The sequence below is a fragment of the Vigna unguiculata genome, chromosome 5 (assembly GCF_037176805.1).
Source record: "Vigna unguiculata cultivar grain cowpea cultivar isolate G323 ecotype 2 chromosome 5, ASM3717680v1, whole genome shotgun sequence".
Lineage (NCBI taxonomy): Eukaryota > Viridiplantae > Streptophyta > Magnoliopsida > Fabales > Fabaceae > Vigna > Vigna unguiculata.
Genome location: NC_140796.1, coordinates 37,817,443 through 37,889,531, shown reverse-complemented (window position 1 = coordinate 37,889,531; position 72,089 = coordinate 37,817,443). Strand labels below are relative to the sequence as shown.

The following is a 72,089-nucleotide window of genomic DNA, read 5'->3' as shown; positions in this document are numbered from 1 at the left end:
TAGAGCAACTAGATGTAAAGACAACTTTTTTGCATGGAGAGCTGGAAGAAGAAATTTACATGGAACAACTAGAGGGATTTATTGTTCCTGGAAAGGAGCATTTTGTTTGTCGTTTGAAGAAATCTTTATATGGTCTCAAGCAAGCACCCAAGCAATGGTACAAGAGGAAATTAAAAACTCAACTAAGCAATGAGTTTGAAATGAAAGAATTAGGTGCAGCAAAGAAAATTCTTGGTATGGAGATTCGCAGGGACCGTCAGGCTGGTAAATTATTTTTATCTCAACAAAGGTATATTGAGAAAGTTCTTGATAGGTTTAATATGAATGATTATAAACCTGGTTCTACTCCACTTGCTGCACATTTCAAGTTATCCTCAGATCTTTGCCCATATACAAAGGAAGATATGGAGTACATGTCACATGTTCCTTATGCTAATGTTATTGCCAGTCTTATGTATGCCATGATATGCATCAGGCCAGACCTTGCATATGTTGTTAGCATGGTAAGCCGGTATATGCATAATCCCGGCAAGAAACACTGAAGTGCTGTAAAATGGATTTTTCAGTATCTAAAAGGTACTTCTTATATTGGTTTGGTATTTGACAAAAAAATGGCTACAACTGATAATGTTGTAGGATATGTTGACTCAGATTATGCTGGTGATCTTGATTGAAGAAGTTCTCTCTCAAGTTACATCTTTACCCTCTATAATAGTGCTATCAGTTGGAAAGCAACACTTCAATCTATTGTTGCATTATCTACAACTGAAGCAGGGTATATTTTAGCCACAAAGGGAGTGAAGGAGGCTATTTGGCTCCGAGGTTTGTTAAATGAACTTGGTCTAACACAGAAAGTTCTTACTGTGTTTTGTGATAGCCAAAGTGCTATTCATTTAACCAAGAATAATCGTTATCACGACAAGACCAAACACATCAATATAAAACATCACTTTATTAGAGGTGTTGTTGTGTTGGAGAAATTATGGTTGAAAAGATTCACACTTCTGAGAATCCAACAGACATGCTTACCAAGCCGCTTCCAATTACCAAGTTTGAACATTGTTTGGACTTGGTTGGTCTATACAACATTTGAATGCCCTTTGGGGCTTTATCGGGCGATGAACACTTGTAGAATTCGAACCAAAGTAGAGAATGTTAGAATATGTGGTTCTCATTCAATTCCTAATACCACACGTTACTTAAGCACTAATTATTAATCATTACTCTGCTTAAGTTTTAGAGACTCTTCAGATGGTCTATTTACTACTTAAGTTTTAGAGACTCTTCAGATGGCTTATTTACTGCTTCAGTTTAGAAGACTCTTCATATGACCTATTTACTACTTCAGTTTTGAAGACTCTTCATATGGCCTATTTACTAGTGCAGTTTCTGAAGACTCTTCATATGGCTTATTGACTGGTTCAGTTTTTGAAGCCTATAAATAACATCTCCATGACTTGAAGAAAGATATAGAAAAACATTTATAGAGACACACTTTGTAATATACACCTGAGTGTATTTTGGTGAGGATTCTTGTTCCCATTCAAGAGCTTTGTACTCTTCTTTTCATAGTGGAACTTTGTTCATTATCGTCCCGTGGTTTTTCCTCTTACATTCAAAAGAGGTTTTCCACGTAAATCCTTGTGTGTTATTTCTCTTGCTCTTTTATTTTGCTTCTCTTTAATTTCCAATTGTCACGATCATGTGCTTCCGCATGCTACACTACGATACCATAACAAGTGGTATCAGAGCCGATGGTTAAAACCGGCTCAGACGAGTGCAGTATGGTTCTAGTATCGAAAGTCTTCCTGAAAAGGGTCCCAGGTAAAGCGTGTCCCGTTAAGAAAAATGGCGGTACAGAAAAGGGCAGAAAATGAGTACTCGTAGTTGGGAATGCTTCCGCTGGAGGGGGAGTGTACCAATGTGGTTGAAGGGACTCACCATAGAGGGGGAGATTGTTAGGAATCCAAGTGTGAGTCTAAGTCCCACATTGGCTAGAAATGAGAAAGTAGAGCACTTAATAAGGATAAAGACCCATAAATCCATTGCCTTGAGGTTTTGGGTTAAGAATGGTGTCAATGTCTTATATGGTTGGGCTCAGGTCTCATTTGGTGTTGTATCTCCCCAGTGAAACCCCCTCTGTAAAACCTAACATCATACATATTATTATGGAGTTTATTTTTAATTTTTTTTAAATCTCATATTGAATTAGGATCCACGCATTTAATAAGATATCATTTAAAGAGACTATATCATTAAAAAAATTATTTTTATTATTGTGGTTATTCACTTCTTTGAAAGTAAAACAAAAATAAAAGCCATACAGTGCAAAACTAATTATATCAATTTTCTACTTATATAGGGACTACTTTATATGAAAACTCTTCTCGCAAAAAAAAAAATTAACATACCTTATGTTTCTATAAATATGTTGTATATGATTTGTTTGATATAAAATAGACAAGCGTTATGTTTATATTAAAGCTTTAGAATTATTAATGTAATAAATTTTCAACTCAGCTACAAGAGCATGACATAGTTTTAAAGTCTTAGAAAGAAGATTGAACAAGTAAGCCAAAAACATTAATTTCTGATAGTTGACATCCAACTTTAAATGTCTTTTTTTTTTAAAAAAAAAAAATCATTGATTTATTGGCCTTCAAAATATTTATGACGAAATGGGTGTCTCAAAATTATGTGATTGGTTTTTGTTTCCAATCCTCCAACGTTTGACTAAAATGAAAATTATACCTACGTTGTTTGTTAGGTTAGAAGACTCGATAATCCAATATAGACTTGGTTTGATTTTTTGTAATTGACTAAAATATAATCTAATTCAACTTTTTTTTAATTGAATTTGAACTTTAATTCAACTTAATTAAATTTATTAAATAATAATATAATTATTATTCAACTTACCGTTAGGTAAATATATTTTATATATTAAATCATTTATTTTTTTCAATTATAAGTTAGGATGTGATAATTATTTCATTTGACTTTACTCATTTAAGTTTTTTAGGTGTTACTCTAAGTGTGGCTAAGCAGTGACGGATCTTGACAAAAAAATGTCGGAGGAGACAAAGTAATATAATTTTGAGATTATTAGATTTGATCATTAATCTAATGCTTTAAGAAATTACTTTTAACTAAATTGATAATTAGTATAATGCTTCAAAATATGGAAAAAAGTAAAGTTTATCTTCTTTTCATCAATAGTTTTTTTTATCACTTTTAAAAAATGAATTTATTCTTTTATTCTTTATCAATATACTTTTTTTGTAAATAACATTAAAAAATAATTTATCATACTATTTTTTTTTAATAATTGAGACACATAATTATTAAAAGAAAAATATATTATAATAAGTCACAATTAAAAATCGGTTATGAAAAAACACATATACATTATTTATTCTTTTTCTATATTCATAAAAAAATAAATATACAAAAGGCTCATGAGATAAAAAATAATATTTTTCATTATTGAGACAAGAGATCAGAAAAGAATAAATAAATGAGAAATGAGAACAAACATAATGAGTTTGTTTCTAACTTTTTTATTCTTCAAAACTAAAAAGAAAACATATGAGAGTGAGTAATGATTACAATATGAGAGTGAGAAATTATTACAATTTGTGAAGAATTAAAAAGATAATGAGAAAGAAAATAAAAATTATCTTAATAAATATTTTGTTTAATTACTCTTTTGATTTATGTTTTGGTTTAAAAATATTAAATTGGTACTTCAAGTTTTTTAGTTTCAATTTGATCCCAATTATTAAAAGATGGACTAAAAGAAAAATTAAACCTAAATATTTTTATTCTTAATTATATTTAATTTTATATTTTATTATCTATTACCACTAAATTTTATGCTTTATAAAATAAATAAAAAATATATAATTTAATTTTTATCAATTCTTAAAATATATTACATACAATTTAATTAATTTTAAATATGTATATATTATAAATTAAAAAAATTCAAAATTTTGAGAGCCCATGTTACCCCTCCCGCCCCATTAAAATCCGCTACTGTATTGAAGTCTTACTAATTCTTTTATCAATCCAGATTAATATGACACATTACTTCTTTATCAAACTAAATTAATATGTGGCAAAACCTTAAGCCCCATGTGTACACAATGTAATTTATCTAATAACTTTTAGCGTTGAATTGCTGAATAAATATATTAATAATCCATTGATGATGGCCTGCTGCAACATTTATCCCATCGAGAAGGTTGTTTATTAAGTGTCATGCATGTTACAGGAACGTGCATGGACAACATCAATTCATTAAATGTAAATTAAAAAATTAATCGTGTCTGTGCAGAATGAATATATATATATATATATATATATATATATATATATATATATATATATATATATATATAATATCTATAAATTTTAAGCTTTTAAATGTAGTATTATTATTAGTAAAAGCATATGTATTGTTGCATGCCTGTTCAATTTTTTTTATAAAAGTTTGAGTTAAGATAAATAATATTTACTTTCAGAATATATAATTAATTTTTAAAATGGTTATTAAATAAAATAATTATTAAAAACAAAAAAAATATTAGAATAACGATTAAAGATAAATTATTTATAAAATAATTAATTTTTAAAATAATAAGTAAAATTGGAAAAATAAAATATGTACACAATAGAGATTTTTAAAATAACTGTTAAAAACAAAAGAGATTTTTGAAATAACGATTAAAGGAAAATTATTTATGAAATAATTAATTTTTAAAATATAAAACTGGAAAAATAAAATGTGAACACAAAATACATAATCCTTTTTATATATTGTTATAGATAACTAAATGTTGATTAGTAATGTGCATTTCATTCTTAGTTTCTTATCATGTATGAGCACATAAAAAAGAAATAATGAGTAGTAGTAGTTTTTAAAAGATAACACTCAATTATTATATTATTTAAAAAACCACAATATAAATATAAATATATAGAATATTTTAGGGTTAAATATTTTTTTGGACTAATTTCGTCATTCATCTTTTGAAATACATGGATTTAGTCATTTTAATCAAATTTTGTTAAGTTTATTTGACATTCCAAGCGCTTTTCATAATAGTATTTGACTGAACATTAAAACAAAAAATGTGTCAAACAATCTAAACAACTCAAATACAATCCTGAAATGCATACAAAACATCAAATAAACCTAACAAAATTTGATTAAAAGGATCACGTATTTTGAAAGATGAATAACTAAATTAGTCTAATATTTTGAAATGGACTAATTCCAAAATTCACTGAAAGTTAAGGGACCAAAAACATATTTAACCCAATATTTTATTATCTATCTAAAAATTTTTCAAATTTTTTTCTCTACCTTCTTTTTCAATCTCTGACTTCATTCATTTATTTGTTTGAAAATTAGAGTACACCACCTTATAACCCTTGGCATCGAGGTCTACAATCCTACCCGATTAGAATCTTGAACATAATAAGTTCATTTTTTGCTCTTAGTTTGAGTCTTGTTAATAAATATGTTGCATGTGACAGTGTAGGGGTTTGCATGTGATGTTAAAGGCCTCAAGATGATTCACTATTAGGTTAGGATTAAAGGGTGTGTTATGATCATTGATCAAAGTTCTCGATGTGCAGGTAGAGCAACCTATGTGAGGTACAAAGGTGTCTTTTGAGTTTATGAGTGTCTACGTAGATAAGGAAAACTAATAAATTATAATAGAGCTAATTTAACTTGATTGGTTGTGACGAAGTATGGTTTGATTGATATGATAGATATGTGATTCTCATTTGGTTGTAAAGAGATTAGTTGTAATGCCTGATATGGTATTTAGGCCTTTTAAAGTGTTTAATTTTAAAATTGATGTGTTAGAGAATATATAGATATTTTGAATTGTAAATGTTGGGACTTGAGTTATAATGTCATCAAATTGGTTGTTTCACTAAGATCCTATGTTTGTCCTTCTGTAAGTGGGGAACACATCATTTGGTGTCAAAGTTTACTCTTGCCTACACATCAGTTATGCATTATTAAACTCTAATATTTTGATGGGATTGGTAATATGTGATTTGTTTTAGCTGTTGATTTGGTTGAATTTAAAAGTTTGTTTATGGAATTGGTGTGATTTTAGTAGGATTATCCAATTTGCTATATTTGAGGGTTGTTTTGAACTAACACAAGGTATTTTAAACTAAGTAATAGTTAGAATTTTCTAGATAGGTAAATTGGATAACCTAACTTAGTTAAATAAGGTGTTGTTTTTCTAATATGATGTTGGGCAGTACCATAGAACCGTTGGGCACCAAGTGGAGAACTCCAGTAAATGAGTTCCAGGTGTCCAAGGTGTTAGGTAGAGCTGTTAAAATGGGTTAGAACCCGCGAGCCAACCCAGCTCACCACGGGTTCGGGTCGGGTTGGGATGAAATTTTTCTACAAATTTTAATACGAGTTGATTTTTGACCTAGCTCACCTAGAACCCGGCTCACCCGTGTTGAACCCGTGGTGAGCCGGGTTAGCTCACCAACCCGTAAATAAAGGGTCACACAAGTGTTTTTTTGTTAAGTTGGGCTTTGCATTTGGGTCATGTTAGGTTTTTTTTTTTAGCCAACACATAGATAATTTGTATTTTTATGATTTTGGTTTGTGTTTGGATTGTATTAAAGTTTATTTAGATTTTAATTAGAATTATAATTTAGTTTTGACTGAAAAGAAAAATTAAAAAATTTTATTTTTTTTAATTAAGTAAACCCGTGAGCCAATCCGTTTAACCCACCAACCTATGGTGAGTCAGGTCATGTTCAAATTTTTTTGGCTCGCTAATAAGTGAGCTGGGTTGGGTTGGCTCATTAAGTGATCAACCTGTGGTGGGTCGAGCTGTTGGAATTAATGACAACTTTAGTGTTAGGTGGTACCTTAAGACTGTTGGATTCTAGGCGATACATTGGTCGTGTTGGGCACTTACTTGATTGTGAGCACTTGGGGCTCTAGCGTTGGGCACCAAGTATAGGGCGTTGGGTGCCACCTTGATTTTTGTTTATAGACTATCTCGGTAAAATTACAATTCCTGTTTCCTTAGCCGTTGGATCAAAGTGAAATTTTGACATATAGTTCTTGAAATATGGTTTTTCACCTTGAACGTTGGGATTGTCAATTAAAGGTTTGTGGTTAGAGAAATACATCTCGTTGTTTTGACATATTGATTGAAATATTATAATTGAACATTATGCTAATGCAATATAACATAAATTATGAATTACTAACATTCCAATTGAAATAATTTATATGTAATTGACGATATATGGTGAGTTTGGATTGAGATAAAATACATATGTATGACATGGTGATGATTTTCCTAAGTTCGTTGAGGTTGTCATTGGAAAATACAATTAATTCTTGTATTGTATGAGTATGGTTAATTCTAAGGAGAATTGCCACATTGTCAAGTGTAGGGTACGCATTAGCTAGGAGTAAAGAGAGTGAAGTCATCATAACTCTACGAAACTCACAAACTCATATGGAGAATGTAGTTTAGGTGGTAAGAGTTGAAGGAGGTTCCTATGACGAGATTTGGTGAAATAGCACAATTTTTGCTAGGCTATAGTGAACTAACCCTGTCATGAGGGATTTTAGACCAAGCGAAACCATAACTGGTCATGAGGAATGTTAGGCCATGTGGAGCCAGGGCAGTTGTTATAATCTACTATAAGGTTACATGACAAGTGCAGGCTTCATGAGTATTCAACTCAATAAGTATTCATAATTAAGTCTAGAGTAGATTATGTCTAGAGTCTATAAAAGTGCGCTTGAATGGGAATGTGTGTTCAAGAATAATTTAAGTTGTTATTAGATTAAGTAGTCTACCAATTTATAGATTTGGTTGTTTGAAAATATTATGAGCTTACCCTGTTGCGTGTTGTCTTATGGTTTGTCCACCTACTATGATCATATGTTATACATGAGTAGAAGATAGTGTAAATAAGAGAGTTGTGAAGTTATAAGACTATTGATAGTCTTCTTAGAGAGAGTACTTGTTGCCTAGGTATATAATTTTTGTATTGTGTAGATCCTTCTAGCTATTGGAGTATTAATTAACTTTCAAAAGTTTAGTTTTTTATTTTCTCATCAAGAATTTGTAAATACATTTTATATACCTATATGGTTCTTTATGCTTTTTATCAATTATTTAATGCCTTAAATTGGTAAGGTGATCCTACTAAAGAGGGGGTGTTACATTTTTGAATTAGAGTAGTTCATCCTTAGGATGACCTAAAGGTTGTAGGTTTATTGTATCTCTTTATTCTATATAAGTGTTTAAGTTTAAATTAGCCCATGGAAGTAAAATTTTTATGAGAGAAATTAATATTGACATAGTAATGAGGGTGCACACTCATGGCGTCAGATGATTTTCTATCTTATTCTAAAAGTTGGGAAGACAAAGTGTTAGGGACCAAAACAGGTTATGTTCTTAATTTTTTTATAGGGAGTATAGTTGTTGGGTTTTCTGTTCTACATTGTTTATAGGCTTGTGATAGGTGTTTGTTTAAAGGTCATAATAGTTCTAAGCCTTTCTTGTTATGTGATACCATAATGACTTCTAAACCTCCTACCTCACCCCCAACCTTTTGAGATGTGTGGTAGCAAGGGCAAGACAATGGCCACTTCTATTCAACATCAAAGTATATCAACGATTGAGAGTCTTTCCTTACAATAGTGGGAAACTGGTAGAGCAACTATTGCATTTATTGCCTATGTTATAGGGTTTTCTGTGTTGGAGGAGAGAGTACAAAGGGCGAAGAGGTCAAAAGTTATGCCTAATAGGGTGGTTTGTCAACAGAAGGGAGAATCGTCAAGAGAGATGGTCAAGAGACGTCAGCATAAGCCATATGTTAGATTTTCGTGTCAGAGGATTGTGGCATCCTTTTCTCAACCTTTGCGGTCACAATCCATGAGTGGGAAATGTTTTCGGTGTAAAAGATCACAACTTTAAGGAAAATGATCTCAACATTTGGCAAAAAAAGAAGTGTTTTGTGTGTCTTAAGAAAGGATAATATGCAAGATTTTGTATAAATAGAAAATGACCGACTACTACAGGAGTAGTACAACAAAAGGGAAAAAAGGGTGGCAAACCCCAAGTGGTGGAAAGGAGGTGTCGTTGTTGTGATGGACTTGATATGATAAAAGATTGTCATTAGCTTATCAATAAAAAGTGTTTTGTATGTGGAAGAGAAGGACATCTAGCCCAAAATTACCCAATCAAGAGGAGACAATTTGATATAGAGATAATGTAGGCGGGCAAAAAGTGAAGGACCTCAACTAATTAGAAGGATGTTGGCTTTGTTTGGAGTAGAAATAAACTTAATTAGATAACTTTTTCTTAAATATGTTTTATGGTCGTTGTGTGAATGATAGTAATGTTTATATTTGGAAGATATATTGTTAGTGTTAAGTGTTTATGGAAAATTTGAGATGCTTGTGAGGAGGTTGTAGTTTAAGTTTTTAGTTTCAACATCAATGGAAGTAGGGGTAGAGGAACACAAATACAAAGTTAATTTGATTTGCTTACCTGTACATTTAAGTTAGATAATGCTTGGGGACAATAAGCTATGATCAGGAAAGAAGTAGTGTCTCCAGTTTTTTTTTTCTTTTAAGAATGATAAATCTAATCTAATAAACAATCTTAATCTCATAGGGAACTTAGAGGAGAAGTACAAAAGTTAGAGTTTTATGTAGTAGATGTGTTTCCAAGAGGTGTATGTATGTATACATCCTCAACAAAAAGGGAGGTAAAATTCTTTTGACCCAGTAGTGCCTGAAGTTGGAACAATGTCAATAGCTTCATATAGAAGAATTCTAATTAATTAAAGGAGTTCAAGTGATAGCCATGATTATAGTTAGAAATTTAGAGTTCTAACGTGTGTTGATTTTAAGAATATTAAAGGAGTAAACAATATTAGTTCTATTAGAAATGTTTTTAGACTTTTAGGATGAATGTACCGGCCACCACTCTGTCTTTTGAAAAACTCTAAACAATTAGTATGTTTAGTTTGTGATAATCTTGAATCATATATGTAATTTCAAGAGTCAACAGGTTATATAATATATATATATATATATATATATATATATATATATATATATATATATTATAAAAATAAAATAAAATATCATGATATATGTAACGTCCCATTTAATTATTAAGCGAAATTAAAAGAAACGTCACACAAAATAGTAATGTAGAGTAGCCCTGGGGTCCTAACACAACCCCTACAAATTGGGCACACCACGATGCCAACGGAAACCAGATAAAAGTCTAACAAAAAGAGAGTAGAATCGTAAGGCATAGAGCAATACATGGGTCGTAGCCCTGAAGAAGACCCATGAAGAAAAAAAACATAAAGTCCAGCCTAGATGGCTAAGCAGCGAAATCTCCATTTCGTTGTTGACCGCGGGAACCTCGCCCATCTGCTCCCATCAATTAAATTGATGATCATCGCAAGAAAGAATAGCCACATACAAGACAACCATACAACAAACAGGGTAAGCTAGAGCCAACAACATTTTTATCATACAGTCAAATATATTTTCACCATTCAATATCCATACAACAACCAAGCATGTTATGACTTTCAATCGATACACTACGACTCGACTCGACTCATCCAGATACGTATAACTTGGTCGGATTCAGCGGATGCCCGCACTTGTGGTGGATACCTCTGCTCACCCCCGAGCTGCTCACCCCTGAGCTATGTGTTACAAGTGTTACAATGAATCAATTTTTCTCACCACAAGGTTAGCCCTTAATGAATTTCAGGCCTCCTGCTACTCTCACCACAGGAGTCAGTCCGCTCTAGGTGAGACTAACTGACCCCTTAGAGCGTCAGGATGCAACCTTACCTTGAATCCTTACCTAGTTATACAGATGGGGCACCACCATGGACACCCACTAACAGGGGCCATGGAATTACGTCCCGACCACTGAAGCGCGACCCTGAAAGTCTCACCTAGAGACTCCAAGGAATTACACACTGACACAGAACAAACATAATCACACAGCCAAATAATATTCACCATGCATGTATACGTTCATCATCCCAACCTTTAAAGCCAACGCCTCTCATGTTCCAGGTCCAACTCATTTCCACCCATCATAAACCATCCATGCATAAGGATTTCCAACTCATCTCGTTATCATGTCTCTTTAATACCAACCATGTCATTAAAATCGCATGCTAAACTCATAACAACCCAATATTCACAATTTATGACTTGCACCACTCATTCATACTCATTCATCTCAAACTTTCAACACAATACTTAAAACCAAGCAAGCATTATCCATACAAAGCCAAGAAAACAATCACACCTCGCACTGCCTCGCCCAACAGCTCGCTCAGGCTGAAGGGTCTCGCTCAGGCGAGACGTTCTCGCCCAGGCGAGCCCCCTTCGCCTAGGCGAGGGCTCGAAAAAGGAAGCAGAAGCACACACGAGATCTCGCATAGGCGAGACCCCTCTTGCCTGGGCGAGATGCTCGCTCGCTCAAAAAGTCGAGTTGGTCGCCTGGGCAACCTTTCGCGTAAAAGTCCTAGGCGAGCTCCCTGTTCGTCTCACCTAGGCGAGACTGGCTTGTTTGGGCGAGATTAACAGGTCTCGCCACTGTTCTCTTGTAACAGTCACCTGTTCGCACCCAAAAGACAGTACATGGCAGTTCACGCATTCAACACAATCATATAGTGCATACAACGTCTAACAAACTCTAACCCAGCCATAAACAATTAGGACTCAGACTCTAACTTCCCCGTACCTGGAAAAAGCTTAGCGAAGACCCCGACTACACGACCACGAGCACGACAGCTCTAAGGATGAACTACAAGGTTGAGATGAGAGTGGAACAGAACCAGAAAAATGGGGTTAACCAAGGCTCTTACTGCAAATTACGAAAAGGTGATAAAACGGGAACTAGCATGAACTCAAAGGTCACTTACATGGAGTAACGGAACTTCCTGGCTCAACGTAACAACGGAGGCAGAAATCCTAGCAGAGGGGTTGACGGCTGCAGTCTTAGGTTTTCTAAAAAAGAGTGAAAAGTGAGACTTAGGGCAACGAATGGTGGTTTTATCTACTGAGCCAGCTCTTAGGCCCACTCGCAAGGGCAGCCCCTTACATTTTTGGGCCAGAAGGAATGGAACATTTTTAATGGACCTTACAATATAGACTTATATATTAGTAGTAATTGGAAATGTTTTGGAAGAAAAATTGTATATATTTAATTAATTTTTTTTAGAAAAAAATAATAGATAAAAATATTTTCTTTTTTCAAAATAACCTGTTTGAGATGATATTTATGGATTTTCTAGTTCTCCATTTTCTATATATATATATTAAAATTAAAAATGTTTTTTAGATGTTTGATTTATAATTGACACGTGTGAAGCTTTTCTCCTAGTGTCAAAGATTTTAAATACCACTATCGTAAATACAGGTGTGATAGCATTGTGTTTATGTGTATTTTTAGTTTACTTGATATTATATTAGCAGGTGATGATAATATAATTTTATTAAGTTAATATATAAATAAAATTAAATGTATAAAAAATAAAGTGAAATATATATGAAAAGATAAGAAAATAATTATTGAAAAATAGGAAAAAAAAAAGAAACAGAGATAGAAATATTATAAAAAATTTATAAAAATAACGGTCAATTTTTAAAAATTAAATCATTATAAAAATTGGTATTTTGAAATCGAACTAATCTATCTATATAATATTATATAATATATTATGATAGATAAATTATTATGTGTACGAACATTAATACCATTTATTACTTTTATGTTAATTATTTAATTTTTAATTATAACATTATTCGTGACAAATTAATTAGTCAAATGAAGTGAACATATAAACCATCAATTAAAGTGAATAATTTTGACTATAGCGGTACTGTGGAAGTTTTATCCTATCCAATGAAGCTACTGTGTTATCAACATCAGCTACTTGGTAAAACGCAATATAAAATAATTTACATAAATTAACTTATTGATAAGTTTCTTTAACTTAAGATTTTTTTTTTATAATTTCAATTTTCGTCTGTATTTTTCTAAAACTATTTATTAAAAAGTTCGTCAAAATAAGTCTAAATTATACTTTAAATATTCATAATTTTGAGTGTTTATTTACTATGTAATGTAATAAAACTTTCAGAAAAGTTAGGTGAGTAACAAATTAATATTTTCCTGTACTATTTTATTTGAATGTATTATACGCTGATTTAAATTAAAATAGAATAATAATATAATAATAATAATAACATTTAATTTATTTAGAAAATATATCTTTAAAGTATAAATATAAATTATAAACAATATTGAAAATATAAAATAACTTCTAAACACAAGAAACAAATGCATTTAATGTAACAAAAGTAAGCCAAATGTCAGCAGATATCCACATTTCAATACTTTTTTTACTGTTTAATAATTTTATTTTTAAATATTTTTTGTGAATGATATTTTCTATTGAATTCGAGACTCATTATATTATTTTTTTAATAATGGAAACATACTTAAAGAGAGAGTTTGAACAAGCAATTTTTAACTGTTCTCTGAAAAAAATTCTTAAAAGACAATAATTTAAGATGGAATATAGAGTATATAAGTTGAGATTGAATTTTAAAATGTAGAGATTTTCAAGATATTTTACTCTATTTAGTAATGTTATCGAAATGTTTATAGTTATTCTTCCAGGGAAAGAAAACAAATATATATATATATATATATATATATATATATATATATATATATATATATCTATATATATGCTAATCCTTAAGTTTGAAAACCATTTAGTCAAAAGACAAAAAATTCAGTGCCGACATATATTTGAAAAAGATATAAAAAATATGGAATCCCCGTTGCCGACACGTTGAGCTCATTTTTGCTGACACGTGCCAACCTACCTGTCTTCGAACTTTATATCTGAGAAATTCAATATCTCCTTATATTCTTAACATGAACATTTCTAACGCTTTAAAAACTTTAAATATAAAATAAATGCATGTATTTCTGAAAATATAGTAATAAATAACAGGTTTATATTATTATATTAACATTATTATAACTTTTAATCTGTATTAAAAATCTTGTTAGATAACACTAAAGCTTTTAGGATTTTCTAAATTACACTTATATTTTTTCCTTTTATCATTTTATATATGTGAAACTGTTATTGTCAAATTTGGACAAAATGTTCTCTTATATGTCTTTTAAAAATAAGATATGAAAATTTTAATTTTTTGAGTTTTAAAGTGATAATACTTTCATCAGCGATTCATTATAGTGTTGTTGTCTTATCGGATATGGAGAATATTGGTGTTACGTGGAGATAGAAACGAGATCTAAAAAATAACCATCATTTTTTAAGAGAATGGAAAATTGATTCCAGAAATAAACTTTTTTTTTTTTCAATTGAAAGAATGAAAAAGTAGTTTCAAAACGAACTCTAATTTACTTTATATCAAAATTAAAGTTTCTTCAATTAATAATTTTATATAACTCAAAATATTAAGACAATTTAAATATATATTTTTCGTGTAATTTTTTTAAGTGTCTTTGAAGTTCAATGGACCTGAGATTGGATAATTGGTAAAGTTTTAACATTAAGTGAACTTATATATAATTTAGAAATATAGTAATATAATATTTTAAAATAAAGAAGATGTTAGTAAATAATTTAAAAAGATTGTGAAATTAATATATTCTGAGAAAATTTTAGAAAGTATTGGTTAATTCAATTTTTATTGATAAAAACTCAACAAAACCTATGTGAATTAATATTTAGATTAGGCACATTTTAATGTAACAAAAAAAAAACTTTAATGGATTGCTTAGGTTGTATTTGAGCATCTTAGACCTTGGAGATTCATCTTATATTTTTTATTAGTAAAATCACTATTTTAGTACACATATTAGAAATATGAATTTTATACAATTGGAGCAAGTTATTTACGCAAATTACTTTTGAAAACTAATTATTTTGTGGATTTTTTTGCAATCTTGGGACCAATTTAATCCTAGGCACTTCCTAAACACTATGTGAAAAGAAAAAAAACATGAAAAAATGATAAATAAGATAAATAAAAAGAAATGTTGGAGAATTTAAAATTATTATCCTTTTGGTATTAGATAACGCCTATGCCATTCGTAATCTGCCGCTTCCGAAAAAGCGGTTCCTTTTAGGTGTTAACTTATGTTTCTCAGATGTTACAAAATCCTGCTACTCTGTTTTTCATTTGGCCGCGTTACTTCGCTTTTACGGCACCGTTTCACTGGTTCTTAATCAATACAACAAAAAATTGAAATTGAAATGGTTCAATGCTCCTGGGCCTCTTGATTGGGACATACTCTAGCAAACTTTACCTTTCACTTTCTCTAACTATTTTTTTATTCTTGGAAATCTTATTTGCTTTGAGACAAATTCCTGTATTTGCATGTAGTTGTCACAACAGTAGCGTATCTCCTTCTGGATTTGAATATTCAATTATTTATACCCTTTTGGGGGTGGGGCTAGGCACGGATTCGGTTTTTTAATATACCGGATTTTGGGTTCCTTCATGGGCATGCATTTGGCATTTTATGAGGTTCAGGGTTGGATTTGGATCAATGGGTGTCTATAAAGTTTGAAACTTTGTTTCTAGGAGTGGTGGTTTCAGTTAAGGGGTGGTTTTGCAGTTTTCTTTTTTTCTTTTTGGGTTGAAGGGGATGGATATGACGGAAATTTCAATCTTGCACCATGTGGGGATTGTGCTGATTGCGATTTGGATTCTCTCTGCACTCAATTCGTGCCACTCCGTTGTTTATTTTGTAGCTTTGATTTATCTTTTCCTGGTGAGGACCATGATTGGAGATTTGATAACTTTTGGTTATGTTTGATTAGCTATTTTTGCCTTTCTCTTTTATCTTTGGGTTTGCCTTTTTGTTTAGTTAGTTGATGATGTGGATGAGAAAAAAAAAAATCAAAGATAGGGGGCTTAGAAAAGGAATCGTTATTTGGGTTTTGTTGTGTTTGTCTAAAGGGTAGAGAAAAAGATGTAGAATATTACTTTGTTTCTGACTTTGATTTTTTTGTAAAGGTCCATGAGCGTTTTGTTACGAGGCTGCGGAAGAAGTTGCAGTTTGAGGAGAGGAAGCAAGCTAATCAAAGAAGGGTAATTCTGCTGTTTTTATTGTGGTTATTTTGATTTTGTGGATATTGGAGTTTGAGGGGAAAGTAGTAACTGAGTTTGCTTGAAAACTAAATGAAATGAACAGTGGTCAATGAAGAAAAATAAACTGGAATCTGAATAAATTGTCCTTTTAAGTTAAACCATTTCCTTAAATTGAGGCAGAAGCTGATCCTGAGAGACGAAACGAAGTCCAATTCACATCCATGTTATCCAACTCCCGTCAGCGTTGTGAATGGATTTGTACGGCATTGCTTATCAATAAGTTTCTCTTGGATGATATTCCAAGATTCTTTCTGCTTTTGTGTGCGTGTGTTTGAAAACAATGCTTTCATGTTTTGGTCCTACCATATATATAGTCAGTTTACTGAGCTGGAAACTAATTCTACTTGAAAATTAGTTGAATGGTTTTTTTCAATCGATGCAGAAGATGAAACTATATGAACGAACAACTAAAACTATGGAAAAAGATACAACTCACCCCTGTAATAAAATACACAAATATATATTTTAATTTTTCTTTTGGAAATTGTTCTTTTATTTCATAATTGCAGGTTTAAATTTGAGACATCAAGTTTTAACTGCAAGTGTTCTGCTATAATGATTTACTGATATAACTTGCTTAATGTCTTTATGCTTCTTCAGGTACTTTCAGATTCTGAAACAGTCCGGTGGTTGAACCATGCAGTTGAAAACATATGGCCTATATGTATGGAACATATTGCCTCTCAGAAGATATTATTCCCTATCATACCATGGTTCTTAGAGAAGTACAAACCTTGGACTGCTGTATGGTTCAAACTGTTTAGTTATTTGTCTTTGATTGAGCTGGATCAAGCAATATGGATTTCAAACCATTTTCTTAAAAGTGATATTATATGAATTTCATATTCTCTGTGACTTGGGTTATTTTTATGCTTTTGTGAATATAAAATTACTTTGACTTTTGGTGTGATCAGATATTGATATATGTGAACTACATTTGCAGAAGGAAGCTGTTGTTCAGCACCTATACCTGGGAAGAAATCCACCTATGTTTACTGAAATCAGGGTTCTTCGCCAGACTGAGGATGACCACTTGGTATGTGATATGTGATAATTAAAGCAGCATATCAAGAGAATGTCTTGTTCTGCATCTGTGAATGATTTTTTATTTTTTTGGTTTGACTTAGGTACCATGTGATTCATGCAGGTTCTGGAGTTAGGAATGAATTTTCTTTCTGCTGATGATATGAGTGCAATACTCGCAGTCAAACTAAGGAAAAGATTGGGGTTTGGAATGTGGGCAAAATTGCACATTACAGGCATGCATATCGAAGGGAAGGTATGGCATTGAAATTTTGATTTTACAGTGACATATTTGTTGAATAATATATATTTTTTTCCTGTTATTTACTCAATACAAGTTCATGGATACAAAGCATGGATTCAGGGATATGCATGTGCCAAGATATCTGGAAAATTCCTAGTGAAATGTAGTTTGATTGTTAGAAATGATCTTTTGTATTGAAGAAGAGTTGATAATGGAGTATTGAGTGAGATGAAGTCGTTTTGCAATTTGTTAGTTAACTTTAAAATTATTCTTTTTAAAGAGAAGGGATACATAATATTTTTAATTGAGAAAATGATTTTGTTTTTATTTTCTACTTTTAAAAACGTAATTATAAAAAGGAGATCTTTGTTTTTACCTTGTTGTGTTCAAAGATTTATTCTGTTCAAACATTTGTAAATAGGTAACAAATTGGAAACATTTTTTTTTGTGTGAATACAGAAAGAAAAAATGAAATCTGAAAATGTTTTCAAACTAAGCATGCCTCAAGTTTCTGTTATATTAAAGTATTTCGCCATCCTTCTTAAGTCTGACCATAAAGTTTATAATTATACTTTAACCTTTATTATACCTTAGCTATTAGTATTGATGAAATGCTTGGTGAAAGATTCTTTATGAGATTTGTATAGTTGAAAGCTAATTTCATATAACTAATTGCGGATTTGTAATGTCTTCTCTGGTAGTTAGGAGAGATTAGGGAATAAAATAGAATTTATATCATTATTGCTATTGTTGTTATTATTAATATTTGATAATATTATTTTATTGTTCTGTTCTGTGTAGATATTAGTTGGGGTAAAGTTTCTCCCAACATGGCCTTTTCTTGGCCGTTTGCGTGTATGCTTTGTTGAACCTCCATATTTTCAAATGACTGTCAAACCTATTTTTACTCATGGGCTTGATGTGACTGAACTTCCAGGCATTGCTGGGTGGCTAGTAAGTAAAGTTTTTTGCAAAATCTTCTTACGTTCTTACTTTCTTTTGCTTTAAATGATGTCTAATTTCAATGCTTTCATTATCAGGATAAGTTGCTGTCTATTGCTTTTGAACAGACCCTTGTGGAGGTGAAGTTTGTCTCTGTGTTGTTCACTTGTTCCCACCTTGTTACTTTTGTATTTTTGTGTATTCTTATCAGTTGGCTTCTTGGGGTATTGAAATGATGTGATATAAATATCAAATGTGTTAGAAATCTTTGTGTCTCTTGGTTGTTTCTGCTTTTAGAAATTTATTATATCTTTTTAATTATTTCTCTATATTTACATATTTGGAATTTTTGCAGCCCAATATGCTGGTTGTTGATGTTGAGAAATTTGTTTCGCCACAGCAAGGTAAAAATATGTAATTTTTTTTATAGACTTTTGTAATAACTAGTTTATTGGCAGCCTTGGTGATTGAGAACATTATTGTGCTCATCAACCATATTATGAACATTTAGGATACCAGATTGTGGCGATCAATCATTGCTCAAATAAAGTGGAAAATGTCAATTTTACTAGATCTTGTAATTTTACTACCTATTCAAGACATATGAGTTTAGTTCTTTAAGTAGGCATGGTGAACAAGTACTCATGGTTTCATTAATACAAGGTTTCAATTATGGAAATTTTGGAGAAACTTATGGTTTCATAAAACAAAGTCATTGGTTTTCTCTCATCACATATCTTCAGTGGAGAAAGGACATTTCCGTTGCCCTCTCTAGAATCCCTACCGTACAAATCGTTTAGTTTAACTCTGGATGGCATATTCAATCCTTTATATATTTGTTTTCATATTATTATATACTCATCATCCCTTAATCTTAATGATATAGAATGTTGGTTCTCTGTGGATGAGATGGAGCCTGTTGCATATGCAAAAGTAGAAGTTATTGAAGCAACTGACATGAAGCCATCAGATCTAAATGGTTATCCCTTACCTATGATTCTTGTGAGCTTTTTTTTTTTTTTTTTTCTATATTTTTATGTGCATACTAAATTATAGTATGTTTCAGGTTTAGCGGATCCTTATGTGAAAGGTCATATGGGTGGATACAGATTTAGGACAAAAATACAAAGGAAAACACTTACTCCAAAATGGCACGAGGAATTTAAAATTCCCATCATAACATGGGAGTCTGATAATGTGCTAGTTATTGCAGTTCGTGACAAGGACCATTTCTATGATGATATCCTTGGGTTTGTTCCATTTCATACACTTTGTATTTTGTAAAATATCTGTGTGTGTGCCTGCACAATTAATTGCCTTTAAGATGCCGGTTAAGCAAATGGAGAAAATATTTATTGAAAGGGAAAGAATTGATTACTGAGTTGTAATTCTGAATCACAGAAGTTTCAATTTCGTATGAGTCTGACAACATTTCTCTAAATATCTTGTTTGATCTAGTTTCTACTGCTTGTTTGATCAAATGTCTTGCCAACCTTCATTCATTGTATGTTTCCCATGATTTCCTGCCACTTATTCTGTCACTGGTGCATTCATCCAAATAATTTAATGTTGTGCTGTTTTCAGGGACTGTTCTGTGAACATCAACGACTTTAGGGATGGACAAAGACACGATATATGGCTGCAACTTGAGAACATGAAAATGGGGAGACTGCGTTTGGCAATAACTATTCTTGAAGCTAATGGAAAGGTAATGTCCCAGTCCCTCTCAAATATATTTGTACTTATCAATATTTAATTATGTGAAATATTCTGATAAGAACAGAATAGAAAAGAAAATGAAAAAAATAGCATGTGGGGCAGTAGTAAGTTGCTCCTGTTTTAGTTGGTGTTTGGCTGTTTGATTTCAATTTGAATTTGATCTGTACACGGAGTTGATACTACGGGTGAACAGGAAAACATGGAGTTTGAAGTACGAAAAAACTCATTTGGAGCACATAACACTGCTGATAATAGTTCCCCTTCACATGTTCCACCTGAAAATTCTCAGAAGTTGGCAGATAACTATGAACCTATAGACATTGAAGGACAAAAGGAGACAGGAGTTTGGGTTCATCACCCAGGAAGTGAAGTTTCCCAAAAGTGGAAGCCTAGGAAAGGGAAGAGTCGGCGCCTTGATACTGAAATTCGTGGAGAATCTAATGATTTAGTTGGCAGCGGTAGATCAACCGAATCTGGATCCTTGAACAATGACAGCAGCAGTTCTGATAACAATCCCGAAGAAAAGCACCGGCTGAGATCGTTCAGGAGGGGTCTGCACAAGATTGGTTCAGTATTCCACCGAAATAAAGGGGGGGAGGAGCCGGTTCAAGAGGACACTCTATCTCCACGTGATAACATTAGGGCAATGAATTCTAAGGGGATGATTGGTGTGAAGTTTGTGATGGATGAGAACATTTCTGACTTTCCAACTCCTAAGGTTCAGGAAGAAGGGGGTTCGATTGAAGAGAGTGGTTCTGAAATCCCTGCAAAGGGAAATGCGAAGGATGTTGCAAAGAATTTTTTGAAACAAGCAGCAGGAAAATCGGCTCGAGGCTTCAAACAAGTTATTTCTTGTAAATCAAGGAAATCTAAAGATGAGTCTCAAGCACTTCCAGAAAGGGTAAACGAATCTGATTCTTCAGATGATGAATCTCCCAAAGTTGAAAGAATTTCAGTTGGTTCTGAGGCTATGGCCCCAGGCAGCAATGGTTCCCCCAATTCTAAGGTACATGTGGTTCAAACAGTTCCTTCTAACACTCATGAGGACAATGAAGCCCCAATGAATGTAGCTAACGTAAAAGATGACCCTGAAAAGGCATCTTCCCCTGAAAGGTCAAGTAAAGAGTTTGTTAAATCTGATGAATTGGAGCATGTTAAAGAGGAAATTGTGGGTAGATAAAAATTTTGCCACTTTGGTCCTCTGAAGAATATGTCTCAAAGAGCATACTTGGTCCAGCAGTGTGTCTTGTACAGTAAGGTCTTGGGAGTTTTCTAAAATACTGGCAGATTTTGATTGCAGGAACAGTAGTTGTGGTGATGGATGTAAACAAGTTTGGGTTTCTGATGCTGCAGTTTGTAAGCAACTAAGCATGTAAATTGAATAGCTTTACATATATACAAGGAAAAAACATTTACAATGAGATTTTGTCATCCTATAGCATCAAGAGAACTGAGTGCTTATTAACCATTTTTGAATGATGCAATATTCAAGATGGCCAAGGGTGAATCTTAGTGCACTTTGTGCCTGTCAAAACAAAAACAGCCACAGCTAAAAGAAGAGCTAAAAGAAGTGTATTGATAGTGTAAAATGATTACCTGAAACTACTTCTACAAAAATTAAAATAGAATGGACAAAGCAAAAGCATGCCTATGAACAACACACTTTAAAACCCACAAAAAAAAAAAAAAGCCCCTTATGCATATAATTGCAACACATGGCGGAGCAATTGTTTGATATGTATCGAGTTTTTCAAACCTTCATTTCATTTCCCTCCCAAATTTTATTAAATCCTAAACTGTATTCTTTTTCTCTTCAGACTTATTCTTTCACCCTCTTCTCTTGCTCTCACCTTAACATATCTCCCGCTTTCTCTTCTCACTTTCGCCCTCTCACCTGGTTTCTTAGACTCACCCTATTATCCTTTTCTTTCGCTCTCATCTTAACCTATTTCTTGGTCTCTCTTCAAACTTTCTTCACTCTCACTATGTTTCTCTTGCTTACCATCTTCTATGGTTGTTTCGTTCTTTTCTTTCCCTTTTCCTCTCAATTTCTTTTGTTTATATTTCAACTGATTTTTGTTTTATCATTTGTTTTATGGATTGATAATATATTTATGCATTTTTTTTTATCTTACGATTCATAGCTTTGACTGATTTATTTTTTCGTGATTTTAATCTTTGGGGTTTCCATTTGGTTTTTTTGTTGTTGCTTTCTCGTTATTTCCATGGTGATTTCGTTATTTTTTTTTTCATATTTTTTGTTCATGACTGAACTTATAGTTGATGTTTGTTATCTATGATTTTTTATCTGCTTTTTTATTTGTTATTTTCTCTTAATTTTTTATAGTTTTTGTTTACGGCCGAACTCATAGTTGATGTTTGTTCTGATCTATGATTTTTGATCTGTTTTTTTATTTTTTGTATGTATGGGGTATATTTTTCTTCGATTTGGATTGTATAATTCTTTGCTCTGATTTCTTTATATTTTTCAATTTTTATTTTCTTCTTTATTAAGATCTTACTTGTTTTGCTTCCTTTTCTAATCTTTCTACTGTTTTTTCAGCCTTGAAGAAAGGCAATACATTTCTTCAATCATATTTTTGTTTCACGCGTTCAAGCGTTCAAGGTTTGATTTTTTTTTCTATTGTGATATTTTTGTTTCTCAGGTTTTCTAAGGAACTGAAGGTTTTCTTTCTTCAATCACCATGTTTTTCTTCAAACAAATCTAAGATCTAATTTATTGTAATTTTTTTCCTTCTATTTATTTATTTATTTTTTTAATTTTTACTCTTTTCATTGGGGTACATTTAATTTCTCATTTTATTTCATTTCTTTAATTTCTTTAGGCGTTTAAAGTTAAGATTTGTTCAGTTTCTACCAATATTGGAGTTCATATTCTCCTCTTAAACACAAAATCAATGGACAACTTACGAAATATTATGAGACAGTTCAAGACCATTTATCTCAAAGACCAGGTTTGTATATGTTTCATTTTCATATTTCTTTCAGATTTCTTCTTTAAGCACTGATGTTTTCAAAATCTTTTCTTTAACCGGTTCAAATTTCTCTTTTCATGTTTTTTCATTTATTTTTAGATTTGTTTTTCGTTTACCCAGTTTTTTTTGTGTTTTCCACATTTCTTTTTGGTTTTTCATATTGTTTTTAAGTGGTTCAAATTTAATCCTTTTTCATCATTGGAGTTTGAAATATGTGTTTTTGGATTCTTATTTTTGCCTAAAATTGTAATGTTTATTTCAATCCATTTCACGTTTATCTTTTGTTTTTAGATTTTTTTTTCTTTAATCGTCATTATTTCCAAATTTTTATTTTTATCTTCAACTAGTTCAAATTTATGTTTTCAAGTTTCTTTCATTTATCTTCAAATTTGTTTTTCGTGTACCAGATATGACTCATTCTTTCAATTCTTTTTCACGTTAGTTTAAAGGTTTTGTTTTCTATCTAATTCTTGCTCTAGCCGTTAAAACTGGTGTATAAATCATGAATACTATTTCTAATCTTTTCTCTCTGTGATGTTGTTTTTGCATCACATCAGAATATGAATATGAATCTCAAAATAAAATTATGTGTATTTTTTTTGTCTAATATATGAATATGAATGATTCTTGCATTTCTGTTTGACACTTGTTTAAGGCATTCGATCATGTGTATTTCATGATTAGCATTTGTGATGTTTTTTGTGTGTAACATTTGAATCTCAAATTAAAATGGTTTATGGAACTTTTTGCAGAATGGAAAACTAAAAAATGTCCATCTTTATGATCCTAAAGATGAAGTGAGATGCAAATTGTTGACAAGAAATTCTTCCATAAGGGTAGTGAAAATCGATAGCGGATGGAAGAAATTCCGGAGGAAGCTGACCAAATTGTTTTTTAGGATCACAAGGAAAGAAGCAGCCAATAGATGAGAGTCCCAAAGGATTTTTAACTTTATTGCTTGTTTTGTGTAAGATTAGATTACGAAATTATTTTTAAGATTGAATATAAATTATAATTATATAAGAAAAATTGTAACTTAATGTTCCATTATAAATAAAATAAATAAATATAATTGAGTATAAATTAATGAATAAAATTATGAGCATAAATAAATGAAACTATAGTCTGCAGCCAAAATGCATGACAATGCTGTCCAAGTCATCTAATTGAACATGAAGCTCTTTTCTAAAGTTATTAATAGAAGTTGTTTGAATGCAACATACTACAAAATTTATATTTTTCGGATAACTTTATTATAGGAGATCACTAAGATAAATTATCTCTTTACTATTTTGCATGTTTAGGAAATTATATTTTTCCAAAGAAGACACTTATCTCAATAATAAAGATCACTATCCTAAAAGAAAAATTGACTAAATACAGAAACTGAAAATATGAGACACTTATAATGCCATACAAATTCTTCACGTTACTCTAACTTTCGGTGATCTTTGATTGATCTAAACCCGTATTATAGGTTAGTGTATTGGTGTTATCATTTTGGTGTACTCTAGAATTCAAAATAGATAATATTATATTAAATATTTATAAATATATGCCTTAAAAGTTTTCAATATTAATTTGTATAATATGAAATTAAAAGAAAAGTATATTAACAATATTTATAAATTATAATAGATTAATAAATTTTGTAAATAATAATAAATAAGTATTTTGTTCCAATAAAATTTAAAAGGTTTGGGAAAAAATAATAGATAACTATTTCGTAAATAATAATGAGTAATAATTACTATTTTAAAAGTTTAAAAAGTTTGATTAGCATTTAAAAGTTAAAAAAAGAGTAAATATTTCGTTCCAATCAAATTACTTATTTATTTAAATTATTGTTTTTATGTAGTGTCAACCCCCAATTTCGTCTGGCTAAATAAATAATAGAATAAATAATAATAATTTGTTTTTTTAAGAAAATAAATAAATAAATAAATAATAAAAAAGTAAATAAGTTTTTTCTTTGGTTTTGTCTAAATAATAATAATAGGATAATAATAATAATAAATAATAAAAAAAAGAGAGAGAGAGATTGTTTTAATCTTTTATGTATTTTCTTTTGAGTCTTTGTTTCTATTTTAGCCCAAAATATTTTGTACATCCACACTGTTTTTTCTTACAACTAATGGTAGTCCAAAATTTAATTTTCTCACCCTCATTCTATGCTTTGTCATTTCTGCTCCAGATTAAGAAGTTAGTCTAATAATTAGAAACAAAATATGTTCTAATATTTAGAATCATTTACTCTATTTTTGTGCTCTGATTTTATGACACCTCCTTATTCAGATGAGGAAAATAGTAATATGTTTCTCAATAATATCTTTTTTGTAATTACAATTAATCTGTCCTGATCACGTTTGATTTTATGACACCTCTTTTTCCAGATGAAGAAAGTAGTAATGATTCAAAGCAATATCTCTTTTACTAATTAAAATCAATTTTGTTGATCACATTTAATTTTGTGCTCTGATTTTGCTGTGATTTGATTATCATAATGTGATAATATTAAGACCAGTTCTTGCCTTTTAAATTTATTTGTAATCAAGACTGACTTTATTACGAGATTACATTATATTTATAATGTTGTGTATATAAACCCGTCAAGTAAAAAATAAAGAAATTTTTCTATCGGAATTCTGGAGACCTCTCTCACCCTAAGCACACAATTTCTTTTAAGCACACAATTTCAGGTTCACAAAAAATAATTTTTGTTGTGTTATGCAGTCTTTCTTGAGATTTGGTTATGATCTTGGTTGAATTTGATGTTTTCACTATATCTTTTTGATATGGAAAAAACATTACTGTCATGCATGTTTGGGTTCATTAGTTTTATAATTAATGTTTGTTGATTGTATTGTGTTGTGAACGTTGTTGCATGAATAAGTGAGAGATATCATGTTTTAATGTTGTATGAATATGTTGTACCATATCTTTCATATTAAGTGTTTTAAAACTTTTTTATAATAAAATAATATGTTTAATCCTAAACGTTATTTCCTAATCTTTTATTTATTTATTTTTCTAATATTTTCATAAATTATGGATATATAATAGTCACATTTTTGGGTATCATGTCTTATTTCGGAAGTTTTGTTTTCTTTAAAGGAAGTAATAACAAATAAATAATTTAAATACCCTTCTAACTTTTAAATTGTATAAGTGCTCGTGTGACCACTTGTGTCCTCTTAGTATTTAATACCTTCCCTCTCTTCTATAAGATTACTAAAAAAATACAAAATTTTCAAATATTAAAGAGTGATATCAACATCTTCGAACAAATTTTTTTTTTTAAAAAGTTGTTTCATATAGAACTACATGACCCTGGTTTTCCACTATGAATGGAGATACGTAGGAGTAAGGAGTAATTCTTGTCGAGCCCAAAAAACAAAATTTTTGTTTGTTTCCCTTGTTTTTCTTTGTCATCTTTATTTATTTATTTATTATTTATTTTATTTATTTATTTTTTGGAAAATAAACATTTAAAGGAAATCACATCAATTTGTATTTTAATTAAAGGTACCGTCTTAGGATGGGCGTTGTAGGGTGGTAACACCTTCCTTATGCGTAATTAAGTCCCGTACCCCCAAACTCTGTTTTCGTAGACCTTGCTCCTTTTTATAGTTTTTCATAGTTTCCTATAATAACTATGGTGGCGACTCCAAACCCTTTTTTTTTGTAATTTTATTTTTAGTTCGTTATCCCGTCGCGATTTAGGTTGTGACATGTAGAAATTATAATAAGCTATAATAACTACATTCATGTTATATATATATATATATATTAAAAATATTTAATTCAAATTAATTTCTTTATTTATGTTTATTACACAATTGTTGGTCCACAAAATCCAAATTTAAATTTGACTACAAAATATCAATTTCAGTCCAATAAACTTTAATGTTTTATAAGCATTTCCGAAAAGTTCAAAATTTTGATATACAAAATATCTCTTTAAGTTTGATGTAAAAAAGAAAAAAAAACCTATGTAGCTATCATGATATTTAACAATGAAATAAATTAATATTTAATTGTAGAAATTGTAACATTCTACTTAATAGACAAAAGTTATTGAAATAAAACATTACATGATTTGATATTTTGATCAACATAAGAGAGAGTATAAAAGATTCACTATTATAGTCATCCGAAATTTACATCAGGAATTTCAAAAGATTACTCAAAATAGAGTACTAAAACAAAACATAAGAAATTCCTATAAAAGGGTGTTCAAAAAAGGAAATTAGCTACAACTACTAAGCTAAACAACATCTCCCTACATCTGGTCCACATCAACAGACGCCTCATCATTTGCTCTCACCAATAATGGTAATCATCGCATAAAGAAAAGACAAACAAAACACATTACACATATAGAAGGGTAAGCTAGTGAAAATAATTTTTAACATTTAAATAAACAAGTTATGAAACACAAGCAATATACAACCAAAGAATAATTTGCATGCTTATCTTCATCTCAACAATTAATGGACTCTCGACTCAACTATCTGGATTATGCACTTGATATATTAGGGATGTCAAAAGTGGGCCAGGTCCGCCAGCCCGCCAAAAAAAGGGTGGACTGGGTTGAAATTTTCAGCCTCCCAACCCACTATAACCTGGCCTGCCTAACCCGCCAGTTTAATGGGTCAAACCGGGCCAGCCCACCCTGGCCCGTCAACCCATTTTTTTATGTTTAAAATTAAAAATAATTAAAATATAATACTTTTTTTATATTATATAAATAAATTTATATATATATATAATAGATTTATAAACAAAAATTTATAAAAAATTAAAAAATGTTAAAAAAAAGAAAAAAAATAGATAGGCCAGCCTGCCTTAAGAGGGGATGGGTCACAATGTCTAGCCCGTTTATTGGTGGCGAACCGGGCTAAAACGGGCCGGGCTAACCCGTTTTGTCACCCCTACTTGATATAGAATTCTTTTTGTTTTTCATAAAATAATAATATAATAATTGTTATATTTATTTAAATAAATTTAAAAATTATATATTTAATAATTAAAAACACTAATAATATTATTATTAACAACGACAGCAACAACGACAACAGCAACGACAACAACATCAGCGACAACAACAACGACAACAACAAAGACAACAACAAGACAACAACAACAATGACAACAACAACAACAACAACAACAACAACAATGACAACAACAATGACAACGACAACAACAACAACAACAACAACACTCTAATAATCTCTTGTAGTGATAAAAATACTAATACCAATAGTAATAATAATATTATCACTATAATAATATCTCATTGTGATAACAACAAAAATAATTGCAATAATAATAATAATAATACCACTATAGTAATATAATAATAATTTATTAATATAAATGCAATATAATTATTATAATAAACAAATTAATTTCCAATTCTATTAATTCACCAATTTTAGTAACTACTTTTTTAATTGAAAGACTTAAAGATAAGTCAACAACAAAACAAATAAAGAATTGCAAGTTTTGAGATATGATATCATATTAAATAAAAGTAGAATGCGTGTCTCACTATTAGAGTTATCAAAACGGGTAACCCGACCCGACCTGGCTCGACTCACCACGGGTTAATTACTTAGTGAGCCAACCTAACCTGACTCACTTATTAGCGAGCCAAAAACATTCCAACCCGACTCGGTCCACCACGGGTTGGTGGGTTAAATGGGTTGACTCACTATACTACTACTAATAATATTACTGTTATAATAATATTTGTGATAAAAATAAATAAATAATAATACAACAACTTAGTATATGTAGATTAATACACATCTTTAGTGTCCTCTTTTGTTTTTAAAATTTTATCCTCTTAATTATTATTTTTTAAATTTAAATAATTTTTCATAATAAAAAAATTATTTTCAATTTTATTATTTTACTACTTTTGTAACTACTTATTTGAATTCAAATAATACTCATATGTATAGATAAATAAACAACATAATAAATAAAATTGCAAGTAATTGAGATATCCTCCCGTAGTAAACAAAAATAAAATGTGTGTCTAACTATAATAATAATAAAAATAAATAATAATAATAATAATAATATCACTATAATAATATCGGGTAGTGATAAAAATACTAATAACAATAGTACTAATAATAATATCAATATAATAATATCCCGTAATAACGACAACAATAACGACAACGACAACAACAACCACAACAACAACCACAACAACTATCACAACTATCACAACAACAACAACAACAAGGACGACAACAACAACGACAACAACAACGACAACAATAACCACAACAACAACCACAACAACAATAACCACAACAACAACAAAACCACAACAACGACAACAACAACGACAACAAAAACGACAACGACAACGACAACGGCAACAACATCGACAACAACAACGACAACAACAACAACAACAACAACAACAACAACAACAACAACAACAACCACAACAACAACCACAACAACAACAACAACAACAACAACAACAACAACAACAACAATAATAATAAGAATAATACTACCGTAATATAATACTAATAATTATTAAATGTAATATAATTATCATAATAAAAAAAATATTTTTTAGTTGTATTAATTTATTAATTTTAGTAACTACTTTTTAAGTTCAAAGATTTAAAGAAAATCAACAATAAAACAAATAAAAAATGCAAGTAATTGATATATTATCTCGTATTAAGTAAAAGTAAGATGTGTGTTTCACTATAGTACTACTACTACTAATAATAATAATAATAATAATAATAATAATAATAATAATAATAAGAATAAGAATACGACAAATATATATATATATATATATATATATATATATATATATATATATATATTTTTTATATTTTAGTGTCCTATTTTATTTTTAAAATTTTATCCTATTAATTATTATTTTTTAAATTTAAATGATTTTTTATTATAAAAAAATTATTTTAAATTTTATTATTTTACTATTTTTGTGACTACTTATTTAATTCAAATAATGCTCAAATATATTGATAAATAAACAACTAATAAATAAAAAATTGCAAATAATTAAAATAAAATTGGTAGTAAATAAAACTAAAATAAGTGTCTAATTATCATAATAATACCACTATAAAAATAATATTTCGTATTGATAAAACTAATAATAATAATAATAATAATAATAATAATAATTATATAGTAATATAATAATAATAATAATAATATTATGTTTATAGAAATATAATAATAATAACGATTACAAATTCATTATAATTATCATAATAGAAATAATAATTTTTCAGTTTTATTAATTTATTAATTGTAAGTACTCTTTTGAGGTGAAATATTTAAAATAAATCATTTACTAAACAAATAAAAAAATGCTGTGATCCCAAAACAAATAAAAATAAAATGTGTGTCTATCTATGTCAGGTTTTACAGAGGGGGTTTCACCGGGGAGAACAACACCAATGAGACCTGAGCCCAACCACATAAGACACTGACACCACTCTCAACCCAAAACCTTAAGGCAATGGGTTTATGGGCCTTTATCCTTATATGGTGCTCTACTTTCTCAATTCTGGTCAATGTGGGACTTAGACTCACACTTGGATTCCTAACATTCTCCCCCTCAAGGGTGAGTCCCTTCAACCACATTGGTACACTCCCCCTCCAGCGGAAGCATTCCCAACCACGAGTACTCCTATTCTGCCCTTTTCTGTACCGTCGTTTTTTTTTCTTAACGGGACACGCTTACCTGGAACCCTTACCTGGGACTCTTGCCAGGAAGACTTTCGATACTAGGACCATACTGGTACTGCACTCGTCTGAGCCGGTATTAACCATCGGCTCTGATACCACTTGTCAGGAACAAGACAATAAAGGAAAGAATAAAGGAGAGAAAAAATAGACACAGAGAATTTAACGTGGTTCGGCTACAATGTGTATGCCTACGTCCACGACTACACTAGGAAGTATTTGTATTTTTGGTGTATCTTAAAGCTTTACATAGAGTCTCTTATATAGTAAAATAGAGAACCACAACTCACTATTCTAAGCGATGTGGGACTAAATCAAGCACCATAATTCTAACAATTCTCCCACTTGGGGTTTGATTTACATTACCACCTAGTGTAGTGCCTTCATCATCAATCTTCTCGAAGGCCAGTTGAGGCAATGCAAAGCCTCAACTTAGTTGTTGTGACAGTCTTGGTTAACATATCAGCTGGATTCTCTGCACCTGGAATCTTCAACAAAATCAAATCTCCATCATTTATCAAGTTTCTGATAAAATGATACTTCAATTCAATGTGTTTGCATCTGGAGTGAAGAATTGGATTTTTAGCAAGACAAATGGCACTTTGACTGTCACTGAACAATGAAGGTTCATCTTGCCCTTTTCCTAATTCTTTTAGAAGATTCTTCAACCATATCATCTCTTTTGCTGTTTCTGAGATAGCTATATATTCAGCTTCAGTGGTTGAAAGGGAGACTCTTCCTTGAAGTTTGGACTTCCAACTGATAGCTGTGCCACCCAACGTAAAAATATAACCTGTTGTGCTCTTTCTACCATCCAAATCACCTCCCAAATCTGCATCAGAAAACCCCTGTAAAGTGAGATTACTTCTTTTAAAGGACAAATGCATCTTTGAAGTGCCCTTCAAATATCTCAATATCCACTTCACTCCTTCCCAATGCTCCTTTCCGGGATTGGATAGAAACCTGCTCACAACTCCCACTGCATGTGCTATATCAGGTCTGGTGCAAACCATAGCATACATCAAGCTCCCTACTGCAGATGCATATGGCACTTTAGACATGTGATTTTCTTCTTCCTCTGTCTGAGAAGATTGCCTTTTTGAGAACTTTAAGTGAGTTCCCAAAGGTGTATTCCTGGTTTTAGCATTTCCAACATTGAACCTGCTAAGCAATTTTTCAATATATTTTTCCTGAGATAAATTTAGAATACCTTTAGATCTATCCCTGGAAATTCTCATACCAAGAATTTGCTTGGCTGGACCAAGATCCTTCATTTCAAAATTTTCTGACAATTGTTTCTTCAACCTGTCAATTTCTGCCATATTATCACCAGCAATCAACATGTCATCAACATACAAGGCAAGAATGATATAACTATCAATATATTTCTTCACATAACAACAATGATCTTCTTCACATCTGTGAAATCCTGAGTTTCTCATAAACTCATTAAACTTCTTATACCATTGTCGCGGTGCTTGTTTCAACCTATACAAACTTTTATGAAGCTTGCATACAAGATTCTCTTTGCCTTGTACTTCAAAACCTTTTGGTTGTGCCATAAAGATTTCTTCCTCAAGATCTCCATGTAGGAATGCAGTTTTCACATCTAACTGCTCCAGATGAAGATTTTCTGCAGCTACTATACTTAAGATAACTCTGATGGTAGTCATCTTGACAACAGGAGAGAAAATTTCTGTGAAGTCAATTCCTTGTCTCTGTTGGAACCCTTTCACTACGAGTCTGGCCTTATATCGTTTGCTGCCATCTGGTTCTTCTTTTAACCGATAGACCCACCTGTTTTGCAAAACCTTCTTTCCTTCTGGAAGCTTGGTTAAAGACCATGTCTTATTCTTCTGAAGAGACTTTATCTCATCTTCCATTGCTAGCTCCCACTTAATAGATTCACCTCCCTGCATAGCCTCAGCAAAATGCTCTGGCTCACCAGCATCAGTCAACAACAAGTAATGCAATGAAGGGGAGTACCTTTGTGGTGCTACAATGGTTCTGCTAGATCTTCTAGTCGGTAATTCAGGAGTTACTGACTCTACTATCTGTTCAGGTTCTGACCCAAACTCTGACTCGGGCTCTGACTCAGGCTCTACATCTGTATTCTGCCTTCTGTTGGCTACATCACTTTCTGAAACTTCTTCTAATGATACCTGCTCTGGCTTTTTATTTGCATTTGCAAATTCTGCAGTCCTGTCCTTATAGAACATGTTTTCATTAAAAGTAACATTTCTACTTCTGATAATTTTCTTGTTTTGGTCATCCCAAAACCTGTAGCCATACATGTCAGATCCATAGCCAATGAAATAGCATCGCTTTGCCTTAGGGTCCAATTTATCTCTACTATTAGAGTTCAACAAAATATATGAAGCACAACCAAAAACTTTCAGATGTGAAAGGTTTACCTCATTTCCAGACCATACTTCTTCAGGTAACTGATAGCCTAAAGGAACTGATGGTCCTCTGTTTATGAGATAGGCTGTTGTGCTTATTGCATCTGCCCAAAATACCTTGGGTAATCCTGACTGGATTCTCATACATCTTGCTCTCTCATTCAAGGTTCTGTTCATTCTTTCTGCCACACCATTTTGTTCTGGTGTTCCTGGAATCGTCTTGATCATTCTGATCCCATTCTCTGAACAAAACTCCTTGAATTGATTACTGTCATATTCTCCACCATTATCAGACTTCAAACATTTAATCTTTAAACCTGTTTGAGTCTCAACCTCCTGTTTCCACCTTTTAAACACAGAAAACACATCAGATTTATTTTTAAGAAAATAAACCCATACCTTTCTTGTAGAGTCATCAATGAAGGTTACGTAATACTGTGAACCTCCAAGAGATTTCACTGGAGCTGGCCCCCAAACATCTGTATGCACTAGTGCTAGTCTTTCAACTTTAGACGACTTACTTGTTTTGGAGAAGCTAACCTTTTTCTGCTTTCCAAAGATACAATGTTCGCAAGGTCCAACGTCAACATGCTTCAAGTTAGGTATTTTACCTTTAGAGACCATGAGCTTCATTCCTTTCTCACTCATATGCCCAAGTCTCTGATGCCACAAAGAGGAACTGTTGCCAACTTCTGCAACTGATATCATATCCTCATCTGCAATCATGTAAAGAGATCCTTGCTTCTTCCCACGAGCAACAACAAGATTACCTTTCATTACTTTCCAGTGTCCATCTCCAAAGGTGGTGTAATGCCCCTCATCATCCAACTGCCCTATAGATATTAAGTTTCTCTTTAAGGCTGGAATATGTCTGACATTCTTCAAAGTCCACACACTTCCATTAGAGGTTCTGATATTGATATCACCTCTTCCTATAATATCAAGAGATTTCCCATCTGCAAGGTAGACCTTCCCAAACTTTCCTGGAACATAGTTAGATAATAGTTCTAAAGAAGGTGTAGTATGAAATGACGCACCTGAGTCCATAATCCATGAATCAATAGAACAATCTAGACTACATAATAGTGCATCTTCAATTTCATCAGTTGCTGCATTTGCTGATTGATCACTATCTTGCCTCTTGTTGTTGTTGTTCTTCCTTGGAGCCCTACATTGATTTGTAAAGTGACCCCTTTTCTGACAATTCCAACAAGTGATATCATTCCGGAATTTTGGTTTTGATTTCTCTCTAGACTTTGATCTGCCTCGGCCTTGATTACGACCTTTCTGGCTACTTCTTCCTCTAGTTTCAGTACTCAATGCTGAACCGGAACTAGAACTGGAAGATTCCCCTGAACTTTTCCTGCGAACATCTTCGCTTAAGATCAAGTCACGGATGTTATCAAGCTTCAACTTACTATTACTTGCAGAATTACTAACTGCAGTAACAGTTGCACTCCAACTTTCCGGAAGAGATGATAATAAAATTAATGCTTTCACCTCATCATCAAATGTTATTTGCACTGATGTCAACTGCGCAATAATTATATTGAATTCACTAATATGATTAGTAATCGAGTTACCTTCACCCATTTTTAGGTTGACTAGTCTGCGAATCAAATACACTTTATTGGCTGCAGATGGCTTCTCATACATATTTGACAATGCCTTCATCAAATCTACGGTTGTGTTCTCGTTCATGATGTTGAACGCAACATTCTTGGCTAATGTCAATCGGATCACACCGAGTGTCTGCCGATCTAACAAATCCCATTCCGCCTGCTCCATGTCAGTTGGCTTCTGCCCTGTTAAGGGTAGATACAACTTCTTCTGATACAGGTAGTCCTCTATCTGCATCTTCCAGAACCCGAAGTCACTGCCATCAAACTTCTCAATCCTCACCTTCCCTTCTTCCAATGCCATTGCTCTTGCTGCTTTGACGAAAGCTCCTGCTGCTTTTGACCAAAGCTCCTGCTGCGGCTTTTGACCAAAGCTCCTGCTGCGGCTTTTGAACAAAGCTCCTGCTGCGGCTTTTGACCAAAGCTCCTGCTGCCTTTGACCAAAGCTCCTGTTGCCTTTGACCAAAGCTCCTGCTGCCTTTGACCAAAGCTTCTGCTGCCTTTGACCAAAGCTCCCACTACTTCTCTAAACTGAGATCCCCAAGAAGAAAAAAATAGAAACCAAATCTTTTCTGATGTGGAAGATCAGACAATGCTGCAACCACAGAGCATACTAAGAAAAATGGCTCTTGATACCACTTGTCAGGTTTTACAGAGGGGGTTTCACCGGGGAGAACAACACCAATGAGACCTGAGCCCAACCACATAAGACACTGACACCACTCTCAACCCAAAACCTTAAGGCAATGGGTTTATGGGCCTTTATCCTTATATGGTGCTCTACTTTCTCAATTCTGGTCAATGTGGGACTTAGACTCACACTTGGATTCCTAACATATCTATACTGATAATAATAATAATATTATTATCCGGTGATAAAAAATAATGATAATACAACAACTACATTATGTAATACACATATTTAATGTCCTTTGTTAGAAAATTACTTATCATATTAAAGCTTGGAAATTACAGTTTTGTAAAGTTGTAATACCTCTCTAATGATATCATATGTAATCCCATTAGTGGGATCCTTTAGCTTCTCCAATTGAACACTTTCATAGTACGCATGCTTCAATATTAACATTAATATTAAACTTTCTAAAAGACCATTGTTATCAGAAATATTGAATGATTGGATAGAGTAAACTTTATCCTCACTGATTTTAGATCGAAAGTTGTATATCCGTGTGCATTTTACTGAGGCATGAATTCAGATACGTTGTAAGTTAAATCAGTGATATTGTAATTGTAAGTTATAACAATAACAATTTAGGCTATGAAGAGCAAATAATTTGTGAAAATTTTGGAATGGACTACCTCTTTATCTTGGAGTATAATCTCCATTAAAAATTGAGGTTTGGTTATGGTATAATCTTTAACCAACTAAAGCCTCATCACTCAAGCAACAATATGCCAATTTTTCCTCTCGTAATGTGCACCCATTGATTAGAACCTATAATGAATATCAATATTGTATGTGTTATTTACTAAAATCCGGTCACAGGGGATGTAACTCAAGACAATCAAGTCTCTACATTTTTTCGGGTGGAAGTTTATAAGCACCAGGTGTAAGGGTCAGACCCGGAAGGTTCCTTACACTGAACTACAATATTTTGTTTTAAAAGATAATATATTTTGTTTAATTTTATTTTTTAAATTATGTGGGGGATTGTTAGAAATATTTTAGTATAATTTAAAAAATAAATAATTAAAATAAAAAAACTTATTATTACTCATGATTTTATAGACCTTTAATTTATGGGTTAATGTTTTTAATGGCTAACGACTATATTCTTATTACTATTTACTTCGTTGTCTCGCTTTTCTACCTATAAATACCACCTAGGTGCATGGGGAGAGACAGAACAACAAAGACAACAAACACTAGAGTTTTTCTTAAAAGTGTTATTTTTTTTCTCTATATTATCTTTAAGACAGTGGTGTTCATAAGATTCGGAGATCCTTCGTTGCACTCGATCAATCTGACGGGTTGTTGTATCTTGGGAGAGAAATGCATATGATTTGAAACACATATAATTGTGTATTTGTTTAGCCCTGTGCAGTAGGGGCGTTTTCTCTCTAAAGATAGCGCTATGCGTGCCTCAACTTAGGATATTTCTACTCCTTTCCTTGTTTATTTTTTGTTTATTATTGTTATTATAATTATTGATCTATGATTAATATTCTTTGATTCATATACATGTTAGTAGCTCTAATAATTTTTATTATTAATAGTATTATTTGAGTAATCATTTTCTAACATGCACCAACTTTAGTTCTTTGTTTATCCCTAAGCAAAGCTTGAAATAGTTAGACATAATGGTTTCAAAAAGATTTGATCATGGTTGGTTTAGGAATCTATAATTCACACTTCATAAAAAAGTTAAGAGAAATGCAATCAAGTACTTGAATTGGAACCAACGAAATCAGTTAGACACAAATGCAGTTCAGTTATCATAGCTAAAGATCAAACACATGTTCTCTCAAATGATTTTCTATTTAAGTGCATGATTGCATCCACCCAAGTGGTCAAAGTGTTTGCTCTCTTAGCATCCTTTGCAATTGTCCACTTGACTTTATATTTTCATTCCTAACTACTATGTACACATGATTGGCAAAGATCACTAAGGTCTTTTGGGCTTGTAATATGGCTGAGCTATCGAAGAACTTTGTTTTACATGACAAGTAAGACTCACTACTAAAAAGAATAGTCAACAATGTGCAAGTGCCATGAGTCCAATGCTTGTTCCAACCATCTTTCTTTCTATTTTTTCTCTTCTGTTGTAACCCAATTTCTTTTCCTTTTATTTTCTTTTGGGTACACCTCTATTTGCTTATTCATTTTAGATTTAAGTGTCTGATGAGTTCAAATTTTTCCCCTCATTTAATGTTTAAATTTGGGGATTTAATAGAATTTTTGTGCTTAAGGATTAATTTAATCAGAATTTGTGATTATTGGATTTATTGAGTACGTAAGTTAAAAATGGTGTAAAAATTGATTTTAGTTGCATAAAATATTATTGGATATTCTAACGTTTGTTAATGCAGCTGAAGTTTAATTTGGGTTATTAAAAGTGTGGATTTGAAATATTTAAAGTTAATAAGTCCAAAATCAAGAAATTCTAGAAAAGAATAATTCAGGAGCTAAATGCACCCCCAGTTTTTTTTTTACACACTCCTCCTGCGAGTGGACCACAAAAGCCTGTTCTGCACTCTCAGCTTTTACAAAGTTGCACCCCTCCAACCACTTAAACCCATCTCAACCAGATTATGTCATGTGGCAATCTCTACCTTTCAAATTAGGCCAACCATATGCTGATATGTGTCATTATCCTTGTAAACACATCTGCACCAATTATACACTGCCACATCATCATCTTCCTCAATCTCACAATGAAACCCTAACTATAATCTTCCTCCTCTTCCACCATCACCATGTCGGCAGCCGCCACTCTCCACAGTAGCCACCACCACATGCACCAGTCACGACCACCACCATAGAAACGCACCGGAAATCACGTTGGCCACCATAAGCGACGCACGACAGCCATCACACCTGCAACACACCAGCAGCAGCCATGGAAGCTTGAACCACCGCTGGCAGCCACCGCAATCTCCATGCCGTCCTCCATCTTCTCGCACCATCTGCAACACACCATCTTCTCGTACAACAGCAACCACCATCTTCGCACCAGATCTTCGTCGTCCACGCATCACCGTTCGTGAACGTACGGCAGCAGCACCTCCATTGGCGAAGAAGAAAAACAGGAGCTCCACCATCCATGGAAGCCGCGCGAATCTGCAGCAGCGTAACCATTGGATCTGCAACAGCCGCAAATGCACCTCCATCATCTCTGCACCTACGCCATTCACGGACCTCGCCTAGATCACTGCTGCTCGCATCTGCACTGCGTACATCTTCGCAGCCGCCACCATCTCTACAGCAACCATTGCGCGACCACCGCACCTGCACCTGCACCACCATTGCAGTAACAACACTTTCATTCTTCACCGCTGCAGATCGAGCCATCTTCCATCATCTTTGTACCGTGAGTTCGCGCCATCACAGCAACGCCTGCAACAACCTTCACGCACCAGCAATTTGAACCTTCGAACTCCATCATCGTGCCAGAGAAGTCCACAGATCTGCACCATCTCATCAACGTCGGAGCAACCACCACGCCTGACCTTTTCGTCGGTCACCATTGGAATTGCAACAGGCCAACATTCATCACGTCTGAAGCGGCAGCCACAAGCATTTCCATGACAGCCGCATTGCACCTCGTCGCAGCCAAAGGAGGGAGAAACCATGGAGGAAGAAACCCTAGTTTGGAAAGAAAGCACTCTCTCACGTGTCAGCCTCCCATAGGGCAGTCAACAGGTCAACGCAACACTCAACTTTGGTCAATTCAGGTCAAATTCTGATTAATATTGCAAAAATGGTCAAACAAGAGAGACAAAATTAAAAATTGGACAGGAATTAAATTGCTAATTAATTAAATAAAGATAAAAGATTTTAGCAACCAAACAGATAAAGAAAGTCCAAAAGAGGCCTAAAGGAGTAGAAGAAGGACACTTAGAACTCTCTAGTTCTGACAAATACCGTCATCTACCAAATCTCTCATTTTCCTTTTCTTTTATTTTTCCTTCCTTCGTCATATTATCATGTATTCCATCCAAGCCATGGAGGGCTAAACTTTTAGGGTTGATTCCACTATAATTTCTTAACTGGATTCTGAGGTTAGATGAATTAACTTATTTGTTCTTTTGATTCTGGTTGAGATTTATTTTTCATCTATGTCTTTTAGTTCTTAATCTAGTTAAAGTAATGAATTTTACATTATAGCAAGTTAGCATAATGTTAAATCTAACATAACAATCATATGAATCTAAGGGTTTTTAAATTTTAATTAAGAAGTTACTTTGATTACTTTTTAGAAACTTTCATATGATTGCATGGGTTTTTGCTAATAATTGAGAAGTTACTTTGATTAGAAGTAGAAACTTAGATTAGAATTAATCAAGAACTTACTTTGATTAATTAACTTTTTACTATATATAAGGTCTAAAAGAATAAACATGATTAAGACTAGTAATGTTTAATTGAGAAGTTACTTTGGTTAAATTTACTAGGACTAATCTACAAAGTTCTTGCTTTTAATTGAGACGTTACTTTGGTTAAAAGTGAGGACGTCAACAAACTAATTAAGAAGTTACATTGATTAATTTGAAATCTTAAACAAGAAATCAATAACAATAATCTTTAGAAAACCAATGATGAATCCTATTTTGAAAGAGCAGTTGAATTGACCTATTTACTATTACTGTGTTTACAATCTTTTATTTGCGTGTCAATTACTCTTTGCATATCAAAACCCCATATTTTTATAGTTACTAGTTTTAATTGCATTTTTATAAGAGTCAAATATTTGAAATCAATTTCGTATTCATTGAGAGACGACTCAGGGTTATCTTAACCCTAACTAGTTTTTCACTACTAACTTAACAATATTGAAGTGCTAAAGTAAAGTAGTGGTAATTTGATTGCGTCAATGACAACGATATCAAATTCGGCATTGTTGTCGGGAAATACGGTTAGTATTTTCTTTATTTTGATTCTTATTCATTTATTTAATTTTCTTTGTTTTATTTTATTTATTTATTTTATTTTATTTTATTTTTTTAACGCATTTATGTTTAATAGAGTTTGAGTTTTTTTGTAGTCTTTAGTTGTTTTCGATATTTCTAGCAAAATTTTTGTTTTTGTTTTGATTAAGAATTTCTCTTTAGAAATAGTTTGAGATTAGTTGGGAAAACTCTGGCTAGGAAAGACTTGGTATTTAAGTTGTCCACTGTGACACACCTCTCTTTCTTGGGAGTGAACCCAACAACATCTTAAATTCTTTCTTTCTTGAAATCTTTTTAGAAAAAACTAACAAGGAAAAAAATAAAAAAAGAAAGGAATGTCTTCAGACTGCGTAGTGCATGACTCGAGCCAACCCGAGTATAATCTATCAATTGGATCCGGAACTTGAACGGAACTTGCGCAAAGCACGTAGAAGACTTGAATTCGAGTGTTCTACTGAGAGAACACCTTCTACATCTGAAGCTACTACAAAAACAATACCTTCATCCCCTCCATTCACATACATATCTTTTGATCCTTCATCAGATCCAGATCCAAACATAATGAAGGAGAGAACCATTAGACAGTTGGCCACATCCAACAATCCCATCATCAACAACAACATCCAATATCTAGAAGGGTAGTGTGAGCTCAAGACTGACCTACTAAAGGCCTTGCCACAATTTCATGGATCAGGAGAGAATCCACACAAACACTTAAGGCAATTCCATATGATCTAGGAAAACTTTAGATCTCCCACGATCGCGTTAGAAACCTTCAAAATGAGAGCTTTTGCTTTTACTCTTCAAGGAGCGACACATGATTGATGGTACTACCTTTCGTTGAGAATCACTAATTAGGCAACTATGGAAAGAATTTTTCTTCAGAAATATTTCCCTGCATCTCGAGTGGCTGGAGTTCGTAGAGAAATTTATGGAATTAAGCAACAAGAAGGAGAAACCCTTAGTGAATATTGGGAAAGATTCAACAAACTCTGTGCATCTTGTCCTTAACATCAAATGCAAGAGCATTCCCTCATTCAATACATTTATGAAGGAATGAGTTCCTCAGACAGACAATGGGTAGATGCTGCAAGCGGAGGATCTTTTCTGGATGAATTGCCACAAGCTGCTAGAGAGTTGATTGAACGAAAGGCAACTGATAGCCAACAATATGAAACAAGAGCAAATTCAGTAACGTCGTTAAGGGGAGTGCACGAAGTTGAGACTTATCCAGCAAATGAAAAAAAGATGAATGAAAGAATAGTTGGGTTAGGAAAGAAGCTTGATGAGATTGCAAGCTTGTTCAAAACTTCAACTCCAAAAAGTGCAAAGGTGTGTGGAATTTGTACTTCAACAAGCCATTATACTAATGAATGCCCTAGCTTAACAAGAACTATTGTGGAGGAACCATCTCAAGCTTTTGCTGCCAACATGTTTGGAGAAAATAGAACATCTCAGAATAATTATGACTTGTCCTCTAATAGGTATGATCCAAGTTGGAAAAATCATCCAAATATGAAATGGGGTAATCAACAACACGAGCAACCCTATGTTCCTCCTCAAATGAAACAACAACCTCAATTAGATGTTGCATCGGTGGTAGAAAATTTTATGAAGGTTGTGGTTGAGCAGAATGGTGAAGTAAAAACGACGATTACTAACTTAACTCAAAGGGTGGAGAAGTTAGAATCTAAAGTTAATCAAGGATCAAGTCAACTACCTGCACAAACTGTGGTCAACCCGTGTAATGTAAGCGCTATTACTTTAAGATTGGGTAAGCAGGTACGAGGACTTGAGGAAGCCCAAGAGAATGAAGATAAGGAAAAAAAATTTGCACCCATTGATAAAAGTGGAGGATCAGGCGAACCAATACCATGTACATCTGAGACTCCTACACCCACTAATAACTCCAAGTTAGTATCCTCTAATTCTTCTTCTTCTTCTAATTCTTTCCAATCTTATTCTCCCATTCCTCCCTATCCAAACCGTTTGAAACCGAAAACTAAGAAGTTGGAGGAGTTGGACTAAGAAATCTTGAATACTTTCAAGAAGGTAGAGATAAACATCCATTTGTTGGATGCTGTGAGGCAAATTCCGAAATACGCCAAGTTTCTTAAAGAACTTTGCACCAATAGAAGGCATGTTATGGATAATGAGGTTGTGAACTTGGGATGAAATGTATCAATCATGATCAAGAGACCTATCGAAATACCACAAAAATGCAAGGATCCAAGTATGTTTTCTGTCCCTGTGTTATAGGAAGTACTAAGTTTAACAGTGCCATGTTAGATTTAAGAGCTTCTATAAATGTAATGCCTTTGTCAGTTTTTAATTCTCTTTATATTAGACCTCTTAAGACTACAAGTGTGGTCATTCAACTGGCCAATTGTAGCATAGTTAACCCTGCACGTGTGTTAGAAGATGTGCTTGTCTGAGTGGACAAGTTAATTTTTCATGCAGATTTCTACATCTTGGACATGAAGGATAATGAAGGAATGAGTTCAACTACAATAATCTTGGGAAGATTGTTCATGATGACAACACGTACCAAGATAGATGTGCATGTAGGATCATTGACTATGGGGATAGGAGACGAGAAGGTGCAGTTCAATGAGTTGGAAGCCATGAAGAACCCGACTGAAGACCATTCTTTGTTTTGTATTGATTTATTAAGAGATGTAGTGAACAATTTTGCTTTTGGTTTTTTTGGATGCTTTTTCTAGTTTTTCTTTTTGTTTGGATTTTTCTTTTCTTTTTCGAATACGTCGTACACAATTTTAGACAACAAAGAAAACTTTAAAACAGGTGATATTGAGGATGCAGTTTCACTAGATGATACCTATGTGGCGTCCGAGTGTGATGCTGAGGTAGCTGAAATTATCTTAGGCAATAAAATGTTGTCGTCTATAGAACAACCACCCACTTTTTTCTGCATGCACAAAATACTTTTGGAGGAGGATGCTAAGCCAGTAAGGCAGCCTCAAAGGAGATTGAATCCTCAACTGATAAAGGTTGTGAAGAAGGAAGTTACTAAGTTGCTATAAGCAGGTATTATATATCCTATTTTTGACAACACTTGGGGTGAGTTCTGTACATGTGGTCCCCAAGAAATCTGGGATCACCGTGGTAAAAAATGACAAGAACGAGTTGATTCCTACTCGTATTCAGAATAGTTGGAGGGTCTGCATTGATTATAGAAGACTAAAGTAGGCCACCAGGAAAGACCATTTTTCCTTCTATTCATGGACCAAATGTTAGATAGATTGGCAGGTAAGTCTCATTACTGCTTTCTTGATGGATTCTCTAGGTATTTTCAAATCTGTATAGCCCCAAAGGATCAACATAAGACCACCTTTACTTGTCCATTCGGTACATATGCTTATGGAAAGATGCCATTTGACCTTTGCAATGCTCCTGGGACATTTCAACGTTGTATGATGAGTATTTTTACAGATTTGTTGGAGCACTGTATTGAGGTTTTTATGGATGATTTTAATGTATATGGTTCATCTTTTGATCATTGCTTGTCTAGTCTTGCGAAAGTCTTGGAAAGATGTGAGGAAACAAACCTTGTTTTAAATTTTGAAAAATGTCATTTTATGGTGGAACAAGGTATAGATTTAAGACACGTTATTTCCAAGAATGGTATATCTGTAGATCTTGCTAAAATTGATATTATTTCACAATTACCTTACCCCTTTTCTGTGAAAGAGGTTCGATCTTTTCTTGGACATGTAGGATTTTAAGGAGGTTTATCAAGGACTTCAGCAAGATAGCCAACCCTCTCTCCAACTTGCTGCAAAAAGATGTACCATTTGACTTTGGAGAGAGATGCAAAGATGCTTTTGATACATTGAAAAAGGCGCTTACCATCACTCCTATCATCCAGCGACTTGACTGGACATTACCATTCGAGTTGATGTGTGATGCATCAAACTTTACAGTAGGAGCGGTGCTTGCATAAAGAGATGGGAAGCTACCACGTGATATATTATGCTTCTAGAACATTGGACGCAACGTAGGCTAACTACACCACAACTGAGAAGGAATTATTAGTTGTTGTGTTTGCCTTGGACAAATTTAGACCGTATATACTTGGTTCCAAGGTAATTGTTTACATTGATCATACAACATTAAAATTCCTTCTTAAGAAAGCAAATTCGAAGCCAAGGTTGATTAGATGGATGCTACTGCTCCAAGAGTTTGACATTGAAATTCAAGATAGAAGTGGGGCACATAACTTAGTAGCTGACCATGTTAGCAGAATTGAAAATGGGAAAGATAACATTCCTATTCAAGATGACTTTCTTGATGAAGTCCTCCTAGCATTGACTATTGTGAAAGGTATGTTTCCTGAACCTTGGTTTGCTGACATTGTTAACTATTTGGTTGTTTTTGCTATTCCTCTCTCATTCTCCAAGTCTGAAAGTACCAAGCTAAAAAGTGAAGCAAAGTACTATATATGGGAAGATCCAATCTTATGGTGCATTGGTAGTGACCAAGTCATAAGGAGGTGTGTTCCAAATATTGAGATACCTTATTCATAAGGAGATCCAATCTTATTCATCATATCTTGATTTTCATTAAATATCCGAAGACAATGTCCATTAACTTTGAAAGAACTATTTGAAGATTCTTCCTTGATCTCCACTGCTCCATAAGGAAATATTTCTGTAATGATAAATGACCCTTCCCATTTGGAGCGTAACTTACAACTCATGTGACCTAACCTAGACTTATATAGTAACACCTTTTGGCCTACCTTAATGTCCTTCCTAGCAAGCTTTTGTCATGGAATTTCTTGGTCTTCTCTTTGTAGAACTTTGAGTTTGCATAGGCCGCAAGCCTAATCTCTTCTAGTTCTTTCAACTGAATCTTTCGCTCTTTCCCTACTTCTTCCAAATCCAAGTTGCCTGCTTTCACGACCTAATAGGCTCGATGCTCAATCTCCACAGGTAAGTGACAAGCCTTTCCAAAAACCACCCTAAAAGGTGACATACCTATAGGTGCTTTGTAGCTGTCCATGTGCCCAAAGTGCATCATCCAATCTTATGGCCCAATCCCTTTGACTAGGATTCACTACTTTCTCTAGTATCTTTTTAATCTCCCTGTTAGAGATCTCTACTTGCCCATTAGTTTGGGGGTGATATGGTGTAGCAACGCGATGTGCCACCCCATACTTCTTCAACATGTTGTCAAGAAGTTTATTACAAAAATGAGTCCCCAGGTCACTGATGATGGCACGTGGTATCCTAAACCTACAGAAAATATTAAACCTGACAACTCATAACAACTCGAGCATCATTAGTCCTTGTAGTTATGGCTTCCACCCATTTTGAGGCATAGTCTACAACAAGCAGAATATAAGAAAATCCAGAAGAAGGAGGAAAAGGACCCATAAAATCAATACCCTAAATATCGAATACCACAAAAAATCAAGGGTTGTTGAAGCATCTCGTCCCTCCTTGTAATGGATCTAGCTGCTCTTTGACACTGCTCACAATTTTCATACACCCTCCATGCATCTTTAAAGATAGTAGGCCAATATAATCCACAATCCAACACCTTCCTACCTGTTCTTTGTGTGCCATAATGTCCACCACAACAGGACAAATGACAGAATTCAAGCACATAAGGTATCTCAATATCTGGAACACAACTCCTTATGACTTGGTCACTACCAATGCGCCATAAGATTGGATCTTCCCATATATAGTACTTTGCCTCACTTTTCAGCTTGGTTCTTTCAGACTTGGAGAATGAGAGAGGAATAGCAGAAACAACCAAATAGTTAACAATGTTAGCAAACTAAGGTTCAGGAAACATACCTTTCACAACAGTCAATGCTAGGAGGACTTCATAAGGAAAGTCATCTTGAATAGGAATGTTGTCTTCTTCATTTTCAATTCTGCTAAGATGGTCAACTACTAAGTTATGTGCCCTATTTCTATCTTGAATTTCAATATCAAACTTTTGGTGCAGTAACATCCATCTAATCAACCTTGCTTGGAATCTACTTTCTTCAGAAGGAATTTTAATGTTGCATGATCAGTGTAAACAATTACCTTGGAACCAAGTATATACGGTCTAAATTTGTCCAAGGCAAACACAACAGCTAATAATTTCTTCTCAGTTGTGGTGTAGTTAGCCTACGCTGCGTCCAATGTTCTGGATGCATAATATATCACATATGGTAGCTTCCCATCTCTTTGTGCAAGCATCACTCCTACTGTAAAGTTTGATGCATCACACATCAACTCGAATGGTAATGTCCAGTCAGGTTACTGGATGATAGGAGTGATGGTAAGAGCCTTTTTCAATTTATCAAAAGCATCTTTGCATCTCTCTCCAAAGTCAAATGGTACATCATTTTGCAGCAAGTTGGACAGAGGGTTGGCTATCTTGCTGAAGTCCTTGATAAACCTCCTGTAAAATCCTGCATATCCAAGAAAAGATCGAACCTCTTTCACAGAAGAGGGGTAAGGTAACTGTGAAATAATATCAATTTTAGCAGGATCTACAGATATACGATTCTTGGAAATAACGTGTCTTAAAACTATACCTTGTTCCACCCTAAAATGACATTTTTCAAAATTTAAAACAAGGTTAGTTTCCTCACATCTTTCCAAGACTTTCGTAAGACTAGACAAGCAATGATAAAAAGATCTAAAATCATCCATAAAAAGCTCAATACAATGCTCCAACAAAACTGTAAAAATACTCATCATACAACGCTGAAATGTTCCACGAGCATTGCAAAGGCCAAATGGCATCTTTCTATAAGCATATGTGCCGAATGGACAAGTAAAGGTGGTCTTATGTTGATCCTCTAAGGCTATACAGATCTGAAAATACCCAGAGAATCCATCAAGAAAATAGTAATGAGACTTACCTGCCAATCTGTCTAACATCTAGTCCATGAATGGTAAGGGAAAATGATCTTTTCTGGTGGCCTGGTTTAGTCTTCTGTAATCAATGCAGACCCTCCAGCTATTTTGAATATGAGTAGGAATCAACTCGTTCTTCTCATTTTTGACCACGGTGATCCTAGATTTCTTGGGGATCACATGTACAGGACTCACCTAAATGTTGTTAGAAATAAGATATATAATACCTGCTTGTAGCAACTTAGTGACTTTCTTCTTCACAACCTCCATCAGTTGAGGATTCAATCTCCTCTGAGGCTGCCTTACTGGCTTAGCATCCTCCTCCAAAAGTATTCTATGCGTGCAGAAAGAAGGACTAATACCAGGAATATATGCCAACGTCCAACCTACTGCTCTCTTGTGATCTTTGATAACCTACAACAACTGTTGTTCCTGCTCATCAGTAAGCAAGGCAAATATAGTAACAGGGAGTTTCACATCCCTCTCAAGATAAGCATATTTCAAATGAGATGGTAAGGGTTTCAACTTCAAAGTGGGTGGTTGTTCTATAGACGACAACATTTTATTGCCTAAGGTAATTTTAGCCACCTCAGCATCACACTCGGACGCCACATAGGTATCATCTAGTGAAACCGCATCCTCGATATTAGCTGTTTTAAAGTATTCTTTGTCGTCTAAAATTGTGTACGACGTATTCGAAAAAGAAAAGAAAAATCCAAAGAAGAAGAAAAACCAGAAAAAGCGTTAAAAAAACTAAAAGCAAAATTGTTCACTACATCACTTAATAAATCAATACAAAACAAAGAATGGTCTTCAATCGGGTGCTTCATGGCTTCCAACACATTGAACTACACCTTCTCGTCTCCTATCTCCAAATTCAATGATCTTGCATGCACATCTATCTTGGTACGTGCTATCATCATGAACGGTCTTCCCAAGATTATTGTAGTTGAACTCATTCCTTCATTGTCCTTCATTGTCCTTCATGTCCAAGATGTAGAAATGTGCAGGAAAATTTAACTTGTCCACTCAGACAAGCACATCTTCTAACACACGTGCAGGGTTAACTATGCTACGGTTGGCCATTTGAATTACCACACCTGTAGTCTTAAGAGGTCCAAGATGAAGAGAAGTAAAAACCGACAAAGGCATCACATTTATAGAAGCTCCTAAATCTAACATGGCACTATCAAACTTAATACTTCCTATAACACAGGGGATAGAAAACATACCTGGATCCTTATATTTTTATGGTATTTCGGTAGGTCTCTTGATCAAGCTTGATACATTTCTTTCCAAGTTCACAACCTCATTATCCCTAACACGCCTTCTATTGGTGCAAAGTTCTTTAAGAAGCTTGGCGTTTTTCGGAATTTGCCTCATAGCATCCAACAAAGGGATGTTTATCTCTACCTTCTTGAAAGTATTCAAGATTTCTTGGTCCAACTCCTCTAACTTCTTAGTTTTCAGTTTTAAACGATTTGGATAGGGAGGAATGGGAGAATAAGATTGGGAAGAATTAAAGGATACTAACCTGGAGTCATTAGTGGGTGTAGGCGTCTCAGATGCACATGGTATTGGTTCGCCTGATCCTCCACTTTTATCAATGGGTGTAAATTTGTTTCCCTTATCTTCATTCTCTTGGGCTTCCTCAAGTCCTCGTACTTGCTTACTCGATCTTAAAGTAATAGCACTTACATTACGCGGGTTGACCATAGTTTGTGCAGGTAGTTGACTTGATCCTTGATTAACTTTAGATTCTAACTTCTCCACCCTTTGAGTTAAGTGAGTAATCATCTTTTTTACTTCACCATTCTGCTCAACCACAACATTCATAAATTTTTCTACCATCGATGCAACATCTGGTTGAGGTTGTTGTCCCATCTGAGGAGGAACATAGGGTTGCTCGTGTTGTTGATTACCCTATTTCATATTTGGATGATTTTTCCAACTTGGATCATACCTATTGGAGGACAAGTCATAATTATTCTGAGATGTTCTATATCCTCTAAACATGTTGGCAGCAAAAGCTTGAGATGGTTCCTCCACAATAGTTCCTGTTATGCTAGGGCATTCATCAGAATAATGGCTTGTTGAAGTACAAATTCCACACACCTTTGCAATTTTTGGAGTTGAAGTTTTGAACAAGCTTGTAATTTCATCAAGCTTCTTTTCTAACCCAGCTATTCTTTTATCCATCTTTTTTTTCATTTGTTGCATAAGTCTTAACTTTGTGAACTCCCCTTAACGAGGTTACTGAATTTGCTCTTGTTTCATATTGTTGGCTATGAGTTCAACTCTCTAGCAGCTTGTGCCAATTGATCTAGAAAATATCCTCCACTTGCAGCATTTACCCATTGTTTGTCTGAGGAACTCATTTCTTCATAAAATTATTGAATGAGGGAATGCTCTTGCATTTGATGTTGAGGACAAGATGCACAAAGTTTGTTGAATCTTTGCCAATATTCACTAAGGGTTTCTCCTTCTCGCTGCTTAATTCCATAAATTTCCCTACGAACACCAGTCACTTGAGATGCAGGGAAATATTTCTGAAGAATTTTTTTTTCCATAGTTGTGTCGCTGCTTAAAGAGTAAAGGAAAAACTCTCATTTTGAGGGTTTCTAACACGATCGTGGGAGATCTAAAGTTTTCACATATCATATGGAATTGCCTCAAGTGTTTGTGTGGATTCTCTCCTGATAACCCATGAAATTGTGGCAAGGCCTTTAGTAGGTCAGTTTTGAGCTCACACTACCCTTCTAGATATTGGATGTTGTTGTTGATGATAGAATTGTTGGATGTGGCCAACTGTCTGATGGTTCTCTCCTTCATTATGTTTGGATCTAGATCTGATGAAGGATCAAAAGATATATTTGTGAATAGAGGGGATGGAGGTATTGTTTGTGTAGTAGCTTCAGATGTAGAAGGTGTTCTCTCAGTAGAACACTCAAATTCAAGTCTTCTATGTGCTTTGCGCAAGTTCCGTTCAAGTTCCGGATCCAATTGATAGATTATACCTAGGTTGGCTCAGGTCGTGTACTACGCAGTCTGAAGACATTCCTTTCTTTTTTGATTTTTTTCCTTGTTAGTGTTTTATAGAAAGATTTCAAGAAAGAAAGAATTTAAGATGTTGTTAGGTTCACTCCCAAGAAAGAGAGGTGTGTCATAATGGACAACTTAAATACCAAGTCTTTCCTAGCCAAAGTTTTCCCAACTAATCTCAAACTATTTCTAAAGAGAAATTCTTAATCAAAACAAAAACAAAAATTTTGCTAGAAATATCAAAAACAAGTAAAGACTGCAAAAAAACTCAAACTCTATTAAATGTAAATGCGTTAAAAAAATAAAATAAAAATAAATAAATAAATAAAATAATATAAAGAAAAGTTAAATAAATGAATAAAAATCAAAATAAAGAAAATACTAACCATATCCCCGGAAACGACGCCAAATTTGATATTGTTGTCGTTGACGCAATCAAATTACCACTACTTAACTTTAGCAACTTCAGTATTGCTAAGTTAGTAGTGAACAAACTAGTTAGGGTTAAGATAACCCTGAGTCGTCTCTCATTGAATACGAAATTGATTTCAAATAATTGACTCTTATAAAAATGCAATTAAAACTAGTAACTATAAAAATATGGGGTTTTTATATGCAAAGAATAAATGACACGGAAATAAAAAATTGTAAACATAGTAATAGTAAATAGGTCAATTTCACTGCTCTTTCAAAATAGGATTCATCATTGGTTTTCTAAAGATTATTGTTATTGATTTCTTGTTTAACATTTCAAATTAATCAATGTAACTTCTTAATTAATTTGTTGACGTTCTCACTTTTAACCAAAGTAACTTCTCAATTAAAAGCAAGAACTTTGTAGATTAGTCTGAGTAAATTTAGCCAAAGTAACTTCTCAATTAAACATTACTATTCTTAATCATGTCTAAATCAAAGTAACTTCTTGTTAATTCTAATCTAATCATGTCTAAATCAAAGTAACTTCTTGTTAATTCTAATCTAAGTTTCTACCTCTAATCAAAGTAACTTCTTAATTATTAGCAAAAACTCATGCAATCATATGAAAGTTTCTAAAAATTAATCAAAATAACTTGATTAAAATTTAAAAACCCTTAGATTCATATAAATGTTATGTTAGATTTAACACTATGCTAACTTGCTATAATGTAAATTTCATTACTTTAACTAGATTAAGAGCTAAAAGACATAGATGAAAAATAAATCTCATCAAGAATTAAAAGAACAAAAATTAATTCATTTAACCTCAGAATCCAATTAAGAAATTAGAGTGGAATCAACCCTAAAAGCTTAGCCCTCCATGGCTTGGATGGAATACATGATAATATGATGAAGGAAGGAAAAATAAAAGAAAAGGAAAAATGAGAGATGTGGTGGATGACGGTATCTGCCAAAACCAAAAAGTTCTAAGTGTCCTTCTTCTGCTCCCTTAGGCCTCTTTATATAGGCTTCAATTTGACTTGGACTTTATCTGTTCGGTTGCTAAAATCTTTAATTTTTATTTAATTAATTTAATCTTTATTTAATTAATTAGCAACTTAAATTTTTGCAATATTAACCAGAATTTGACTAGAGTTGACTGCTGCTTTGACCAGTTGACCTGTTGACTGCCCTATGAGAGGTTGACACGTGGTGATAAAGGATTGATCCCTATCAAGGATGATGGCCCATGGCACATGCTTAGAAGAAAGGGAGTTCCTTGATCCCTTCCTTTGCTTTTATTTTCTTTAGTTTAAAATTCCTTTAAGTTGGCTTGGTTGACTATTTTTGAGTTGACTTGTTGACCTTGACTTTGGGTTGACTTGTTGACTCAAAAGATTATCTTAACCTTAAACCAACATGCTAATAAATTCCTTAATTTGCTTTTGTAGGAATAAGAAAGGAGGAGGACCACATAGGAGACACTTGGCGTCCTAAGGAAGAGAGAGAAGGAATAAGACTTTCTAGAAGCATCTAGAAAGGGGAGGCCCACATGCCTTGGACACCAAGTCTTCTAGAATGTTCTAGAACCTTCCTTTGGGAGCCTTGGCCATGAAGACTTGCCACCTAGATGGCTTGGACGAAAATTCACCCATGTGCACCCTAGGATGACCTACTTTCTAGAACATGCTAGGTTTCTTTTGTAATCCTTTAACTTAGTTGTTTTGCTAAGGGGCCCCTAGACTTGTTTATTTAAGGGGACCTCTAACAGTTGTACAAGGGTTGAACATTTTGGAGAAATTATACACTTTGTGTTTCAACCTTTTGTGAGAGCATTCCTCCTTAGGTAGTGGAGTTCTTTCAAGCCTTATCTTGCCTTGGCAAGTGGCGGCATACACCACTCATCTTCAAGGTTGCCATGGCTTCTTCTAGCCTAGCCTTGTAGTGGCGTGAATCCTCCATTCCTCCCATTTCCCTTGCTTTTCATTTTATGTTTCTTTACTCTTCTTGGTTTATATTGTTTCTATTATATGTTTTTCCTTTTGATTTCTTACTCCCCATCAATCCATTCTCCTCCTCTCTAGAACCTTGGAAAGGAACCTTCACATCTAGATAGCTTGCTATCTTAATGTCCAGTGGGGATTTCCTTGGTTTTCTTAATCAACTCACACCATATTCAATAATCTTAAAAAGGAACAAGATAATCCTTCATCACGTGGCAAAGTGCTTTCTCTCTCCAAACTATAGATTCTTCCTCCTTTGGCTACGACAAGGTGCAATGCGGCTGTCATGGAAATACTTGTGGCTGCCGCTTCAGACGTGATGAATGTTGGCCTATTGCAATTCTGATGGTGGCCGACGATGAGGTCTACGTGGTGGTTGCTCCGGTGTTGATGAGATGGTGCAAATCTGTGGACTTCTCTGGCACGATGATGGAGTTCGAAGGTTCGAACTGCTGGTGCGTGAAGGCTGTTGCAGGCGCTACAGTGATGGCGCGAACTCACGGTACAAATATGATGGAAGATGGCTCGATCTGCAGCGGTGAAGAATGAAATTGTTGTTGCTGCAATGGTGGTGCATGTGTAGGTGTTGTGGTCGCGCAATGGTTGCTGTAGAGATGGTGGCGGCTACGAAGATGTACGCAGCGCAGATGCGAGCCGCAATGATCTCGACGAGGTCTTTGAACGGCGTAGGTGCAGCGATGATACCTGATAGGAACCACAGCCCAATAAGTACTGAAGTTGTTATTAATGTTGAGGAAGAACCCAATCTCACGAAGAATGGGCCTAAGAATGATGAAGGAGTTAGGCCTAAATGCATCACCAAACGACCATCTAATTGGTAGGACTGCGAACACTAAATATTCACCAAATCTATTAGTAGACAACCGTTATTCATTGAGTGAAAGTTATTATTTTCTCTCTGTTACAATTCTGTTATGGTTCACCTTATATAAGAATTGTAATGCTCATATAAATAAGATAAGATAATTTTTAGAATATATTTTCTCTCTCTTAAGGAGGATTGATCCTGACCTCCAATTCAGGATTCTTTTTTTTGTTCCTATCAATTTGGTGCTTTCATTGATTTTTCTCCCATGGCTGAAACTCGTGCTCACCAACAGGCCCAAGCCCTTTCGCGCCTTGAGGAAGCCGTTGCCCAACTTACCCAGGCTCAAATTACTATCACCAACGATTAGAGCTCCCTCCACTCCAAACTTGACGATCTCATTCATCGAATCTCCACCCTTGAATGCCATTCTTCCACCGCCCCACCCTCGTCTCCACAACCCGGTCCATGCATGAAATTGGATGTTCCCCGTTTTGATGGGACAAATGCTGTGTCTTGGATTTTCAAGATTTCCCAACTTTTTGATTACCATGGTACTCCAGACATTGATCGTCTTTAGATTGCTACGTTTTACCTTGACGACCCTGCTCTCAGTTGGTACCAATGGTTATATCGTAACATTCAGATTCCGTCATGGGCTGTTTTTCTTTAGGCTTTGGAAATGCATTTCGCACCTTCATTTTACGATGACCCCCAAGGTGCTCTGTGCAAACTTAATCAACGCGGTTCAGTGAACGATTATCTTGCTAACTTTGGACGTCTTTCCAACCGCATCATCGGCCTTCCCGCCTCCTTCCTCCTCAACTGTTTTATTTCGGGTCTTATTCCTGAAATCTACCGCGAGCTCCAAGCTTTACAACCCATCACCCTTCCCTAAGATGCCGACCTTGCCAAATTACAAGAGGCTAAATTCACCGAAGCCAAATGCCCTAACCGTTCCCATTTTCCTCACCCACAAAACCCTATCCCTGCTCTCCCTTTATCCTATATACCCCCATTATTACGTTCTCCCACCCCACCTCTCTTACCCGCCCCCCCAAAACTCGTCCCTCAAACGTTTGACTCCCACTGAACTTGATGAAGGATTGACCCCAACCAAGGATGGAGGGACATGCTTAAGAAGACTAAACATGTTTAGAAAGGAAGTTCACTAATCCTTCATCCCTTTCATTTGTATTTGTTATTTTTGATTCCCAAAGTTGACTTAGTTGAATCAACTTTAGTTGACTTGTTGACCTTTGACTAGGTTTGACTTGACTTAAGCCAACATGCTAATCTATGTTTATTTGCTTTGTAGGTTAATTAGGAGTAAGAAAGCAATGCTAGGTGGTGCATGGTGATTGGGGAGCATAAATGATGTGGAGGAGAGAGTAAAGCAAAGGCATAAAGCATAAAGTAAAAGGCATGAAGCAAGTGTACCTATGTACCTTTGGTCTCCTTTGTTTTTAGCACACTTTGGCCACTTTTTGGAGACATATGAGACACATTCTTTGTGTCCTTTTGTGCTAGAACGAAATTAGCCTTGCACACACCATAGTTAGGTCTTTTGTCTCTCATTTTTGTAACCTTATTTGACCTAGTTTCTAGAAGCTAGGGTTAGGTTTTTGTAGAGACATTCTTAGGTATCTTTTATTTGCTTAGAGGCCCCTAAACTATTCTATATAAGGGGTGCTCCTAGACATGTAAAAGGGTTGAACATTTTGAAGTAAAAACACTCTTGTGTCTCAACCATTTGTGAGAGTTTCCTCCCTTGGGAGTGAATACTTTTAAGCCTTATCTTGCATAGCAAGTGGCGGCACACATCCACTCATCTTCAAGGTTGTCATGGCTTCTAGCCTAGCCTTGTAGTGGCGTGCTTCTCACATTTTTACCATTTCTTTCCTTTCCATTTTATGTTTTCTTCTTCCTTTAATTGTTCTTTGTTTTCTATGGTTTATGTGCTTTCCATTTCCTTTTTGTTTTGAATCAATCCATCATCTTCTTCTCTTGAGCTTTGTGAAAAAGGAACCTTCACATCTAGATAGCTTGCTATGTTAATGTCCAATGGAAATTTCACTTAGCTTTCTTAATCAACTCACACCATATTCAATAATCTTAAAAAGGAACAACATAATCCTTCATCACCCCCACACTTTATTTCTCAACCAATCTTAGCATAATCCACTAACTCCTTCTTTCTTCCTAAAGTAAGGAAAAACTTGGTCTTTTTCTTTTTAAGGTTTAGCAATATGCTCATAACAAGTAAAAAAGGTTTAAAGCTCAAAGGATCTACCAATGGATTAATGTCATGGTTAGCTTATTTGACCAAGTAGCTAAAAATAAGAAATGCCTCAGTCATATCAAATCATGCATATTCACCTAAGATGCAAAACAAAAGAATCAAGCTAAACATTTGAGTATAAACAAGACATGAGCAAGTCACACAAGAAAAATAGGAATGACACATGTAGTCCATCCTTTACAATAAAGCTCAAAACTCACAAGGTCAAATCTCTTTCACAAAAGATTTATTCCAGAAACTCTCAAATCAACTTAATTAGTAAATCACAAAAACAATCCACTCATAGCACATGACTCTTATTTTCCCAGAATTATGACCATTCCAATTAGTGAATCAAATCCCAAAATCTAATATCAATATGTTTTATTGAAAGCAGGATTTTTTTTTTTCAAAAGAAAACAAACAGAAAACAAAATTATAAAAGAAAAAACAAAACAAATGGAAAACAAAATTAGAAAAGGAGGAAAATAAATTTTCTCCCCACACCCCGACACTTTATCCATGCATTGTCCTCAATGTATTCAATATATAATGCAAAGAAAAAGTATGAAATGTACTTACCTCCTCAAGGCGGAAGGTATGCAGGAGAAGTCAAGTTCATTTCATCTATCGTCTTATTAATCATATCTTGATTTTCATTAAATATCAGAAGACGATGTCCATTAACTTTGAAAGCACTGTTTGAATATTCTTCCTTGATCTCCACTGCTCCATAAGGAAATATTTCAATAATAATAAATGGCCCTTCCCAATTCAATTTCCATTTAGTTGCAATTTTGTTTTTCTTTGTATTCTTGGGTATGCTTTCAACATGCCCCAAATTTATTCTTTTATCCATTTCACAGCTCACCAATCCATTCATGGCACACCACATCTATTGTTTCCTTCCCATTAGTAAGAATGGTTTGATTTCCTAAATTCTAGGCTCAGTTGTGGGTTTAAGGCCAAGGTTCAAAATGGTATTTTTAAATCAATATAAAGTTGGGTGGCTTTTTGACCCAAGTTTAAATAGAAATTTCAACAAGAAACTTGCATTGATTCTTTATATGCCAATCATGCTTAATAACTGTCAGAAATTTGACACAAAACTTATGGCTCAATCACTTAGGCGCTTTCTCTCATTCTCACTTTAAATGTTTGACTCACTCATTTCACAAGGTTAGATACACTTCCTGTGTCAACCTTTAACCAAGAACTGGCCTACAATGCACCAATTTCTATTAAGCACTATTGGTTCTTCATTCTTTCCTTTCATGAAATCTTAAATTTTGAAAAACAGTTTCAAGTGTGTTTTTCTCTTGTCTTGCTTGGTTCCTAATCTACCATGTCCAAAAGATATTTACAATCTAAACTAGGCTACCTAAGACATGCATAATTAACTATCACACAACTTAATCTAAAACAAAATTAAAATAAACTAAAAATTGAAATTAAAATGCAGAAAATTTAAAAAGAACTCCTTTTTTTGTGGTTGATGGTGGGTGTGGCTCTTCATACGAAAACCCTACCACAAAAATCAAAGGATAATGGCAGTTTCAGCTTGTTTTAGCAATTGGAAATAGGTCAATAGGCAAAACACTGTTGGACCTTGGGACAAGCATAAATCTAATGCCATTATCAATGCTTAAAAGGGTAGGGGATCTAGAAATTCAGCCTATAAGAATGACACTGAAACTGGTTGATATATCAGTAAAATATCCATATGGTGTTATAGAAAACCTGCTGGTTAAAGTGGACAAATTCTACTTTCTAGTAAATTTTGTAAATATGGATATGAAAGAAGACATTGAAGTGCCTCTCATCCTAGGAACACCATTCATGAAAACTGCAAAGGTGATCATAAACGTGGACAATGACCAACTAAAAGTGAGAGTGCAAGATGATGAGGTTAACTTCAATATTTTTGAAGCAATGAAGCATCTTATAGATAAAAAGGATTGTTTCAGAATGGTTATTCTAGATTCACTCTACTAGGGTGAATGGAAAAATAACCAAAAGTGACCCATTAATAAAGGCAATCACCAATGATGAAGAAAACAAACTGGTGGAAATTCTAGAGGCTAATCAGAAGGTTTTTGGTTCGACCTTAGCTGATTTGAAAGGTATTAACCCCTCATATTGCATGAATAAAATTCTTATGGAGGAGAATTACAAACCAATTGCTCAACCTCAAAGACACATTTATCCTATTATGAAGGAAGTTGTGAGAAAGGAAGTTATAAAGCTACTAGAGGCTAGTATGATTTAACCAATTTCAAACAGTAAATGGGTCAACCCAGTTCAGGTTTTCCCCAAGAAAGATGGGATGACAATCATTCACAATGAGCATAATGAATTGATCTATACAAGAACTATCATAGGTAGAGAATGTGCATTGGTTACATAAAATTGAATCAAGCAACTAGAAAAGACCATTTTCCACTACCTTTTAATGGATCAAATGCTAGAAAGGTTGGTTGGACAAACTTATTACTGTTATCTAGATGGATATTTTAGGTATAATCAAATAGTCATAGATCTACTAGCCTAAGAGAAAACTAAATTTACTTGTCCTTTTGGAGTCTTTGCTTATAGAAGGATACCCTTTGGGTTGTACAATGCTCCAAGCACATTTTAAAGATGATTGCTAATGAGGCTCTATTGACCTGATAACGGGAGGATGGAGATCCATGGATGATTAGTTGAGGCAAGGCAATAGAAAATGATGCTCGGTGGTGGTGAATTTGATAGGTGAAGGCAGGACTTTAAGAAGGTTGAGTAATCTTAGAGGAGGAAGGCTAAAGGAGGTTCCTAAGGGAAGCTCTAGCAAGTGACTCTTAAAGGAAAGCTGTGGAGTAATCTCAATAGCATAACACTAACATTCAAGAGTAATTTTTACAATGGGTGGAGGCCTCCTTTTATTAGAGAAGAAGGCTCCTAATTCGGCCAAGAAAATGAGGGAAGGATTTTGAAAACTTTAGCACAAGCTTAACCTCCTTGGCCATGAATTGTAGATCACAAGCCATGTGGCATTTCACATTTACCATGTGTTTTAACATGTGCTAATTGTGTTAAATGTGAAGTGCACCTTTGGAGGAAGCTCACAACCTAGCTTTAATTGGGCTTCAATTGATCCAATTCAAGGCTAGATGAATTTTCCTTGACCCATTCCTTTTATGCCACCAATTCTTATTTGAAAGCATGGCCTAATACATGGCCCAATTTAAAAGCTACACTATTGGCCCAATTGAAGGCCCATCAAATATTGATGTCCTCTTTGGCCCAAGTGAAAAGCATTTGAAGCCTATTAGGCCCATTGGAATCTTTATGCTCCCAATCTTCTTGTATTCTTCTTAGTATACTTCTAGTGATTGGGCCTCGAATTAGGCCTATGGTTGGGCCCAAGTCATCACATACTAAATATCTTTTCAGACCTGGTGGAAAAATGCATAGACGTTTTCATAGATGACTTATCCGTCTTTGGTTTATCTTATGAATCACGCCTTGAAAACCTCAACAAAGTTCTGATAAGATGTGCAAATACCAACCTGGTTCTTAACTGGGGAAAATGTCATTTCATAACCAAACTTCCTGCTTTAACTACTGTAAAAGGAACTAGAAGCTTCCTTAGACATGCTAAATTTTACATAAGGTTCATAAGGAACTTCTCAAGGATTACAAAACCTCTTTGCAATTTGCTTCTAAGGCAATAAGAAATCTCTTTTTAATGAAGAGTGCTTAAAAGCATTATCAATGCTCAAGCAGAAACTAAGCATAACTCCAATTATATCTGCACCAAACTGGAACATTAACTTTGAATTAATGTGTGATGCCAATGATTTTGTAGTTGGAGCTGTCTTAGGCCAAAGACTCAATTTTCAATACTGTCATTTAAAAAAAAACATATTTTGATTATTTATTGAAAAGGAAAGGTATGTATTAAGCACTAGGGATCTGGACGATCACTCAAATACTTGTACCTTTTAAAATTATATTTGGATTATTTATTAAAAATGAAAGGTATTAAGCACATACGATTGTTTGAGTACTCGAAACTTAAAAATATACTTCAATTATTTATTAAAAAACAAAAGGCATTAAACACTAGATTGATGCAGATGCACTACAAGAAATTTACTGATTTGCGAGGGAAATTAGCGAGGGAAAATTTTACTCGCTAATCCCTCGCTAATTAGAGACAAATTAGCAACAAACAAATATTGTAGCAAAGTTGTAGCTAATTAGTGAGGGACTTGATACAACATAATATGGTAGCTAAGTTGTAGCTAATTAGTTAGGGATTAAACACAACATAAATATGGTAGCTAAGTTGTAGCTAATTAGTTAGGGATTAGACATAACATATATATGGTAACTAAGTTGTAGCTAATTAGTTAGGAATTAAACATAACATAAATATGGTAGTTAAGTTGTAGCTAATTAGTTAGGGATTAAACACAACATAATATGGTAGTTAAACTGAAGCTAATTAGTTAGGGATTTAGACACAACATAATATAGCAGCTAAGTTGTAGCTAATAGTTAGGGATTAGATACAACATAATATGATAATTAAGTTGAAGCTAATTAGCTATGATTTTAATTATAAAATGATTTTATTGCTAATCCAAAACTAGTAAATAGAATTTCTAATTAAAAAAAATAATATACAAATTATTTTATAAAAAATGAATTTATTAAAGAAATTTTTAAAAACTATCAATGTATTTAAAAATCTTCAAAAATATATTTTATTATTATATAAATTAATCCCTTATTTGTAAATTATTTTTATTATATATATATATATATATATATATATATATATATATATTTTAAATAATAACTACCATTTAACTAACACAATATTTTTTTCCATTTAAATATTATTACAAAAGGTATTAAAACAATTCTTATTAATTATATGAAAAATGAAATGATTAGCTATTATTTTGATAATTATTTATTATCTTTTATGCTATTTTTTTATATTTTATATTAATTTATTTGAATAAAAGAATTATTAAATTAATAATTAATTTATATTGTCACATATTATTATATATATATATATATATATATATATATATATATATAATATTATTATATTTATGGTACAGTTTGTTTTATTGTTTAAAAAATTTTAAATATGAAATAAATTATTTAGGATATATTATAAATAAATTGTATGTATCTATTTTATTTATAAAATATGAATATTTAACTTGATTTAATTAAACACTTAACTTTAAAAAAAATATATTTTATATAATATTATATATATATATATATATATATATATATATATATATATATATAATATAATATATAATATAAATACTATAAATAAATGAAAATAATACAAAATATAGAATGAATCTATCCGTATGAAACTTTAAAAACATAAAAAACATAAAGCATACCACTTAAAACTTAATCTTATTTGATTGAAACTTTAAACAGTTGCTTCTCGACACATTTATGTCACTGTTCAAACATTCATTCTCGACACATTCAGAAGCTCGCATAAGCATCAAAAGCTCGCATAAGAAGCTCAGATCGAAGGCTGTCGGATTTCGTACAGTGACTCACAGGGACCGGAAGCTCTCGCATCGAAGGCTGTCGGATTTCGTATAATGAAGAAGTGCGAACATTAGGGTTTTGATTTCAGCTTGGAGATAGTACCGAGAAGCTCGGAAGTGAAGATAGTACGGAGAAGCTCGGAAGAGAACTCGAAGAGGTTGCAACGACGTCGAGTTTGGTTCCTAAATCAGGTTTATTGTCTCGATCTCTGTCATTTCTCGTTCACCTTCTTCGAAGTTGGTTTGGAGAAAAAAAGTTTTCTAATCGATTAACTATTTTGAAGAGAACCAGGTTTGGGAGGTTGCAGCAATATTATCAAGTTCAAGTTCAGTTTCATCGGTAGTTCAGATTGCAGCGATATAATAGGTTAGTATGGTTCAGACAATTCATGATTTATCAGACTTGTAGTAAATGCATAGAGGAAACACTATCATTTTTATGCAGCTTGTAAGCTATTGTCAGTACAGTTAAGCACAAGCTGAGAGATGTCTACATTTGTGTCTACATGTGTTATATGTCAATACCATGGTTAAATTTGCGATTGTTGGATAATTTCTTTGTTTGTCAATGACATAGTGTTTGATTTTGTAATCATCTTTGCCTAAAAGTTTACAATCCAAGTCCTTTTACTTTTTCAGCCATACTGCATGGTGTTTTTTATTTATCTACTTCTCACTTCTACGTTGTGTTTTCTAGGCACTCCCTCATTATCCCAAAATCTCATTTTCCTTCACTGGATGCTACTCCTCCATCAGTAAGTAATTTTCAATAGGTACACAAGAAGATTTGCTTTATTATTTTGTAACTTCTGTACTGACTTTAATCTATAAGTTCCCTTCATTAGCAATGCAATCATGAAGGCTACTGGCTGTAGTATGTACTTCAATACTTGTACATTTATCTGAATTCTACTATGTGTTAGTTCTCTTATAGGGCATAGATTTAAAAAAATTCAATTGAAACTCTGCTGGTAGATATTGAATGAGTTTGTCTAAGCTTAAAAATAAATTGCTTTCAAAAAAAGTGACGAAAAGTAAGTGATTCTTACAAAAACAGAAATTGCTTATGTCTGGATATAATTATAAAAAATCTTTTTCTATCATTAAACATGTCTCTCGGTGTTTTTGAAAATAGATTCTGCACTAGCTTATTCTTGACTTTTGCTTTTTTAACTAAGTTTAAACAAACATCTAAAATCTCATGCCATGTAGTTTCATTGGATGTTTTGAATTCCTGCAGGTTCATTCAACCTGTTGGTCAACAATGGAGCAGCTGCTGGCCAAGTAATATATCATGTAAGATTTTAGATCTTCTATAATGTCACTTGCACTTTTATGGAATCAGGGTCTCCAAACTATGCAAGTTTTGAATCATCAGTGTGAATGGTTCATCTTCATCAGTTGTAGGTCCTTCCACAAATCCAAATCATGCACCTCCAACAGAAGAAATCACGACAATAGCTACACAAATGTCTCAAATGCAACAAGAAATGTAGACACAGTTACATTTACAAACTGAATCTCAAAAGCAACTACAGATAGAGTTACAAGCACAAATAGAGGCACATGCACAACAGGTACAAGCTCAGTTGAAAGCACAAGCAGATATGCATGCACAATTTCAAGCACAATTCCAAGCACAAATACAAGCACAAATGCAAGCACAAGTAGAAATGCAAAAGCTTTTACAACAACAAATGCATACACAAATGCAAACACAGATGGAGTTTTTCAAGACACAAATATTTCCTGCATTAAAGATATCTTCACCACCGTCTGTCATGAAACATGGCGAGAAGAAAATATGAAGATGATGATGTTTTTTTTTTGTTTCTAAACACATATTTTAATGATGTATGTTGACAATTGTGAAGACTACTTTCATTATGTTCATCACTTTTATTATTTTGAATTTAGTAACATTTGACATGTTTCATATAAAATGTTTGGTAAGATTTATACTTAATGTTATATTTATGTCAAAATGCATTTCATAAGGTACAAGTAAAATAATGGAATATTTTGGATTGATGCAATTCGCTACTATTTTTCTAGGGATTAAATTGTTGAATTAGCGAGGGCTTAGGTAGGCATTAGCTAGGGATAAGTTTGCTAGGGATTAGCTAGAGAATAGCTACAACTAGTTTGCTAGGGATTAGCGGGGGATTAGCTACAACCTATTTGCTAGGGATTAGCTAGGGAATAGCTACAATTAATTTGCTAGGGATTAGCTAGGGATTAGCTACAACAACTTGGCTAGGGATTAACTAGGAATTAGCTACAACCGATTTGCTATGGATTAACTAGGGATTAGCTACAATCAATTTGCTAGGAATTAGCTAGGATTTAGCTACAACAAATTTGCTAGGGATTAGCTAAGGTTTAGCTACAACCAATTTGCTAGGGATTAGCTAGGATTTAGCTACAACCAATTTGCTAGGGATTAGCTAAGGTTTAACTACACCCAATTTGCTAGAGATTAGCTAGAAATTAGCTACAATTGATTTGCTAGGGATTAGCCAAGGATTAGCTACAACCAATTTGCTAGGGATTAGCTAGGGTTTAGCTACAACCGATTTGCTAAGGATTAGCTAGGGATTAGCTACAATTAATTTGCTAGGGATTAGCTAGGGTCTAGCTACAACCGATTTGCTAGGGATTAGCTAGGGATTAGCTAGGGATTAGCGACAAAGTGGTTCTCTAGCTACTTTGCTACCTATATTTTAGCTACGACATAGTGTCTTCGCTATTTCCTCGCTAATCCCTCGCTGAATCGTTTTGCGAGAAATTAGCTAGGGATTCGCTAGGGATTATTCCCTCGCTAATATGTACTATTCTCTTCATATATCATTGTTGGTTTCATTTTTTCCAAGGATAAACCACAAGTTTGTCGCACATGTTGAATTATAGACCTTAGCCAAACGCATTCACGACTTGCCTCATGTAATGCTAAAATTTCTACATGATTTGACGATGTTGTTGTTATTGTTTATTTCACAGATCGCCAGGAAATCGCCGTGCCACCACATGTGAACAAATATCCTTTTTGTGATCGACCATTATGAGGATCTGATAAATAACTTGCATCTACATAACCCATTAGATCTAATTTTGAATCATTTGGGTAAAATAAGCCCATATTCATAGTGCCCTTAAGGTAACCGAGTATTTGTTTCACTTCATTTCAATGTCTTCTTGTAGGTGAAGAACTATATCTTGCTAACAAATTTACAGCAAATGTTATATCAGGTCGAGTATAATTAGCAAGATACATTAGTGCTCCTATAACATCTAATGACCGCACCACCATTGGAGTGCATAATGAATGTGATTTGTCCATATAGAACTTTTTAAGCACTTTCGTTATATAAGCTTCTTGATGTACAAAAACACCTTTGTTGAAATACTCAATTTGTAATCCCAAACAAAACTTTGTCCTTCCAAGATCCTTCATCTCAAATTCTTTCTTTAAACAATCAATTGCCTTTGTGAGCTCATTAGGAGTTCCAACTATGTTTATGTCATCTACATAAACAACAATTATGGCAAATTCATTCTCGGATCTTTTCATATAAATACAAGGACAAATAGGGTCATTTTTATACCCTTCCTTTAACAAGTACTCACTTAGACGGTTATACCACATACATCTTGATTGTTTCAATCTATAAAGGGACTTATTCAATTTTATTGAATAATCCTCTTTAAATTTGCTTTTTGGGGCAAATTAAATCCTTCAGGGAGTTTCATATAAATATCATTCTCCAAAGAGCCATACAAATAGGCTGTAACAACATCCATGAGGTGCAAATTCAAACCTTCTTGTGCAACAAGGCTAATTAAATATCTAAATGTTATTGCATCCAATACTAGAGAATATGTTTTTTCACAAATCAATACAAGGTTTTGTGAACAACCTTGAGCAACCAATTGTGCTTTGTATCTAACAATTTCATCATTCTTAATTTGATTTTTGCGCAAAAATCCATATGTATCCAACGAGTTTAACAACTTCAAGTGTGCGAACTATACGTCCAAAAACCTTTCGTTTAGCAATCAAATATAATTATGCTTCTTTGCATATTTTCATTTTGGCCAATCATGTCTTTGTTGACAATCTTCAATGATCATTGGCTATTGATCATCATTGTCATTCATAACATTCATCACTATATTATATGTAAAAGTTTCATCAATGTTGACTTCATTTTGGTTCCATATTATATGATTTATGACATAATTTATTGAGATCTCATCATTTTCAATAATTTCAGGTACCTGAGATTCTTCTGGAACCGAATCATTAATTATGTCAAATGAATCTTTTGGGATTTCCACCTTTTCGATTAGGTCATCTTGCATTTTAACTCCCTTTCTCATTCAAGAGTTTTTATCTTTAGAACCAATAGGTCTACCACGCTTCAAACATGTCCACATGAGTTTTTCAACCTTTTTTTTTTTTTGCATCATAATAACTCATCATGTCAAACAAGGCAATCATTTTGATTTGTAAACTTCTGGTTTACCATGACATGCATTTCAATTGTACTAATAAACTTGTAGTACAAACTATAAGAGAATGTTGATAATTTCTCCAATACACTTTTTTTCAACTCAATCATAAAGATATAAAGATATTTCATATCTTTTTCATTGTTTGTTTCAATATAATATCTTAGTAGAAGTATAATAGCTCTTCTAGATCCTTCAAATATATTTGTAGTACTATAAATAATACTAACATTGATGTCTCGTACTATCAAACAAGAGAAAAATTTATTACTCTTGAAAATTGTATAAGTTATTGCACTATCAATAAGACACAACCTTTGGTACTAGTGCCAACATTCGTTTTTCATATAAACGTAAATATCAATATGATTTTTTTTAACACTCTCATAACCAATGAGGTGATCAATGCTTCCATTTGATTTAGCAAAAAAAACCATAATATCAAAATGAGTAGCATCCATATGGTCATAATCAGAATCACCATCTTCATAAGCAAAATGTGTTTTATGTTCTTCTCATTATTTGTAAGATGCTTTAGTGTATAATAAGTACAGCTCAAATGGCCTTTACCACCGTAACGATAATATATACTTTCATCTTTTTGTCAATATTTTCACATTTTTCTTTTTCCCTTTTCACATTATTGTGCCACTTCTGGTGACAAAATGTGTTTTTGAAATTTTCTTTATAACCATGTCTATAATCAATATCACGATCACGATCATGAAAATAGAAATCAAATGTTGCTGCATTCACTTTTGGGAATGGAGCAGAACCAATTTGGACAGGTTTCATGATGTTCTATCAAAAGCTCATTGCTTTGTTCAGCCATACAAAGGCATGAAATAAATTCATAATATTTATTGCTGCATTCACTTCTAGGAATGGAGTAGATTAGGCAGATCTCATGATTTTTCATCAAAAGCTTTATTACTTTGTCCAGCCAGCCATACATAGGCATGAAATAAATTCATAATATTTGTGAAATCTCTTTTCACAATATTTTTTCGTATGATCAAATTAGTTGCTTAGATGTTTTATTTCTTTCTTTAATGGTATCCCAATATCCATTACATCTAAATGTATTTCAACATTTAAAATCCAATACAAGGAATTCTTCCTTGTAATATTAAGGGTCACAAATCCAGATTTTGTAACATTTCGCGTGTTTAGAACTAGCACAACACATAACAATATTAATAATAATAATAATCATCATCATAATAATAATAATCCCCGTCATAATAAAAATAAAAATAAGAAGACGAAGATAAAAATTGATAAAATCAAACTATTCTTATCACAAGAGGAAGAATATAAGGTATAATTATAAATTGAGGAAGGATTAGAAAGAGCCTGGATTGAGACACGCAAGCACTATCGTTAGAGAGAGAAAGCTTCCACTGGTCCTCAATTGTTTGGAGCATCGTGCTGATAACGTGTGATGAGTACGTATTTTTGCCCTCATTTAATGTTTAATTCTGGGTATTTAATTGAATTTGTGTGCCTAAAGAGTGATTTAATTGATAATTCTGATAATTAAGTTGTTTGAGCTTGTGTGATAAAAATGTCTTAAAAAGTGATTTTTAGCTGCATAAATTATTTTTGGATATTTTAACGTTTGTTGATGCAGCTGAAGTTAAGTTTTAAGCTCATTTAGAGGTGTGGAAATAAATTGATTAAAGCTTCATGACACCTTAAAGATAAATCAAAGAATAGGAAATTATCAAAATCACAAAAATCCAAGCCAAACATTCCATGCAGACGACAAGAAAAGCTTGAAAAAGTGAAGAAGTTTGGCTAAGCCAAGAAGAGAGCAACAAAAAATTGGACCTTGCGATTTTCTTTATCTTTATGATAGAAAATAATTTGGGAAAAATATATCTTAGATATTTTATTTGATATTTTTAAATAATGATCTTATTTAATTATATCATAAAATATTAAAATATAATAACTACCAAATCTTTTTAAATATGACAAGATCTTCTTGAATCTTTTTAGTTCCACAACAAACAAAAATATCTTGAAGATATTGGATTATTTAGAAGATAATTTAAGGAGATTGCAAAAGGTTGATTTGGAAAATTAATACAAATACTAATTGGTGATAATTTATCATATATCTTTAATTAATTAATTAATTTAATTATATTAGATATTGATATTATCAACCAATTATATTTGTCAAATAATCTATATCTCTCCAAATATTTTTAAATCTTTATCTTTATTTTAAAAGATATTTGAGAGATTTTAGCAACATAAAAGCCTAGTCCAATTCCTATATAAAGAGACCAAGGGAGAAGCAGAAAGAACAAGCTCGGGACTTCGGAGTTTTGGAACCCTTAGGGGTGCCTAATTTCATTTCCTTTCTCTCTCTTTTCTTCTCTCTATTCTTCTTTTTATTTTGTATTCTATGAATTACTAAACTTCTTGGGTTGATTCCATTGTAATTTCATTATGGATTCTGAGGTTAGAATGAATGAATTTCTTTGTTCTTTTTATTATTGTTGAGGTTTTAATTTATCTATGTCTTTTATCTTTGAATCACATAAAAAGTAATGATTTTAAATCTATATGCATATTGATCATATGAGTCAAGGGTTTTTAAATTTAATTGAGACTTTACTTTGATTTTATTTAGAAACTTTCACATGATTAAATGAGTTTTTACCAATAATTGAGACTTTCTTTGGTTAAAGGTATTTACTCTAATGAAAATTAATCGAGACTTTACTTTGATTAATTAAGCTTTTTATTTGGTGAGGAGATAAAAGAATAGACATGATTAGGCATAGTAAAATTTGATTGAGACTGTACTTTGATTGAATTTACTATGGATAATGTAAAAGTTCTCACTTTTAATTGAGACTGTACTTTGGTTAAAAGTGAGAACGCCAACAAATTAATTGAGACTTTACATTGATTAATTTGCAAATCTACAACAATAATTAATTGAGCAATAATCTTTAGATAACCGATGATGAATCTATTTTGAAAAAGCAATGGAATCAATCTATTTTCTTTACTATTGTTTATATCTTATTTTATCTTCTTATCTTTATCCTTCATATTTTTATAATTTTATTTGACTAACTCTTGTATAGTTTTATAAGAACTAACTTGTTAAAAATCAATTCTGTGTTCGTTGGGAGACGACTTTGGGTTACTTTACCCTTACTATTTTCTTGACTACTATCTTAGCAATACTGAAGTTACTATAGTTTAGTAGTATTAATTTGATCGCGTCAACGACAGCGTTATCAACGTGTTATAAAATAAAGATAATAAGAGAGAGAAAAGGAAAGGAAGAATAGAGAATGAGAGAATAGGGAGTAACTTTTGTTTTGTATGTGTCTTATTACTGATAGGACGAGTTTTATTTATAGATACAACATGGTAACCCAGAAAGGATATAAAATCAAATAGTAAAATAGTAACTACAAAATATTACATAAAGAGTAATGAATTATATGATTATCAATCATATGAGTAATTGTATCAAATCAATGGACAATCATTAATTCATAACATTTTCCATTTTAATTTTATAATTTTTATTATTTAGAGAACAAGAGTGATGTTAAAAAACAAGTGAAATTGAATGAGATTCAACATGCAAAGAACATATAAAATGCGTAAGGGTGCAGGTTAATACATGTAGGAGTGCCATAACTAAAAACAACCCAAACCAATAATTAAAAGGGGTGTAGCTTTAACTAAATCACTTTCTATGCATTCAATGTGTGAGACCCACTGACCATATTGTTTGAATTTTATGCATGTAGGTGCTGCACTTGAATGGATATTTTATCCTTAAATTCAATATGCCACACAGATAAGCTTGATATCAAATAACACTATTTCATAAGCATGGATATAATGAGAAAGGTTGATTTTGTACATGCCAAGAAAATAAACGACGTGATAAGAGATTTAAAATTATGGTGGGCACACACTCGTGCATTCTCAATGCACATATTGGCCTAAACCAACTGCACATGACATGATTGTATGAGGTATACACACACATTAAATACTTATTTCAACAATTAAGTATCCTATACGAAATTCAAACCACCAGAAATCTGCACCCGACACATTATTCACTTCATCACAACAACAACTCAAATCATTAAACAGTTGACAAATTGTATTTCCACATTTCAAACATCAATCACAATTATAAGTTAATAATTCTCAATCAATCATTACCAGAATTATTAACCATAAAGGGTTTACATAACCCTCTCAACAAGAAGTTGACAATTACCTTTCACTGTTTCATCACTTTCTTCGAATTTTAATCTCACCGCAATGACAAACCAAAGAATAAACTCACATCTAATCATGAACCAAAACACCAACACTAAAAAGTAAACAAAACCACAACACTCAGAAACAATTCTAGAACCAGACAAATCACGTTCTATCAAGCACAAATGCGAACCCAAACCCAAACCCAGTGTTCTATCAAATCCAAAACTCAAACAAATGAATCTAAAATGAATTTAATTATCAAAAACATATCTCAATCAAACGAACTCATTAACCAAAATACCACCAATAGTCTATAAACACCTTCTGAATAATTCAATCTGATGCAAGCACAAAATACATTTAAGACCAAAGCAAACATGAACATCATCCAAAACCTAGATAACAATGCGTAACCGACCATTATAAGAGGCAATACCTCCCATCATACACTCTACACCAGAATCACAAAGGTTCATATAAAATATATCCAAAATGAAGACATTATCATGTGAATCCCAATTTTATTAATATTCCAAGACCAATGCCTCATCTATTCTTAACGTCGTAGCAAACTTGAAACTCTTTTTTGCAATGAAATAAGCATTAAGCAGGGAAAAATCATTCGCATCAAATGAATACAAAATAGAAATCCCAAATAACTCCAACAATAAAGCTATTACTATCCATATTAATTAATTAATTATTTATTTAATTAATTAAATTCTTTTGAGTCTTACACTCTAGACAGAGTCTACTTCCCTTACCCCTCCTCAAGTCTTATTGGCGAAGTCAAACATCGGTACAACTACATCGAGTCCATCGGTCCTTGCTACTCTCCTAGAGACTACAGCTGAAATCCTCACGGTTAGCTCCTAAAGCCCCCTCAAGGTTAGCTCACAGAGTCCACTCACCTCTTATCCTCAAGGTCAGCTCCTAGAGCACCTTTTATCCCGAAGGTCAGCTCCTAGAGTCCCCTCACCTCTTGTCGTGAGACACATTTCTCACACATCGCAACACGTGAATTATGTTCATGATAACACACATTTCCTTTCATAATATTTGTTATCAACCATCCACATAATTTACAATAAATAAAATTTTCTCAGAAAAAATAATAAGAACAACATATAATAAAATACCAACTTTGCCCACTGCCAATACATAATAAAACACCCAGTGCAACTCCTTTTTATACTAATACATAATAACTTGATAAAATCACCAATCTCGTAGCGCCAAAATCACTTTCATACTACACACATAAATCACCCACGTGATTAAAACTCAAAGCCCAACAATTGCTTTAATTTTTACAACATAAATATTGTTAATTATATAGTTTATATTACCATTCACGCATATACTTTATAGGTTTAAATACTTTAGTCCTCATTTTTACCAAATATTTAAAATGGTCATCATTTTCACTATTTGTGTTTAATTTAGTCCTTTTGTGTGACGCCGTTTAAATCAGTAATAGAGTACTGTACAAGTGACACTGTTTGTATTACGTTTAATTGTGGTGTATTACGTGAATACAACTATAGTAATTAGAAAGTTGGGGATAAATAAGTGAGCTAGGGTTTTGAAAATGAATTGTTGGGCAGAAGAAATTTTGGCAGTATTCCTTCCTCCATTCCCAATTCGTGTTGGTGCC

General features: G+C 33.1%; 1 protein-coding gene and 1 long non-coding RNA gene across 4 annotated transcripts; both read left to right on the top strand.

Annotated features, from left to right (window-relative positions):
* Nucleotides 1-15,267: 15,267 nt before the first annotated feature.
* LOC114184952 (C2 domain-containing protein At1g53590-like) lies at nt 15,268-21,625 on the top strand. 3 transcript variants are annotated; one of them, XM_085673900.1, is made up of 12 exons: nt 15,268-15,378; nt 16,142-16,216; nt 16,877-17,020; nt 17,220-17,312; nt 17,424-17,555; nt 18,345-18,497; nt 18,584-18,625; nt 18,841-18,889; nt 19,372-19,464; nt 19,552-19,735; nt 20,070-20,193; nt 20,398-21,625. In XM_085673900.1, the coding sequence occupies exons 1-12, from the start codon at nt 15,376-15,378 to the stop codon at nt 21,382-21,384; spliced, it is 2,079 nt and encodes a 692-aa protein (XP_085530026.1). In that variant the 5' UTR covers nt 15,268-15,375; the 3' UTR covers nt 21,385-21,625. The 3 variants fall into 3 exon arrangements, with proteins under 3 accessions (XP_085530026.1, XP_027928177.2, XP_085530027.1); XM_028072376.2 differs by lacking the exon at nt 15,268-15,378 and adding an exon at nt 15,388-15,896; XM_085673901.1 differs by lacking the exons at nt 15,268-15,378; nt 16,142-16,216 and having other exon boundaries at nt 17,404-17,555.
* Nucleotides 21,626-22,842: 1,217 nt separating this feature from the next.
* LOC114183100 (uncharacterized) lies at nt 22,843-24,240 on the top strand. The gene is made up of 3 exons (XR_003604294.2): nt 22,843-22,946; nt 23,051-23,179; nt 23,953-24,240. It is a non-coding gene; the product is annotated as an uncharacterized LOC114183100 (long non-coding RNA).
* The last annotated feature ends 47,849 nt before the right edge of the window (nt 24,241-72,089 follow it).

What these genes read in the sequence shown, in the direction of transcription:
- LOC114184952 (XM_028072376.2), top strand. Translation starts at nt 15,771, where the DNA reads ATGGATATGACGGAAATTTCAATCTTGCACCATGTGGGGATTGTGCTG. An exon ending in GCATGCATATCGAAGGGAAG is followed by an intron (nt 17,556 to 18,344) that starts GTATGGCATTGA and finishes TGTTCTGTGTAG; the next exon opens with ATATTAGTTGGGGTAAAGTT. An exon ending in TTCTATGATGATATCCTTGG is followed by an intron (nt 19,736 to 20,069) that starts GTTTGTTCCATT and finishes TGCTGTTTTCAG; the next exon opens with GGACTGTTCTGTGAACATCA.